The sequence below is a fragment of the Monodelphis domestica genome, chromosome 7 (assembly GCF_027887165.1).
Source record: "Monodelphis domestica isolate mMonDom1 chromosome 7, mMonDom1.pri, whole genome shotgun sequence".
NCBI classification, from domain to species: Eukaryota; Metazoa; Chordata; class Mammalia; order Didelphimorphia; family Didelphidae; genus Monodelphis; species Monodelphis domestica.
The window spans coordinates 222,733,084-222,805,172 of NC_077233.1; the positions used below are offsets into that span (position 1 = coordinate 222,733,084).

General features: G+C 40.9%; 1 protein-coding gene across 2 annotated transcripts; it reads left to right on the top strand.

The window, feature by feature from the left end:
• Window positions 1-6,689: 6,689 nt before the first annotated feature.
• PDGFA (platelet derived growth factor subunit A) lies at window positions 6,690-47,122 on the top strand. 2 transcript variants are annotated; one of them, XM_001367261.5, is made up of 7 exons: window positions 6,700-7,838; window positions 9,860-9,956; window positions 17,831-17,935; window positions 24,513-24,700; window positions 44,402-44,528; window positions 45,158-45,240; window positions 46,326-47,122. In XM_001367261.5, the coding sequence occupies exons 1-6, from the start codon at window positions 7,776-7,778 to the stop codon at window positions 45,211-45,213; spliced, it is 636 nt and encodes a 211-aa protein (XP_001367298.1). In that variant the 5' UTR covers window positions 6,700-7,775; the 3' UTR covers window positions 45,214-45,240; window positions 46,326-47,122. The 2 variants fall into 2 exon arrangements, with proteins under 2 accessions (XP_016279389.1, XP_001367298.1); XM_016423903.2 differs by lacking the exon at window positions 45,158-45,240 and having other exon boundaries at window positions 6,690-7,838.
• The last annotated feature ends 24,967 nt before the right edge of the window (window positions 47,123-72,089 follow it).

Consider the following 72,089-nt stretch of genomic DNA (forward strand, 5'->3'; position numbering starts at 1 on the left):
CACCACCTTCCCTCCAGGGATGAAAAGAATTCTCATCTCCATTTACATAGCATAAGCAAGCTTTGATTTGATTTGACTGCAGTCTTAAATTGAGCAGTGTGAATTATTTTTACTTTTAAGAGACATTATAAATCTGTTAGACCAGGAGGGAAAGCTATATGATTCATTTGGTAGGTTTTTTTTTTTTAATGATTCCTATTGTGGTGTGTCTATCTCCTAATACTCAGACACAAAGCCACAAGATGACTAAATGTTACTTTTCTTCCCCTCAGATGTCACTAATGTCTTAGTCAGGAGTCTTTATGGTATGAATAAAGATCCTTGCCTCAAAGTATTCAAACCCCTTTCATATTCATCCCAGAGTTGTTGTTTTTTTTAAATTTTACCTTGCATCTTAGAATCAATACTGTATATTGGGTTCTAAGGCAGAGGAGCAGTAAGGGCTAGGCACTGGGGGTTAAGTGATTTGCCCAGGGCCACATAGGAAGTATCTGAGGCTAAATTTGAACCCAGGATTTCCCTTCTCTAGGCCTGGCTTTTCAATCCACTGAGCCACCTAGCTGCCCCCCCCACCCCCATATCAGAGTTTTGATCACTTGTAATGCCTTTCCCTTTCTCATTTAGCTATGGAGTCCTATCCATCCTTCAAAGCCCTAGTCAAAACGATCAAGTTTCATCTTTACAAATCCTTCCCTGCCTAGAATTACCTCCTCTTCTCTGAGATCCTGTAGTATTAATATTAAGGCTTAACAATGGCTTAAGCCAGCACAGATCTGGTACATGTCTATATGCTGAGGAACATTAAGGCTCCAAATAGATTGTAAGGTCTTTAAAAGCAAGATTCAAATCTGAAGCTTCCTTGTTCTTCAAGTGTCTAGCAGAGCATCAGTTAACCCATCAAAGAGCATTTTGTTGTGCCAGACACAAAAACACATATACTGAAGCATCGGCTGCCCTCAAGGAGCTTACAGCCTAGCTGAGGGGAAACAATAGATATTCCTAAGTACATAGAGTATATGTAGAAAGCAAGTACAATCATGAAAGGCCTCATACACAACGTCGTTGGCTCTTGATCTGAGTTTTGTAAAAGCTGGATGTTTTAAGAGCGGAAAGTGAGGTATTCAAATGTTCAATGACTATCTCTACAAGTTCATGCTCTCATTGGTCCTCTCTCCCTCTAGCAGAGAAAGGCTGGATAATTATCCCAAAGTTACAGGCCAGGTCATCTGCTGCAGCTTATCAGTGTGCTGGAGAGCTCCCCTAGGGAACAGGCTGGGAAGACTAAGAATGTAGTTGGGGTGAGGGTGGGGGAATATTCAGATGAAGACAGCACCTGTTTTCATTTGGAATTTATTTTCATTAGGTGTAAAGGTTTATTTTAGGGTAGTGAGGGGGAGGTGGGGCCAGCCTGAGCGATTGTGAAGTTTGCCCCGGAGAAGAGAAAGAGGGGGTGTGGGAGAGAAACCTGTTTTCACCAGAGGGTGTTAAAGAAAATTTGCCAGCTTTGGTTGGTCCCTTCCCCCCTACCCCCCTTTCCATCTCTCCCACTGGAGCTCGAAGCCGGAGGCCCTCCACACCTCCCCATCTCTTGTCTTCCCCAAGAGGGGAAAGCCTTTGCCCTCTTGCCCCATAGGAAACATTCCTGCTCCCTCAGAGCTCCAGAGACTTCCCTACTTATCTCCTCTTATGTGGGAGACACTAACTGGAAAGTCTTGATCTACACTGCAGATAAGACTAATAACGATAGCATAATTAACACTTGGAGAAAGCACGTTTGATCTTCAAGGAGCTGTTTACCAAGTGAACTAAGGCTACTTTCTCATTAATTGCCCAGAACTAAGAAATCCTTGTCCAAAGATAAAGGAAAAAATGTTGTGTCTAGTCATTACAAATTGTTCAGAATCTTCTTCACTTTTTTGACCTCTTGGACTGGAAATTGATTTTTAAGCATAAAATTGGCCCCCTCTTGGAATTCTTGAGCTCCAGGCCCACTAGATGTTACAGGTGTCTAACAATTTTAGGATTGTAATTGTTCCTCACCCTGACCCAGTACCCCAAACTTAATAGCCTCCCCTCTACTCTCCCTCTCCCAGACCCTTCTCAATATCTATCATCCATGTCTTGAGTTTTTGCAAGCTACTTCCCTCTCCACTCCACTCCCTGTTTGGAGGCTCTGCTGGGAAACTTGGGGATATAATAGTCATCCTTCTGATGGGCTGACTTCCCATAGTAGACCTATTTATAGCACCTGACTCACCTTAATTATGGGGAAATTGGCATGTTGCTACATGCTAGCAGCATAAAATGTATCCTGGGTGCTTTCAAGGATCCAAATGGAGCTCTTTGAGAGGAACTAATCCCTGGAGCTGCCATTCGCCTCTAACTAGCCTGAGACCTGCCATTTCATTTGCATCCAGAACACAATGCTCGGTGTCTTTTATTGGCATATAACCTTTGCCACCTAAACCTCAGTCCTCCAATAAATTCCTTGCTTTATTCAGCAGCAATTTGTAATCTTCGAGTTGAATAATCATAATTTTAAAAGATAATTTCCCCTCTTCCCTCATGAAACCCCATTTTCAGGAATTAGTATCACAAACTTCAGTATCCCTTTAGAAGTCCCTCCACTCTTAAACATATTTCTTTTGGGCACTGTACCCCTCCCCCTTCCCATCACCAATTCTCCCCTCCCCCATTGGATATCCGGGGCTAGCATTATCATGTAGAGCTTGGAAGGTGTGTGCTGGGATGGGGATGGGGAGACGTGGGGGTAGAGAAGAGTCTGGGGCCTCTAGACCATTGGAAGCTCAGGTGTCCCCCAGCTTTGTTTCCGGGGCAGCTTTCGAAGTGCCCACCCTTTTATTCCAAGTAGTATTCCTCAGGAATATACAATGGCTTAGAAGAGCCAATGGGGAGGCGCTGGCCTCCCTGCAAAAGCTACGGATCCCTTGACCACGCCTCCTTGGGCTCAAATATATTTAGCTTCATTATCAAATATTTGCAGTGAACCATCTGAGCCGCCTAATAGCGGCTTGAAATGTAACTTGACTCCGGAGGAGAAATGCACATGTGACCACATCAATTACCATAGATTAATAGACTGGGGGAGAGCAGAATTTTGGTGCACAAAATAGATTCTAACCCAAGCAGAAAAGTCTGCGGGCTTCTCAAATAGCATTCAGGGAGTTAGGAACTCCCTTCCCACCTCATGCCCAACTTTTTTTTTTTTTCCCCGAAGGGTCCGGGGTTTGCTAGAATCTCACCTCAGTGGATTTTTTATTCTTAGCTAGTAACTGGAACTTGAGTTTTACTTGGGGCTGGAGAGAGTAGGGGTAGGTCTAGGGTGAAAAATCCTAGAAACCCAGACTCTTGGCTTTTGATCCCGGCTGGCTTCGTCACATAACTTAGGTTCGAGTTTTCCAATCTCGAAAATAAGCAAAGAATCCTTAACTGGAAATCCGTAGGATATTCTTCTACGGAGTGTTTTGAAGGGTAGACCCAAGGTGAGAATGGGAAGATATGTGCTAGATAAATAGCAGGTATTAAGTGCTTTCATCAACGACGCGAAAGTGAGGCGAGGGGTGTTTGTAAGGCAGGGAAAAGAAGATCGGGTCCTTAATTAACTGAAAGCCCGAATCTCTGGGGCTAAATCTAGAGAGTAGATCCTGGGGCTAAAAAAAATTCCAATCCCTTTGGGTTACTTCTTTCCCTATTCTTTCCACCAGCTCTTCCGGACTCCTTGGGAGAACCCGTACAACTCCTTGCAAGTTCTGGGGGCTTCTCCACCTAAGAGCTGAGGCTCGGGAGTCCCAGAGCTTTTCCCTGAAGCGACGCTGGAGGGACCCACATTGTTGAAAGAAGTTTTTTACAACCTCACTCGGAGCTCTATCGCTGTTGTTGTTATTACTATGACAACGTGAGCCGTGGTTTTATTTTTAATCGCTAGCCAATGATTAAAACTGGCTCAGGCATTTTTAAAAAATGCAGCTATCACTTTTCACCTCAGTTTGCTATCACCCTGTGTCTCCTCTCTTTCCTAACCCCCAGGCCTACTGAATTGGAGAACTCTAGAGTTTACCCCCCTCTACTCCCAATCTGGGTATCATTGGAGAGGATGAATCTCTAAAAGCTACCCCCTTCTTATCATAAAACATATGGAAATGCTTGTTCGCTGGATGAAATGTTCCATCCTAAAAAAGGGTCTTTCTTTTAAGTGCTTCCAAGTCTTTTAAAGTTTTTCTCCCTCATCTCTCTCTCTCTCTTTATAGACCACCCTGAGAGTATCTATTACATTACTACAGAGCTGTGACTCCCTCCCCAATTCCCCCCCCCCCCCCCCCTTGTTTGGACAGGGTGTTATTGGTGACTAGGGGACAGGGAAAGAGGAGCTGACTGTAGAAGTTCGATTAAGACACACAGAAAGAGAAAAGACAAGGATACACATAGAGATAGAGACAGACAGGTAAAGAAAATAAAGAGTAAAAAAAGACCCATAAAACGGGTAGTTCCCCGGGTCTGGGGTCGCGCGGAAAGAAGAAAAATGCCTTCGAGGGCCAGTCTTTTGAAATGCGGGAAAATGGGCCAACGGGGAGGCCAGGAAGATGAAAGGCCCAAGGGCTGGTAGGTTGCGCCTTTACTGCCCATTGTCTAGCTAAGCGATGGTTATCGCTCTCGGGGTTGGGTTAAGGGAGTTAATCCACTTAAATTCGGTGGGATTTTCGGTGGAGCCAAATTCTTCGCTCAGCTATTAAGGTGCATTTCTTTCTCCCAGTCTTAGGGGGTCTCCATTTAAATCACAATGAGTTCAATGGATTGAGGTCCCGGGTGGGGGTCGCCCGACCGGCACCTAGGAGAGACGTCAGTACTTTAGAATGGACTTTAAAAAATAATTCCTTTGGGGAGAGACAGAAATAGCTCAGCAGCGCCCAGGTTTGAGTATTCAACTAGGGCAAGTAACTGCACCATTTCTCTCGGTTCTCCGCCCCCTCCCACCTCAATAGCAGGTTCTTTTCTCTTCCCCAGGATCAAATATTAATGTTTTTAATGGGTGAGTTCAAACGTGAATAATTGGGGACGACCGTTGGTATAAACTTCGAGGTGTCTGGTTCTCTGTCCCAGCCCCACACCGAAGTCCTATATAGGAAGGGAAGAATCTACCCTAGCCCCAGGTTAATATGTAACATATTAAACTCCTGGGAGGAGGGAAGTAGTGGGGGCCTAAGAGTCCAGCAAGGCTTTGACTTTGAACTCCTCGGGCTGAAGAGGTGTTGGTCTCTCAAACTGCTCTCACCTAAAGCTGAAGCTCTTCTGCCAACCTAGCCCGTGGTTCTGTTCCTAGGCAGTTGGTGGTGGGGGGTAGGGTGTTCGGGCTCCTGACAGCGCCGCCCCGGGTACCCTCTCTCCTCCTCTCAGATCCCAGAGTAATCGATAAGGGAGTTCGTGACTCCGGCGTCCACCTCCCTTCCTCCATCAAGTTCTCAACTGTGAACACTGGTGGAATTGACGCCCTAGTGCTGCCTGTGTTCCCCAAAGGGAAAACGGGTACAGTGTTATGTAGAGAGGCCCGGGAGGCTGGAGGGACTGCCTTTCCTACCAGGCTGGACCCGAGGGCGGCGGCTGCCCTAGCGCAGAGCTAGCTGCTTGCATCAAAGGCTGGAGCTGCCCGGCCTGGCGCGGTGCCTGACCCTCCCCACCGCTCTCAGCCCCAGCAGTTTCTCATTCTGAAAATTGGGATGGAGGTCGGAATAATACATGGGGGGTAGACTATGGGCAGGGGTGCTATGTGTGTTCATTTAGAAGGGAGGGGTTTCGTCCCAGTCACTTTTACCTTCAGATTTTGGATGGGGGGGGGGGCTGGTAGGGAAGCGCCAGCCATCAGCTGCAGCCGCATCCCCTCACTCAACCATCCCCTTTGCGCACTGCGCCGAGAACGCAAACGCAGCTGCACCGCTAACAAGGCGAGATACCCCTCCGAATCTTTAGAGTAGCGTACATACGTGTATAAATGTGTATACATGAAATTATATATGGGGGAAGGGTTTTGAAGGATGGGGCCAGTTGATAATGGCGCAGGTTTCTATATTTTAGAAGGCAAGGCGGATGAGGTTAAGAGTGAGTGAAGGATTTTTTTTTTCTTTGCGCAGAAGCTCCCGGCTTTTCTGAAGGTTTTGGCTGAAGGCGACAGCGACTGATCTGCCCCCTCATTTCCCTTTCCCTCCCCTCCTGGGTGCCGCAGAATTGCGGCTGGTACCAGAGCACAGGGAAAGAGAAGGACGTGTGTGGGGGGGGGCAATCAGTAGTACCCCGATTTGGGAAGAAGAGAGTCTTCCCCTTCCTCCCGCATCCCATCTTAACCCTGGCTTCTCGTTCCACTCACCCTCTTTCCTGGGTCCGGCCCCGTTCCCCACTTGCCCCCTTGCCTTTGCCCAAAGCCTGGCTCTTTCTCTTTGCATTGCAGCAGGAACTGCACTGCTGGAGCCTGGGTTGCAGGACTGAATGCACTGCCGCAGCAGGAAACCAACCCCCACTACTTGTTGGTGGTTTGGTGCCTGGAATACTATAGGGAAGGGAATGCTAGTTGAGGGGGGAGTGAGGGAGGAGAGAAGGAAGAGGTGGGGTAAGGAGAGTAGAGGATGGGAGGGGAGAGAGGGGAGGCGGTCCGTGGGGAGGGAGGGTGCCAATGGTATAACCACCTCCTCTGTAGCTCGTCCGATTTCACACACTCGCCAAGGCGCGGAGCAAACACAGCCTCCAGAGACCTCTCCAGGAGTTTACCACCACCCTTCCTTAAAAAAAAAAAAAATCTTTTTTTTTCTTCTGTCTGATCCAGTCTAGCCCTAGGGATTTAAAACCTTTTTCTCCTTTTGGCCATCGGGGAGGAGGAGAAAGGAGGAGGACTTAAAGCGGGCAGCGAAGGCTGCCATCTGGCGCTGCCCTTTTTCCCTCGGCGCTGTCTGTATTTCCCCACCTCAAGCTAAAGGGGGAGGGAGGCGAGAGGAGGAGGAGGACCAAAAGGAGGAGGAGAAGTGCGGGGAACGTTGGGGGGAGTGGGTGGTGTGGGAAAACGGGCATCCAGCGAGCAGGTCCCAGTCCCAGGCAGAGGCCAGCCCCGGCTGTTGGCAGACTGGTTGAGAGAGAGCCTGGAGCGTTTCGGAACGCAGCCCAGCCCCAGCGCAGAACTGCGGTGTTACGGGAAGGGAGGGGAAGTGTTTAGGGGGCTCTTCGTCGTCTCTGTAAGTCGGAGGTGGCGAGTATGTTGTAGGAGGGGGTGGGGGAGGAAGGAGGAAGGAGCTGGCGAGCCTCGGCTCAAGCAGACAGGTGATGGGCGTTTCAGCCGCCACCGCGGCGGTGGTGCTCCGGTTCCATTCCTTGGGTTTCACTCCGGTCTGATCTAAGCAAATATGCAGAAGTACCGGCTAGTCTGCTCTTAAAGCCAAAAAAGCAGGGCTAGAGAGAGAGAGAGAGGGAGGGAGCTAAAGAGACGGCTGCGGCTCTGGATCCAGGAGCTACCAAAAAAAAAATTATATATATAATAATAATATCCCCCTCCTCCTCCCCTCCACCAGTTCCCCACCCCCCCCACCCCAGTGGCCGAGGAGGATCCCGGAGCGGCACACACTCGCTCACACACGCGCGCACACACATACACACGCGCATACACACCAGTGTCTTTCTCCCTGAGGGATGGTACTGAATTTCGCCGCCACTGGAGCCCGGCTGAAGCTCCTACACCGCAGCTCTGCGTTCCCACCGAGTCTAAAGTGCACCCGGACGCGATGAGGACCTGGGTTTGTGTTTTGCTGCTAGGGTTTGGATACCTGTCCTATGCCTTTTCCGAGGTAGGTACCCCCCAGCCCCATACCCGCCTCCCTTATTCCCCTCGCCACTTCCCTGGTGCTGCCTCTATTTCCACTCCCTAGGATTCAGGCACCTGGAGGCGTTTTGCTGGGGTGGCTAAAAGGCTCCCACCCAAACCCTTCTGGGCAGAGGAGCAGATCCTGGGCGGCGAGTTGCAGTGCATATCTTGCTCTGCAGATATTATTTTTAAATTGTCGGGGTTATTTTTTTCTCCCCCAAGCGCATTTTATTCTAGAAGCTCTCAAAGTATTTATTTTTGGTGAGTTTCCAGGATGTTGCGTTGCTTTACATTAAAGGGGGAAAAGCTGGGGGGAAGGATTAAGATGGGGGTTGTATGTGAAAAAAAGAAGAAACTTGTGTGTGGGGGTCTGTAGACAGCCATCAGCAGGCAGAGTGCTTGTCCCTTTCCTGAGAGAATCTTTAATCTGTCCCCATGGGGGGGCTGCGGTAACGGGGTGTGGAAGAAAAGGGGTGTGTGTATCTATTTGGAGGGGCGCTTGGGGAAGGGGAAGTTCTCGCCCCAGCTCTTCCCACAGGTAGGGCCGGCTGTGATCGGCCGCAGATGGGGTTGGACGAATAGAGGCAGCACTGGGGTAAACTAGCCCCTTGTGCAGGGGCATGGACTCAGTCCCGCCCGGGGCCTGGTTACAGGTGGCTGTTAGAGCCGGCTAGGGCTGGCTGGGGGCTCTGGTGGCGGGCGCGGCTCTTTCTCTGCCCAGTTCTGTGCAGCTCCCTCCGGGCCAGAGATTCCCCACTCCACTCCCCCTGGGCCATTTGCCCAGGAGAATGACTGGGGCCCTTGGTGGAAGGCTCTTTATTAATGATTTTCCAAAAACCCGAAACGTTGTCTTCTCTGAAAGCTCCAACGTGGGAATTGTACAATGAAGCCCCCAGGGTGAGCCCTTTTAAAGAAAAGGCTGGGGGGGGGGAGAAGTAGGTGTGGAGAGTAAGAGCAAGAGACCCTGGCCTGGTGGGTGCTGCTTTTTTTCCTTTTCCTTTTTTTTTTTTGCTGGGGGAAGATATTGGACCCCCAATCATCTTGATAGCTTTTATTGGTCAATTTATTTATCTAAGTAAACCCTGTCAATTCTGCAGGCCTGGCTGGGCTGGCTAGAGGATGTGGTGCCGGTGCCGGTGCTGGGGGTGGGGGTGGGGGTGCTATATAAGAAAAGGTGGGGGGTTGGGATTGGGAGGGGGCGTGGAAATGAGTGGCGGGGGTGGGTGGGGGGAATCTCAGAGGGTAAGATTCCGAATTCCTAGGCGAGTAACTTAAACTGTCTTTATAAAGTGTTAAAAAAAATCTAACAACAAACTGCTTGTGGCTTTCAGTTACCGATCCATGACGCATTTCAACTTGATCTTTCTAAATGTTAATTTCTCTTATTTTAAACCCTAAACACATTGCCGCCCCCCCCACTCTTCAGCCCCCACTGGTCCTCCGGTAACTGATACCCCAGGTCCGTGCAGCCAGAGCTGGGGCTTTTGTTCCACGTTGAGGGGGCGTCGGGGGGGGGGGGGAAGAGGGAGCAGGTTTAAAAGATCTGCATTCTTGGGTGGATGGACCAATATGAGGGCAGAAAAGTCCTTTAGTACGAGTGGGTTACTATACACCTCCAACGTCCCCTACATCTCCCTTTCTTCTCTGTTGAAATAAGTCAGGGTGTAACGTGTGATATTAGGATTTAGAGGGGGCGTTCGGCCTTCACAATTGGTTGCTGGAATTACTAGGCTGTTTGTAAGGGCAATGTGCATATCCGCTACATGAATTTTGATTTCTAAAAGTGGGCTTAGGCTTTTGGGAAGAACTGGAAGGGAAGGAGAGATAGACAAGTCCCCAGTACAGTCAGTCTGAATTGTAATCCGCCCGGCCAGGAGGCTGCCACTGCCTAAACGCTGGCACGCACACGCCCACGGGCCCCACCGCTTCTAGGAGCCACCCGCTTTGGCGAAGGTTTTCCTAGCCCGGCAGAGCACTGATTAGGTGTTTGGGTCTGATTCCCAGGAAGCCGAAATCCCCCGGGAGGTGATCGAGAGACTGGCTCACAGCGAGATTAACAGCATCCGCGACCTGCAGCGCCTCCTGGAGATAGATTCCGTAGGTAAATTAATTTCTCTTTTCCTTGCTTTGCCAGAAAAGGGGGTGGGGGGAGGGAAGGTGGTGAGTGGGCGGGACGCACCCCCCCACCCTCCCTCCAGCTGCGAACACGCGTGTGCTTGCTTATGGCAGGGACTGCATGGCTCTCCCCTGGGTCTCCCAACTGGAGTAGGCAACTCAGACCGAAAGGTCAGAATCCAATTCCGGGAGCTATAAAAACATGCCGATGAGTCAGGAGTTTCTCCCCCAATCACTACTTTCTCTCCCAGGCTGCTTGGACTTCAGTGACTTGTCCGCCCAGGGCTCCTTCCTTAAGAGAAGGATTGTTTCTTCTTTTAAGGAAAATGCTGCCAGTGTCAATAGAAGTTCAATCAAATGGAGGGGAATTGATACTGGGTCTCCTGAAGGCTTGTCCTTTTCCTTCAGACCTTGCGAGACTTTTGGTGAAGGGATAAGGGGGAGGATCATAGCACATGCTGGTGGTTCTGCTCGCCAGCCCCAATCCAGTGCAGGGCTTCTAGAGGAACAGTATTGAGGAAATTGGCCGTCAAAACATGACCCCCCACGCTAGAACTGTAAACCTATGGGCACTCATTCAAAGGGTCAGAAGAGAGTAGTTTTCCCCTCCACTGGGCTTGCAAACAAGCTCCCAGAGATGAGATGCCTGCCAGTCAGCGACCTCTGTGGAACAAATTACTGGTCGATTTCTATCGGTACACCTTGTTTGTTGCTGCAATTCGAGGTGGGGTGGCCTGCGGGGTGGGGGAGGGGGTGCAGCCGCTGCGGCGGCAGTGGGGAGTAGTTACCCCTTGTTAAAGTGCTCTTTGTAATCACAGCAAGCTGTTGCCATATTACTGATTGTGGGTCTGGCCTTTGTGGTTGAAACAAATGCAGCTTTGTCCCTTTCTCTCCCCCCCTTTTCTTAGCACATTTAAAAAGGCATGCAGTCACATCTGCTGTTTTTCGGGCTATTTTCAGATCTCCCTCCATGCTTCTCTAGTCCATAGAATCCCTTAATTGTTGTTGTTACTGTTGTTTGTAAGGCTTCACTTCTCGAAGTTGCAAGGAGTCCAGTGGAAAAGTTGCCTCAGACTTAGGCGCTTTTCTATGGTCTTCTTTTTTTTTTTTGAGGAGAGAGACTGGGGGTGGGGTGGGTGGAGTTCTCCTTACCTTGATGGGGAGGGGTCTATGTTACCTTGATCACCACGCTGTCTGGAACGTGGCTCCTGCCTTAGCTAGCGGTGAATTACTGAAGGGTTGAACAAGTAGTGCTTACTTAATCAATTCAGACTGATTTTGTTCCTGAAATGTGGCTAAGCTAGTCTATATTATATCCCCTCAGGCTTAAAAAAGCTCAGCCTCTTCCTTCTCAGACCCTCCAGAACATTACATAATAATAGGCTGTTCACCAGGCACCTTTGCTTTGGGGAATTTGGTCTTTCAGAATATAATTTTCCTTAGTTGGGGGGGGGGGGAGATCATTTCTGTTTCAGTCTCTCTTATAAGCTATAGGAAACGGATATATTTATGCATATGTAGTGACAGATACTGGTCAGAAAGCTGTAAGAGAGTGTGGATTGCAGTCTGTAGTACTGTATTTGAATTTATTCTGTTCCTGCAAACTATTCTGAGAACACTGAGGGAGGAAAAATAAGCATAATCATATGGTGCACTCATTTGGAAATTTGTACTTAATTATGGGAGTGGAGAGGCCTAAACTATTTCATTTCATGCCAAGACCATTTTTATAGTAAGAGATGACTTCTGGAGTTTCTTGACCCAGGAAATCCATTGGCTGATCCTTATCACTCCTGAAGTACAATTTCTCATAATACTTAAAAGAGAAATTTAGAGCGATTTCCATCCCTGATTTGTAACAAGTATTGAACTTCATTGTCTGTTTCATTCAATTGAACTGGAGTCCCAGCTGGTATTTTGATGGTACTTGATGTGTTTTTGGAGAGAAAAGGGACCCTGGGAGTTTGTGTGACTTTGATTTCTCTCCATTAAAGGAAATTTTTATTTATTTATTTTTTAATTTTGGTGGAGCTGGACTACCAGTTTGGAAGAGAATAGAAGCAGCAGGGAAATAGACCATTTTTTCCTATTTGGACCATCCTTATTCTCCACCCCCACCATTAACACCTTTTAAAAACCTAAACTCAGCCAGTTAAATTGATAGGTTTTGTGTTGCTCTGAGGTGGCTAGCCTCACACCTGGAGGAGTAGGAATGAAGGATACTTTGAGGATCACCATCCACCTGTGATCCTTTAAAGTCTTCTCTGTATGCTAGTGTATACAGTGAGGGGTGGAAGGATACCACAGAGGCCTCATCCTCTCCCTCATATGATGGAGGATCTGGAAATACTCTAATTTCTTAAGGTGGTATTTTGAAAAGATTAATTTTGGACCTTTCACTAGAGTCTAGCAAATGATAACTAAGGGAAATCCCTTCTTTGACTTAGTTTTGAGAAATAATCTTTTTTTAATTATTATTATTATTTTTTATTAAAACCCTAATCTTCCATCTTGGAATTAATTCTGTGTATTGATTCCAAGGCAGAAGAGTGGTAAGGGCTAGGCAATGGGGTTTAAGTGACTTGCCCAGGGTCACACAGATAGGAAGTGTTGAGGCCACATTTGAACCTAGGATCTCCTATATCTAGTCCTGACTCTCAATCCACTGAACTACTCAGCTTCCCCCTTGAGAATTAATCTTAATGGAAGAGAGTAATCGGGTTCTTGGAATACTGAGAGATATTTTAATTTTAGATAGATAGATAGATAATTTAATTTTCATTGCTCTGAATTCTTCATAGACTTAGTGCTGGAAGGGACCTTATTAGACCTTAAAATCTGATCTAGAGGGCCCTTATTTTACGGATTGGGAAACTGAGGTCTAGGGAGATTTGGTGGCCAAAGTCACAGAAGTAATAACGAGACAGAATTTGAACCTAGGTCCTCCCTAAAACCAATGTTTCCATTGTATTATGTTGCTCATAGCTTTGCCCCTCTAGAACAATCATGGGAGTTGGGATTTGGAAAGGATCTCTTGTACGTAGCTCCTTGATTTTTGCATTGGTAAAATGACTTATCTAAGCTCGAAAGAGGGCAATAAAATAACAGAGTTGACATTCCAAACTTAATCTTCTGAATAGAATCTAATTCCAATTATTTTGGCATTATGCCAGATTTTCATCCTGGGAAAGAATAGGATAGTAGAGGGGGATCCTGGTCTTTAAGATGGGGGACTCTGAGTCCAAGTGGTTATTGTTGCTGGACAGTAAAGAACCAAGAGAGTGATGCTTCGTTCAAGTAATAACTCAAAGTCAATGCAGGCGATATGATAACTTTTGTGGATCTGGTTTGATCACAAAACTGTAGGAAACACTCCAAAGGCCTTTTTAAAATTTTAAGCGAGTTGGGAGTTATGACAAGTGCTGCCAATCTTGTGGGTAGATGATTCTTTTTTGTTTTTCATTTGATTCCAGCAGAGCTAGAACAGCCTAGAAGGGAATCCACAGGTAGCTTGGAAGTTGCTTTAGCAGCTCTGGTGTTGTGCCAGTTGCTTATTCACTGGGGGATTATGTGTGGGTTTATTCCTGCTGTTAAATTCATTTCAGCCAATAGTTTGAACTTCCTTCCTCACCAAAATATTTCACTGGAGGCTGATCAAAAAGGAGAAAAGAGAGATAAGGTGGGCACCAGAAAGGATTTTTTTTCTCTCGAGCAATATTATTCAGCATTAATGGGACTCTAGCTTTAGTGACAGAAGGGACTTCATGGATGACCTAATTCAGTCCCCTCATTCTGCTAATGGAGAAACTGAGGCCCAGGGAAGTTATGACTTTCCCTGATGCAGTAAGTGTCCGGTCCATTATTTGTACTCTGCAGTGTCATAAAGTGGATTGCTGAGCTAGGTGTTAGGAAGGCCTGAATTCAAATCAGACCTCAGATTCTTATTAGCTGTGTGATCCTAGGCAAGCCATTGAACCTCTTGTGAGCCATTGAACTGTAAAATGTGGAGAATAATAGCATGAACCTCCTTCACTGAGGATCATATGGAATATTTGTGAAGTGCTTATCAAAGTGCTAGTCACAAAGTAGGTATCATGTAAATGTTAGCCATCATCATGATTATAGCAATAAGATATCTGTAAAGTCCTTAGCATAACACCTGGCACAAAAGAGGCACTATATAAAAATGCTGCCTACTAATAATTACAGCAATGAGATAAAATCTATAAGGGCACAGAGTAGGTGCTATTTACTAATACTAGCTATTGATAAAATTTTATGAAGTGATTAGCACAGTGCATGGCACCTGGCACTTGATAAATGCTTGTTCCAGGGAGCAGCTGGGTGGCTTAGTGGATAGAGAGAGACCAGACCTTGATGGGGAGACCCTGAGTTCAAATGGGATTTCAAACACTTCCTAGATGTGTGACCCTGGGCAAGTCACTTAACCCAAATTACCTGGTCCTCATAAGTATCATGGTCATGCTCATAAGGATCTGTATTGGAACCCATACTTAGACAGAAGGCAACGGTTTTTAAAAAAAAATGCTTAGTCCCTTCCCTTTAATTATTCCCAGTCTGGCACAGAAGTGCTTAAACATGCTTCCAAAGTCACATAGGTAGAAGGTGGCAGAGCCTGGGAAATGAGCCTTCTTTGTCTATCAGGGCCTAAAGGGATCCTTTAAAAAGTCATCCTTTGTTCTAAATTTCTTGGAGGCTGGTCTATGGTTTTAGTTTTGGTTAGGTAAAGAACTGACCAGCAGCATTTGAGGCGAACTTTTGAGTGTGTTAACAGCATGTGAAAGCCATCAAACTCCAGCTTGTGGGAGCTTTATTTATTTATTTAAAATATATAAATGGAAGTCTTGAATTTTTAGGACACGTTTGCTATGATTAATTAAACTGAACTGTATTATCGTTGCTGTCCCAGATCTGGGTTTTCCCCCAGTCAGATTGGCACCATTCCAGGGTGTCATGGTGAAGTTAATACAATAAATATCACCATTGCAGCTCCATTAATGCACTGTCCTGGACTAATTGCCGGAGAATTTTTCCCCATCATCTCAGTGTTGTTAGTATATCAATGCACAAAAGATTAAAGTGGAACCACTTGATTAACTGTCTTGAAAACAGTTTAAAAAGTGATTCAGAAGGAGAGCTTTGCCTTATTGAATGTTATCCTGACTGCTCTGTGCCCTGTCCTGAAAGTTCATGTGGCTGAGTTGCCTCTCGGGGTCTGTGAGTCAATCTTTTCCCTGGCTCAAAAACAATAGGGCATTGCTCAGTTTCCATTAACGAGTGATGTTCCTGTTGGCCAGGGTTGGTGGCAGGTAAAAGCCATGCCACATTGGATGCATTTTCTGCCCTTCATAATTGAGAGAACTTTTTCTTCTTAAGAGTCCTTTCTGATCTTGGAGGAGGTTGTGAAAAGAGGACTTTTTATTTTTGTTTTGCTTGCCCATGTTTATAGAAATTATAGAAAACATTGAGGAAAAGCTTATTAAGGAAGCTAACAGTGGTACTAGGTGATATTGTGAGTTACGTTTGGCATTGGCTACCATGAGAAGGTGACTCAGAAATGTCCCATCCATTAAGAAAAAAATGCTTCTCAAATGATTTGGTTGATGAGAAATAACTTTTTGCATCAATAGATTCAACATGAATTTTAATCTAATTGCTTTAGGTCTTTAGAAAACAATTCTGACCTGGCAAGTATAGGATTAAATAAAATAGTGCTAGATTTAATATTTTCAAGCCCTTTCCATGAACGTTATACAAGAATCTATTTTCCACTAATGCACATGTCAAACTTGACTGAACTTGGAGGATGCTGTAGGTGATTATACGATTGGCCAATAAAGTCACAGAAGTTGAGATCGATAAAAGGATCTTGGACCTGATCTAAAACTTTTATTTATTGAGCCCCAGAGGAAAAGAAATGACATAAATAGTGCAGAGTTATGGTAGTTATGGAACCAAAATCCTGGTTCTTGACTTCCTAGGTCCAGACTAGCCTAGTGGTCATCATCTCCTTTATACTCTTAATTTCTGCTTTAAAGATCTACAGGTTGACTGAGATTCTCATTAAGTACCAATTCATGCCTCTTTTTTTTTTGGATCTTCATGGTCATGAAGCTGAACAAATCATAACTTTCTTAAAGAAGAAAAATGTCAATGATATCATTTCATGACTTCTTTTACCCCAGGGCATGTATTCCCAGTGAGATAACTATTCAGGTGTCTTATGACACTATCTTTTCATTCACCGCAGGCTGAAGCTAGCAAGTTGTTGCACAAGAGCACATAGTTGTATGTTGTTCCACCCCCTGAGTTGTGGGGGTGTGGTGGAGAGACTTGGAGGATCCATATGGCCAGTGGTGCTGAGGTGCAGGCTCGTAAGGCAAATGGAGTATGAAACATTCAACTGCTTGTATGGCAGAAGTTAAGGAAGTTCAAAAGTTAAGTCAAGGGGGCAGCTAGGTGGCTTAGTAAATTCAGAGCTAGGTCTAGAGACAGGAGGTTCCTGGGTTTGAATCTGCTCTCAGACACTTCCTAGCTTTTTGATCCTGGGTCTACCCCTTGCATCAATACACAGTATTGATTCTAAGACAGAAGGGTTTAAAAAACAAAAAAGTTAATTCAGAAGCCAGCATTCAGTGCAACTGAGATTTTTTTTGGGGAGGGGGGATGCCACCCACTTGCATTTAAAAATACATTTCTTTTATCTTTGCAGGTATCAGTAAAACCTATGAAATATCCCTTTATGTCACAAAGGGCACTTTGATCCTAATATAGCATGCATCAAGTCCCAGAATATGCAGCATTGATAAGTTAACACCTGCAAAGAAAGGGTTGGGATGTCTTCTGAAGTTTTTTTCTTCAGGTCAACTTGCTTTAAAACAAAACAAGAAAATTGTTTTAAATGAAATTAATAATACCCAATCATGGAGTAGCAATTAAATTAATTTATAATAAAATGTCGGTCTTTCTGTCTTTGCTTTTGTTTTTCTCATAACCCTCTAACCCATGTGATTGGCTTATTTAGGAAACAAGTGAAGTCTAGATCCTTCAGGAGTCTGGAGTAGCTTCCTGATGGTCTTTCAAAGGTTAGGATACCCAATTAAGGATATTTTTCAACAATGAGAGACAAAAAAGAAACCCAAACTCCTTGCTGCTTGTTCTTGAATTAGCGGTTTCCAGAATGGCAGAGGAGAGAGTTTATAGAAAGATATTGCACCATGGTGGATTATATTATAGTATCATCTCTTGTGGGATTGTATATCGATTCTCTTGGCCCTTTGGCAAGGGGACTTGTGTAGGGGCCGCATACTCATCTCCATGTGTTACTTACCTTATCTAGGCTCATTTAGATGACTCCCTCTAGACATAGTATTGCTGAAAGGAGAAATTAGAAATTAGAGTTCAAAAGAAATTTTCTCCCTATGGAGTTCTCACACATGACTCCTTCTTGGGATATTGGGGGGGCCAAGTCTTCATTTTGTTATTTACCAAGAGCAGTCAGAAGCAGGATGCTACTGAGATTTCTTTTGTTCTCTGGGCAAATAAGTTGGATCATTATGGCATCCACTTTTCAGTCTCTGCAAGTCATATTTGCAAATATCCATTGATTATCTTGTTGATTATTGTTCCCTGCATGTGATGCGGTCCTACTGATTGCATCCACTGGGAGCTGACTGTGGTCATTCACAGGATGCCAGGTGGAGTCTTGGAGCCAAGAGGCTCAATTAGAAACATAGCTGCCTCTACCACATGTGCTGTTTTTAGTTCACTCCACGGTCACTAAGGGATGAAGGATTCCTTGTTCAAACTGGTCACTTTTCCTTTCTTCTTTCTCCTTAGGATACGAGGATGTTTCAGAGACAAACCTGAAAGCTCATATGGTTCATGCTCCCAAACATGTGCAGGAAAAGCGTCCTGTACCCATTAGAAGAAAAAGAAGTATTGGTAAGAAACCACAAGGGGTCCCTCCCCCCCAATAGTAAAATAGCAACTAATAGCAATATGGGGTGTCCCACAAGTTTTAGCACTGTTCTAAGCTTTAGTAGATTATATGAATTTAGGTAGCTTTTGAAGCTTAAAATGGTCTTAAGACTTCTGGGATCGCTTATGTAAAGTTTACAAAGAAATATAAAATGGGTGTAGGTCTAATGGATAGTTCATTGATAAAAGGGTTAGAATTAAAACAGAGGTTGGGTAATAGAAAAAGAACAATAAATCTGGGGATACAGAATACCTTGATTCTAAAGGTGAAGTAGAAAGAACAGGGGGTTTGGAGTCCATGATCTAATTTGTAATCCTAATTGCTTGTGTGACTTTGAGATTAAGTGATACAGTGGATAAAACCCTAGACCTGGAGTTAGGAAGATCTGAGTTCAAATCCAGCCTTAAATACTTATTATCTGTGTGATCCTGTGCAAGTTACTTAATTCTGTGCGCCTCAGTTTCTTCAGTTGTAAAGGGGGGAGATAATAATACCACCTACCTCCCAGGGGTGTTTGAGGATCAAATGAGATAATATTTATAAATGCTTAACAATACCTTGCACATAGTAGGTGCTCTTTAAATGCTTATTGCCTTCTCTTCTTGGATAAATCAATTTACTCTCAATGGGCCTCAGTTTTTTATCTGTTAGATTTGAAGGTTTTAGTAGATGATTTCCCAAAGTCCCTTTCAGCTACAAATCTCATTCTAGAATCTTGTCCAGACCATGAATTTTGTGGCCAGGGCAGATTAGAAGGGGGACTATGGGCTTTGATGTGTCAGTTTCCAAGATGTCTTCCTGCTTTAACTTTCTATGATTTAATGAAAATTCTCCATTTGTTTTTCTGGGTTCCTCCCTCCTCAACCACAGCTTTCTCACTGCTACAGTGCTTTGGTGAACAATGAGTCCAAGACAGATGAGCGTGAATAAATTCTTTAAGTGCCTCATCTTGTTGCAGCATGTTGGAGAGTAGACCTCAGTTGGAAAATGTGGTTGTATGTAATTTTCAATTCATAACATGGAGCACACAGTGCTTACAGCTATTAGCTTCAGAACAGTAGGGTACACAGTAGTACAGACTCCGGAAAAGTGGGCAACTTGCCTTTTTTTCTGCATTTTCCTTCCAATCGTATCTTTTCCAAAATGTAGCTTGAATGGCTGGCTGTGGGGGCTTTATCAGCTCATTGTCATTGTGCAAGAAAATGGCACAAATTTCTGGTACATTTATTTTCATACTATTTTTCCCCCAAGTTGTGGGTGTCTGGCTACATTTAGAAAATGCCAGCTGTTTCAGAAAGTGTGTGTATATGAGGTGTTGGCTTCTCTCTTGTCAGTGTTGGTTGGTTTGGGATAGGTAACACAGGGGACCTATTTACCATCGGAATCTTGTGCTTCCTGCCTGCTTCTTGGACTGTGACAAAGGTGCCCCACAGACTGCCACACCTGAAGAATGAAGTCTACCACTTGCTCTCTTGTATCTATGAAATCGATTCTGGATGGGGCGCCATACATCAATGGCAAATTTAAGAAAGACAATTAAGCTATCTCTTCCTTTGGTCTAGGGATGGAAGACTTTGGGGGCTTTTTGAGAATCCTGATTGGACACAAATGTGAAATGCCCAGGGTGGACTTCAAGGACCTCAGTGTCTCTCAATGAGCATTTTTGATGTATCACTTGTATAGGGATAACTAAGTTTCCCTCAGGAAAAAAATAAACAAGCCCAAATGCGAGGATTTACATTTAGCCCAATTTAACGCTAGCTAATTAAAAATTCAATGGCCTTAGCCAGTTAGAGATGTTTTTGAATTATTACTCTGATATCTAGTGCAGAACTTATCCCTCTCAGCTTCACATTTGGTAAACATACCATCTAAGTCCTTGAGGCCAAGCACACAGATAGATCCCTGGGACAATTCCATTGGATAGTTTCTTACAAATTGATGTGACTGACTATTATTTGAATCTTGTCATTCAACCAGTTTTGAAGCTATCTAATTACATGGTTTAGCCCATATCTCTCTATTTAGGTGCATGTTTCACTTGATTCTGTAGGTATGTCCTTGGAAAAGATGTATACAAGTTTTTGTAATGGAATCATTTTGAATGCACTAGGAGGGGGCAACTGGGTAACTCAGTGGATTGAGAGCCAGGCCTAGAGATGGGAGGTCCTGGGGTTCAAATCTGGCCTCAGACACTTCCCAGCTGTGTGACCCTGGGCAAGTCACTTAACCCCTATTGACTAGCCTTTACCACTCTTCTGCCTTAGAACTAATACAAAGTATTGATTCCAAGACATAAGACAAAGGTTAATAAAAAAAAAAGAATGCACCAGGAGTCTCGCCTATATTAATTATTATTTCACCTATATAAGTTATCTCACCTATATAAATGATTAGCTAATTGGGCAGAATTTATTTTTAATGTGGATTAGATGCTCAGCTCTGAGTTAGGTCCTTTGAAGAATATGAGTCAGAATAAAAAAATTTAACACTAAATTATTTAATAAATACATATATAGAAATACTTAATAAAAAACTTAATACTTAAAATTTAATAACTCAGAGCCCTCATAATCAAGCTGGGGATGCAGAGTAATATATGAAATGGTCAAAAATGGAAATAAAAATACAATGGTAGGCTGAAACCTAGCAGGCAGGATGAGGGAACTCATTACCTACCTCTCAAGGGAATCCAGTGAATAAATGTGGAAGTCATAGATTTAGAGTAGGTAGGGACCTTCAAGGTGATCTAGTCTAACTTGACTGCCTTGTTTTATAGCCAAGGATGCTACATTTCATAGAGGGGAAGTGACTTGTCCAAGTTTACACAGTCCATGGAAGAGTCAGAATTTAAATCAAAGATTCTCTCGTCTCCCAATCCTATCCTCTTTCTAAGGAACCACATTGCCTTTTCATTTTCTGAATGAACAACTCATCTTTTATCCTTACATCAGAATTGATATTTGGGCTTTACTTAATATAAGCTAAACCTGTAACACTAGTGACTTGCCTCTAAGGTTGTGGGGGGGATGCGTAATATAAGATGAATATAAATATATTTCATATGCACTTCTAAATAAGTGAGTGTTAGTTCAAGTCTTGTTTTTTCCCTACTCTTAGTCTAACTAATTAGGGTCAGAAGTCTGCCTGATAATGGACAGTGTACTCTGACTCAAGTCTCACTCGGCTAGCGTTTTAAAAAAAATTGTTATTATATAATGTCTGCCAGCCAAAGAACAGCTGAGGACTCTTAAGTCCTGGCCACATTTCCCAGTAATGCACTCAGATTAAGGTGTAAGCTTGAGCTCAGTTAGAGGGATTTCTCTCTCAGTTAATCCTTTTCTGGCATTCAAAGAGAGTTCCTTGGGGTTCCAGGCTGTACAGATCAATCTGTACCGTTTCAGCTGCCACACTTGGTGGAGAAGAGCAGAAAATAGTCCATTCCTTAGGAATGATGGCTCTTGCAAGAAGTGGAAGTGTTAGTCCTCTGTGTTGAAAGTTAGCATGCCTCAAGTAACCCATTGCCAGTTTTAGGGATCTAATATAGGAAAAATCTCTACCAGACTTAATTCCTTTAAAATTTTAGATATATGTAAGTTCACCTGACTGGCCTTCGTGCCCTATAATCCATCCTGCACATTGATGCTAAATGAATTTTCCTAGACTTGCTTTCTCCTGGCCCCTCTTTTCCTCCAAAGCCTACAATGGTTCCATATTGCCTACAGAATCAAGTCCAAACTCTTCTTCTTAGCATTTAGGGTTCTCTATATATAATCTATTCAAAATCTTGTTCTATTCATATTTATCTCCTATTTACATTTACTCTCCAGTATGTGCCCTTTGATCCAGTCAGTTGGATTCTCTTCAGTGTTCTATACACAAGGCAGGCTTAATTCAACCCTTTAGCCTTTGTTCTTTACACTCTTACCCTGGAATTTTCCCCCCCTCTCATGTCCATGGATTCCGCCCATCCTCCAGGAAGTCTTAACCTATATTATGTCCTCCACTTATAACTTTAGTCAGCATGGATCTCATCTGACTTTCCAAGCTATGCCTTTTGGTCACTTAGAATCAAGTCTGGGAAGAAACTTAAAAGATTGAGGTTAAGCCCCTTGGAAAAGGAAACTGAAGTCCCAAGAAGTAAGATGCTCCAAAATTTGCCCACTTTTTTGTAGAATTGACTGCTACATCTTGCTATATACTTTTGAAATGAACTTTTAATTTTTCTAATCTAATTTATTTGGAAACTTAGCTTGGGCATTTTAAGCAAAAATAGTTAGGGGCCAAGGGTTTTACTTAGATGTGGAATGTAATAGACCGAGAAAGTAAAGTCGATGCTTTCTTTTTTTTTAAATGTTTTATCTTTATTATATTTTAGTAACAAATTTCCACATAAGATTTCCAAAATTATATGATTCATGTCGTCTCCTTCCCTTCTTCCAGAGCTGACAAACAATTCAATTTGGGTTATACATGTATTGTCACATAAAACATGCTTATATTACTCATTTTTGTAGGTGAATAATCTTATAAAGTCAAGATCCCAAATCATATACCCAGATAAACAAGTGATAATTCATATGTTTTCGTCTGCATTTGTACTCCAACAATTCTTTCTCTGGAGATGGATAGAATTCTTTTTTTGTAAGTCCCTCAACATTGTCCTGGATCATTGTATTGCTGTTAGTAGAAAAGTTGATACTGTGTATAATGTTCTCCTGGTTCTGCTTATTTCACTCCACATCAGTTCATGTAGGTCTTTCCAGCTCTTTCTGAAATCATCCTGTTCATCATTCTTTGTAGCACAATAGTATTCCATCACCATCATGTACCACAATTTTGTTCAACCCTTCCCCAATTGAGGGCCATCCCCTTTACTTTCTAATTCTTTGCCACCACAAAAAAATGCAGATATAAATATTTTTGTACAAAAAGGTCCTTTTCCATTTTGGATGTTTTCTAAAGACATATAATGGGGTACAGAGATCCCCCCAAATTATTAACACTTCATCTTCTAATGATATCATGTTATGATGTACATTTTTACTTGTTCTTGTCTCAGTAGAATGTAAGTTCTTGATGTCAGGGAATGTTTTGATTTTTATGTCCCCATTCTTAGTGCCTAGAACAGTGCCTGGAACATAGCAGGCACTTAATAAACAGATGAATTTATTGTTTCTCCTGCAAGTCCTGGCCAATGCCTAAGGTCATACACATTTAGCAAATGTGAGAGTTAAGGCTAGAGCTTGGGTCTCTTCTTGACTCTTACAGTACTCTATCATATAACAAGTTATCAAGTTATTATTACACGTTATATTTAATTTTTCCTGTTTCTTTTCATAAATGTAATATATGTAATTTACAAACTCCTTCAGGACAAAGATTTTTGTCTTTGTCCAAGTGCTCAGATTGTTTAGATTCATAGATTTTTAAAGCTACAAGTGACTTTAGAGTTTATCTAGACCATTCTTACCATTTTGAGATGACAAAATGGTTCTCTAGAGGATGAATACTTTGCTGAAATTCAAATGAGTTATTGACAGACAAATATTAGATTCAGAATTGAGATGCAGAACTAGGTCCTGTGACTTCACATTCAGTTATTTTCTACTTCTTATAGCTGTCTGGGCCATATGGTGACTTGTAATAAAGTTCACTTGATTGTATAGAAACATTGGCCTCCTTGGAAGCACCTTGTGTTACCATTCTGACTCACCTGTATACTCTAAAATAGTGATAGCAGCTCCCTTTATGGTGATAAAGAACTGGAAATTAAAGGGAGTACCCGGGTGTCAATTAAGGAATGACTGAACAATTGTGGCATATGATTGTGATGGAATACTACTGCTCCATAAGCAATGATGAGCCAGTTAATTAAAAAAACAACTGGAAAGACCCACATGAAGTTCTTATGAATAGTGAAATGAGCAGAGTCAAGAGAATATTATATACAGCAACAGAAATTTTGTTTGAAGAATGACTTGGGTATGTCCACCTCCAGAGAAAGAACTGATAAATAGAAACAAGCGGGACATATCTTTGTCAAATGATGCTTTCTCAAGTTGGGGAAAGGTAGGGAGGGCATTACCTGGGTATTCTAATGTAGCAAGCTTACAAATAGATTAATAAGCAACCAGGAATCTGGCTCTTGTTTTTTAGGTTATTTCGGGTTGTTATAATGGCTAGGAAAAAGGCAAAGATTTGGAATCTGAAAGAAACTTAAAGAGCCCTTATGTTCAACTCTCCCATTTTATAGATGAAGAAACTGAGGCACATAGAAATTAGAGACTTGACCATGGTTTCACATCATCTGAGCAAGGAATTGAACCTAGGTCTTCTTGACTCAATTCCACTGCTCCATCTCACAGACCACACTGAAACTGTAGATCCTACATATGTATAGCTGTTAGTCCTGCCAGAGGATGTTGAATTCAGTCATTTTTACCATCTTTCCCTCATGTATTGAGTCTGGGGGTGGGGAGGGGAGAGTGGTGTGTGTGCATTTGACTATTCATTCACTTGTAGCTCTTATTTCTGCAGAGGAGGCCGTTCCTGCTGTTTGCAAAACGAGAACGGTTATTTATGAGATACCTCGCAGTCAGATTGATCCCACGTCGGCCAACTTCCTGATCTGGCCCCCGTGTGTGGAGGTCAAACGATGCACAGGCTGCTGTAATACCAGTAGCGTCAAATGCCAACCTTCACGGATCCACCACAGAAGCGTCAAGGTGAGGGGACTTGTACTTGCTCACGTCTTTCCTTGGCACTGTTTGGGCAAGGGGAAGTGAATGGCTTTCTACTACAAGATAGCCATATTTTTAGACAATTGTACATAGACCAGTTGCTTTCTTACTTGTCTAAAATCATATAATTGGGGGCAGCTAGGCAGCTCAATGAATTGAGAACCAGACCTAGAGATGGGAGAACCAAGGTGGCTTTAGATACTTCTTAACTATGACCCTGGGAGAAAGTCATTTAAACCCCATTGCCCAGCCCTTACTGGTGTCCTTCCTTACAACCAATATACAGTGTTGATTCTAAGATAGAAGGTAAGGGCTAAATAAGTAAACAAATGAATATGTGATTGATGTTTTATATGGAAATGGCATAAAGGGTACAAAATACTTCACAAACAAAAAGGTCTTACTGTTCTCAAGTGCTTTGTCTTTCTGATTGATCTTCCATTGCAAAATCTTCTAACATTTCAGTTTTACTAAATTCTCTCAGCCCTGATTTTTCTGCTAGCAATTCCTCTTAATTCTTGAATCTTCATCTGTCTATATCTTCCTCTTTATCCTGTATATAGTTCATTTGTACTTAATAGTTTGCACATTGTTTTCCCAATTAATTAGATGGGGAATTGTTTCCTTTGTATCCTAGCACTAAGCTCTGTGTCTGTTCCTGAGTAGATGCTTGGTTCATCCTTTGTTGACTGATGGTTGATAGTCTATAGTTAGCTCCTAAAAAGTCCCTGTTGCTTCAAATTATGTATTGCTGAAGTTTCTTGTAGTTTTTTCCCCTGATATTTATGCATATTCTTGAGACTTTGTCATCTCTAAATTTTTTGAATCTTGATTTTCATTAATCTGGAACTGGAACTTGGAGCCTCTGCTTTATGGGGACTCCACTAGCTCTAAGCCTTGGAGCCGCACACTGTGTTGAACTCGCCAGTGTCTTATCTGAGGACATATTCCTACTACATTTCCCAAGAGTTAAGCTGGTATGGATCCAGACATTGCATCCTCCACCTTTTCTACTATAGGTAGACCTTCTTGCCTGGCTTTCTTTTGACTAGTTGAGGGGTAGCTTGGTATTGTCTGTCTCCCATTGATTGATGGTTAGTGATTTACACATTGCATTCCCCTCACCCTCCAGCCATTTTTTTGCTAGTTTCCTCTTGATTAATGGGAGTTAGCTTGGCGTAAGTTCAGCCCTCTTTTTCTGCCCCCTGTTGACTGATGGTCAATATCAGTGAGAGCTGTCCAGTATTAAGGAACTATTATGTTGCCATGCTTGGTTCATGCCCAACTGCATCAGGAGGCAGTGCAGGGGGTGGTTTCTGGAGGTCATTTTTAGCTTACTGGTAATGATTCAGGGTACATCACAGCTCACTAATGGTATGCTTAGAGCAAAGATGTTCTTTTCAAGGGCTTTAGGGAAAGGGCACCTAATACTGCCCACTTAACTTTGCCAAAGATGATTCACTTCAAGAGATGTTTTTCTCTTGTACATTGTCAGTCAATGTGGGCCATTGTGTAGGGCAATGAACTTAGGTGTTGGAAAGCCTTGGGTTCAATTATTATCAGTTGCTAACTCTTGATGTGGTACAACTTCTTGGGTCTTGGTTTCCACATCTATAAAATGAACAGGTTGGACTTAGCCACTATGGTTCGTTCCTATTCTATTTTATTCTATACTCATATCACTGGTTTCCATTACAGGTGGGATGGGGGAGGTGGAGTCCAGGGTTGAAGCTCTGGCATGACCATTGAATTTCTTGTGTGATATAGTTTACTTAGTAAATAGAGTTTATTTAACTTTTCTAGGTCTCAGTTTTCATAAAATTCAGCTAGAATTATTTCTCCCAAGAACACAAATTATTTTCACTAACTGGAATCCTATAATCCTTTGGACAAGTTAACCTCTTGACCTCAGTTTTCCTCATCTATAAAATGAGGAAGGGTTAGATTAGATGATTGTTAAGTTACCCCTTATGTGCATCCCTGTAACTCCAGAGGGGATAACTCCTTAACCTACTTACTATTAAAAGGCCCAAGTCCTTTGATGAACTTGGAGGTTCTTAATGTTTGTCCTTTTGAGAATGAGTGCAGAGGGGCAGCTAGGTGGCTTTCTGCATAGAGGCTTGGAGATGGGAGGTCCACGGTTCAAGTCTAGCCTGAGATACTTTCTGGCTGTGTGATTCTGGACAAGTCACTTAATCCCAAATGCCTAGCCCTTGCCCCTCTTCTTTCTTGGAATTGATAGTAAGACCAAAGATAAGAGTTAAAAAAAAAAAGAGTGTGGACAGGTACAGGAATGCAGAGTTTTTATGATCTGTTGACCTGGATTTGATACACATTTCTAAAACAAAGGGTCCACATGAAAAGATTTTTGAGAATTTTAGCTTCATGTATTAGTTTAGCTTTATTTAATTTAGTTACTTAAACCCTCACCTTCCATCTTAGAATCAATATTGTGTATTGGTTCCAAGGCAGAAGAGTGGTGAGGGCTAGACAATGGGGGTCAAGTGACTTGCCCAGAGTCACACAACTGGAATTATCTGAGGTCAAATTTGAACCCATGACGTCCAGTCTCAGGGCCTGGCTCTTAATCCACTGAGCCATCCAGTTTGCTTTAAGCTTTGCTTAAAACTTACTGAATGATTTATTTCTCCTCCCTCAGAGATCCCATACATCTATTTACACTTTCAAATAGTTTTGGACCCTTGTTTTGCACCAATAATGATCCAATAAGACTTCAACATAGTATTTTCTTAATTGAATGCCACATGATTTAAAAAATAGGCATTTATTTCTAATGTGGAGGCATTTGGGAAGAATTGAAATGTGTCATGGGGTTATCTTGACCTCTGGGGAGATATATTGAGAAAGTAATTTCTATTTCTGCTGCAAGATCTTCCAGAACTCCCTTTAAAAGCAAGGCAAAAAATAAAAAATATTAAAAAGATGTGAAGCATGGTGATTCTGGCTGACATTTTCCTAATGACCTCCAGAGTGCTGCTTGCCTGCAAAGCTCTAATCTCCTGCCTTTAGAAGGTTACTTTTGGGGGTCTGGGGGGTCATCCTTATCAGGCATTTGGTAATTGAGGTATCACTCTTAAAATGATTGGCCAACTGATTCTGTCCTGGAGAGTACCATTCCCCTTACAGATTCCTTGAAGAAATAGAATTGGAAAGGACTTTTAGAGCTGGTCAAATTCTTTAAAGCGGTCATTTTACACAGGAGGAAACTTGACTCACTTGTATGTTAGATGTGGGCAAATCTTATTAGCAGGATTAATTAAGAAGGCCATTCCTTACCTTGGCCTCCCCATGCCATTCTTTTTCTTTGTTTTTGGTTTGCCACAGGGTATTATTTATTACTCCCTTCCTCTTTGCCCCCAAAGAAAATGAAGCCCCTTCCACTATATTTTCCTAGTTAATACTTCCATAAGCCACCTTCATTCATAGATGGAAAATTTGACCTTGGTTTTCTGTTCAAACTGTTCCTTGAAACGAAGATGGTAGTTTTTGAAAATAGAATGAAACTATTTCTCATGCCAAATTGACCAATATGTATCAAGACCAAACAAAGAAAGTTAGGGCTTAATAGGACTGGCTGTTAAGGGAGATGGGAAGAGGAAACTTCTGATTTCGCTTTAGTGTTGGTGTGACCCTCATTTCTAAAGGCCCCTTTGCATTTCGAGTTTATTATTATTTTTAACTGTTTTAGCATCAGGTCTAAGACAGAAGAGTGGAAAGGGATAGGCAATTGGAGTTCAGGATTACATAAGAAGAGTATCTGGCTAGATTGGAACCCAGGCCTCCTGACTTCAGGCCTGGTGCTCAACCATAGTCACCCCCCTTTTTTTTTGATAGGTTTTATTTAGGGAATGACAGGCTATCTGAACCTTTCCTCCTATAAAGTACATTCTCCTGAGAGGGGTTTATCAGTTGTCAAAAGGAAGAAGGAAGATATGCTTAAAATCATTTTTCATGGCAGATGACATCTTTAAGACATAGAAAAAAGGAGCTCTGTTTATTTCTATATGTTTTCAAATTTATAAATGGTTGACATTGGGTTAAAACATCATCCAGGTTACTGGGGCAGTTTTGTCCTCTTCATCTGGCTCTGGGGGCACATGGACTTTTTTGTAGCCCATGAGATGCTGCTTGAAATTTGATCATTCTTTGGTTTTATCTAGTGATGCAGCTGCTCCAGGCTGGTGTGTAATTTAATGTGAGGTTCCTGACTCCTCTTACTTGGATGCCTTTTGTACCCTTACCTCCCACCCAGATGAACTACAGTGATGCCCTAGGCATTGCACCTGTCTTCTCCCTTAGTCTAGATTTCTACGTTTACTGCAAGGGGTCTGCAAATCCATTTCTAAATCAAATGCTGTCCTTTAGGTGTTGATATATTTTCTTGATTCATTGGTAATTTTAGTTAAGCTGTTCAATTCATTGACCTTAAAATAGTGTTCTCAAATAATAAACATTTATTATTATATAAGCATATTTTATTATTCTTATAATTAATAAGCATCTATTAAGTTGCCACTATTTGGCAGGTACTCTAATATATACTAAGGAATGGAAAAAAGTTGGGTATCTTAATTTAATTTTTAATTTTTATTTTTTTAGGTTTGAAAAAACTTAATTAATTTAGAATATTTTTCGATGGTTACATCATTCATGTTCTTTCCCTCTCCTCCTCTCCCCATCCTCTTCCCATAGCCAGTGAGCAATTCCACTGGGTTTTACATGTGTCATTGATCAGAACCCATTTCCATTATTAATATTTGCATTACGGTGATCACTTAGTCCACATTCCCAATCATCTCCCCTTGACCCATGTGATCAGGCAGTTGTTTTTCTTTTGTGTTTCCACTCCCACAGTTGTTTCTCTGGATATGGATGGTGTTCTTTCTCATAAATCCCTCAGAAATGTCCAATCATTGAGAAGTCCATTACATTCGATTGTACCATAGCATATCAGTCTCTGTACATTGGTCTCCTGGTTCTGCTCCTTTCATTCTGCATCAATTCCTGGAGGTTGTTCCAGTTCCCATTGGAATTCCTCCAGTTTATTATTCCTTTGAGCACAATAGTATTCCATCACCAACAGATCACAATTTGTTCAGCCATTCCCCAATTGAAGGGCAGCCCCTCATTTTCCAATTTTTTGCCACCACAAAGAGCGCAGCTATGAATATTCTTGTACAAGTCTTTTCCCTTACTATCTCTTTGGAGGTACCATCATTTTAGAAATGAAATGTCAGCTATAAAGTTGACATGGAAGCGTACCTCATGATGGCATCAGTAGTGCTAACATTGTGGATTGCTGTCCTTTATTTAATGTATCTTTCCAGACTTTTGGTTCTTGGTCCATCCTTGTTGACATGTACAGCATGATTCCCTGTGAATTAATAGGAGAGAAGGCATGAAAATAAAAATGAATTGGTCTCTTCCTTTCCTGAAATATGTGCAATTTTTCCAAGATGGGTCTTGCAGTCTTCATTTTTGTTGGCTTTTTTGACTTTGCAGGAGTTCATCTCATTCCAGATACCAGGGCTTGATCCAGCAGCCATTTTCCCATTCATTTTTTTTCAAGTGAATGCCTCAGGGCACTTATGCCTTCTTGCTCACCCTCTCTAGCCCATCCCCAACCACCACCCACCCAGTGCTAAACAGGACCTTCTGAGGAAAACATCCGGCCCCCAAACACTCATAATTCTTCACATAGAAGGGGACAAGAGGTCAGCAGGGAACAGGATGCTTATTGTAGAGGCTGCATATTGGTTACCCCTCTTAGTTTTTCCTGGCTAAGTGGTACACCAGAACTCACTACACAGACTCCATATTGATTCACTGCAAATGTCAGACACTGGTGAGTTTTGATGTAATGAATTGTTTTAGGCATTTCATTCAGCTCTTTTCTAGAAGCTCCATATTTAGAGCTGAATGCCTTTGTCTTTATGAGCCAACCCTAGCCAGGGGTCATGAGGAAGGTAGTATGGAAGTGATGGTTAGAGGATTGATGTGGGCTATTCCTGGGAAGCAAAGCAGCTGAGGACATGATCAGGTTTAGGCATTGTATCCAGCCCCTTACCTTTTATAAAACATTTTTTGAATAAATACATTCTTGAAAATTCAAAAGGCTTTTAAGAAAAACAAAAAAACTCCCAACAATCTGGCAGTGAGCTCATAAGCCTGGCTTGTCAGTTCCCTAAGAACTTGTCACACTGGAAAAAATGTCCAGGCATAAAGGTCAATTCCCCTGCATTACATAAGGGGCCAGACCAAAATTTGCTTCCTTACTGTTTGTTGACAAGGTGATTGTGGCTCCTAGATATGATGATTTTTAATCTTTGTTCCATTGGGAAGGCACCTGTGTCAACGGCCCTCACTTAGAAGGGCCTCTGTTCGCCCATTGACAGCTGATTCTCCTGCTTGGTAGGGATAATGTTTGACATTTATTTATAGAATGTGGTGCCAGAAATGTGTTGCATCTCTTCCTCTGAAAGAGTCTTTGTTTTAGGCTTTCTTGATTTTCCATGACTGGGCTCTATTTAATAAGAAGGCTTGGCCAGTCCCCACTGCAGTCCAGGGGTGGAGTTGTCCACTGTGCCCACATCCTCTGACCTCTATCCATTTCTACTCCCCTGAAGAATCTTTGGTTTTATTCCTTTTTTAAAATTCTTTTTTCTTGGTCTTTGCCGAATTTCTATAGCCACTGGGGTTGCTAGGCCGGTCAAGAATGGTGGAACTGCTTGAGGGGGTATAGTGAATAGAATATTGGCTTTGGAATAAGGTTAAATCTTGCCTCAGATACCCAGATCTTGGACATGTAATCTCAGTTTTCTCATCTATAAAATGAGGATAATAGTGTCCCCTTTCTCCGGGTTGTCGTGAGAATCAATGGAGTTTTACATAAAGCACTAATATTATTAGTTCTCCATCTAAATTAGATAATGATGATGATTGAGTTAATGATAATTGATGTCATCATCATCATTATTGTTATTATTTTTCCCAGGAATCTCCAATGGTAGAATATGACACATGAAGGTCAAAAAAGATCTTTCCTCAAATTGGAGGTGGCTTCCTTCACTGGGTAGCCAGATTATTTTGAATCCCAACTACCATCTTATCTTGTAGGTTGTGAGACCCTAAGAGAAGTGACTTGCCCTGAGTGACAGAGTTCAGTGATATCTAGGCCTCAAAGTTTCCTTTTTTATTAAATGAAGGTTTGGGAACAGAATCTCTGCAGTCACAGCCTTCTTAGACTTTCTTCTCCATTGCACATTCCATAAATCTAGCTACATTGGCCTTCATGTGCTTCCTTGAATATGACATTCCATCTCCCATGCCTGAGCTGGGCACTTTGCATTGGCTGCCTCCCAAGCTTTGAACGCTCTGCTCCCTCAGCTCTGCCTCTTTGATTTCCATGGTTTTCTCCCTAGCTTAAATAATACCTTCTTTTGGATTTTTTTTTCTTTTTCCATCTACCTGTTAGTACCTTCCTTTCTCAGATTACATTCTAACTAGTCTGTAATCATAAGGAAAGCTAGGTGGCACATAGATATTTGAAAATTTTTATTTAGTTGATTTAGAATATTTTTCCATGGTTACAAGATTCATGTTCTTTCCCTCCTCTTCTCCCACCCCCCTCCTGTAGCCAATGAACAATTCCACTGGGTTTTACTTGTGTCATTGATCAAGACCTAGTTCCATATTATTGATATTTGCACTAGCGTGATTGTTTAGAGTCTACATCCCCAATCATATCCCCATCCACCCCTGTGATAAAGCAGTTATAGATGGCACTAGGATAGAGGGCCAGGTTCAGAGTCAGGAAGATTCATCTTTCTGAGTTCAAATCTGACCTCTTTTTAGCTATGTGATCCTGGGCAAATTAATTAACCCTGTTTGCCTCAGTTTCCTCATCTGTAAAATGGAGAAGGAAATGGCAAACCATTCTACGATCTCTGCAAAGAAAACCCCAAATGGGGTCTCCTAGTATTTAAAAATATATAGGCTTTTAATAATGAATCAAAAGAGAGGGAAAAGAAAAAGGATTCTTTCAGTCAAGTGAGCAGAGCAAAGAGAGCTAGAGACACACCTGCAGCACTTTACCAAAAGCACAAGCTCCCCAAAAAAGAGCCCCGCAGTGTGGGTCTCAGCCAAATTTATTTCCCAAGCAGGCTTACATAAAATGAGGACCTAACTTAAAAAGATGCTGGGAATGTAGCTCAGGTGTGGCAAATTTTCCACCTGCACAGGTCACAACAGGACCGAAAGACTGGTTTTGATAGTCTTTCACCCCCACCCCCAATCTTTCCAAGTAGGGAGCAGTTGATGAAAGAAGGAATTGAGCTTTCAATGCCTCTGATGACCACATACTTGATCTTCCTATCCAAGCATTTGTTGCTGGGACAGCCTGATAATGTTGTTCCCTTAATTGGCCTGTCATAAAGATAATGCCACTGAATTCCTCTGTGCCATAAAGGCTGCAAGTGGGCAAATGTAGTAGTGAGCATGTAAAAACAATTCTGTGAAATCCTTCCCATGCTACTTTGTTCCTTTACTGAGCTGGCCTATCTTTTCAGCTAGATCAGCTAAGAGTGACTCAAGGGGCAGAGGGCAGAGAACTGGGTGGAAGAAAGTGAGGAGGCCTAGTTTGTGATTCTATTATTAATTGTTGACAGTGACCCATAATTTCAGACCTCTTAACAGAACTACTCAAAAAGCCTTTAGAGAAAATCGAACCTAATCCCCACCCTACCCATTCTCTCGTTTTATGGATGAGGAAACTGAGACCCAGAGAGAAAGGAAGTTATTTGCCCACATCCTATGTAATACAGCTAGATGATAACTGATCTAGGATAATAATTCTGGTCTCCTAGTTCATTGAGTTTTCCACCTCACGCTATCCTGTCAGCACAAGAGAAATGATCTTCATTTAAATACTATCCCCTAACTGCCATTCCCCTTATTTCCATCTACAATCCTTTCCACTCTGAGAGTGGACACAATCATTGAGGAGCAATAAAATCATCAGATCATAGATTTAAAAAATTGGAAGGGATATCAAGCCAACCCCTTCATTTTACAGCTGAGGAAACTTGGAGCTCATAGAGGTTAAATGATTTTGTCCCAGTAAGTACCAGCAGATGTAGGATTTGAACTTAGGTTCTCTGACTTCAGAGTCAGGACTTTGGCCAATTTACTATTGGCCAAAAAGTAAATTGGGCTCCTACCCACAGCATTCTCTGGGCTTCTTAGAAGAGCTGAGCCTGGAGTCTGGGGTTAACTTGATAACTATTAATTATGTTAAAAAAAGATACAGACCGTATTCACTGTAAACATGTCTCTCTAGCTTTTACCTGTAAATGAATGAATGACAAAATTTATTTGCCAAGCACTGAGATGAAGACATTAGACATAATGAATGATCTAGTTCCTGATCTAGCTTGGGAGAGAGAATGCATAAACAGGCGAGTTGTGGCCATAGAATTCTTTGTTTGTAAATTACTGAGTTGGTGATGGAGCCATTGGTTGGTAGATTGACATACCTTTTCCGGAATTAAAGGTAGTGATGATTTGATATGGTTCTGGTGTTTGAAAAAAAAGTTTTTTTTGTTTCTGTTTTTTGTAGAGGGTGCTTGCTTAAAGGAGGGAGTATGGGGAGGGAAGAGATGTCTGGGGTTTAAGGGGAAGCATCTCTGGGCTGCCAGGAAATAGTGGGCCATGTGGGATACTCACCAATTAGGAAGTATGTCAATGGAAAAAGACAGACTTGCCTGCAACAGGGGTTCTGGTGTGGAAAGAATAGACTTTAGGTCTTCGAAGTGTGGTCTTGTTGCACAGATGAAGGGCTAGGATGGGTACCCATTGAGAAGAGTCCCACATTTTCATTCAAATCCATTCAGAATTACATATCTATGTTATATGCTGATGGCATATGGAGCTATTGACTTTCATTTGTGTGCCATAAACTATTACGAAGCCAAAAGTCAAATAAATACAACAGAGCACCTCACTTATTCAGTTGGTAAGGATGGGCATTCAGATGAGAGCTTACAATTTCATGACTGCTACCCATTTGTACCTGTAATCTCCTGTGGCCATTTCTGAAGAAGTAAGGGAGAGCCAACCTCAGGATCTCATTTAGTTTCCTCAGAACACTGGGACCCCCAAAATGTGACTGGTTCCTAATGATATCTCTGCTACTTGGTACATAGCGGGAACATAATCATTGCTAAATACATAATCAACTTGAAATATGTATTACTGAGCTTGACAATAAAGGCCTAAAGATTAGAATTAAGGACCAAGTGATAAACATGTATTTTTTAGGTTTTTTTTTTTTAGGTCTAAAAAACACTCCTGCAAGTTCTTTGCGTGTGTCCAAGAGTGTCCTTAATTCTTCTTAATATTTTCTGAGAAAGCACCCAGTAAAGCAACAGTTTTTCTTTTTTAAATACATTTTTGTTGATGTCTTTTTAATATCTCCAAAATTTCCTCCAGTTTCCCTTCCCTTCCCCCTTTCAAAGAGCCAAACTATATAACAAATACAATTTGCAGTTGTTTTACAATCAGTTCCAGAATTGTAAACTAATGAAACTTTGGTGAGGGCCCTGGCATTAGAATTAACCTGAGGTTTTGCTGAGCAAGCTCATTTGAACCTCATCATTATGGGGATAGTGTAGGTGGGGAGTGTGTAGGAGTGGAACCTAAATAGCAAATGATAATTGAGTATCTTTATTGGAGGTATGAATATTTTGAACACCATGCACAATTTTGCACTTAACACTTCGGGACTTTTAGGGCCAGAAGGGATCTTAGAGACACATTAGCTAGTTCAATCAATTACCTATTTTACAGACGTGGAAAGGTGTGAGGGCCTGACTGAGGAAGGAACTTAACCCCAAAGTTACATATTTGGTTCAAGGCAGAGTTTGGATTTACAACCTCTGTTTCCTGATTACTTAGTGGGCTGCTCTCTCTATGTCACCTCTCTTATTATTGGGGTAATTTGAGTCTGTTTTATTGAGCAAGTCCAGTGAAAAAGAACATTGATGCATAATAATAACATCCATTTTTATGCTATTTTAACATTTTTTTTTACATTAAAAATTTTTGTTTTAAGTTCCAAATTCTCTCCTTCCTCCCCAAATTTCTCCTCCCCATTTCCTGAGATGGTAAGCAATCTGATACAAATTTTGCATGTTAAAGCATGTAAAATATTTTCCCATATTGGTCATTTTGTGGAAGAGTTCTCTAGACCTCTCCCATCCCCCAAAAAAGAAAGAAAGAGAACTATAGCATGTCTTGGTCTGCATTTAGACTCCATCACTTCTTCCTCTGGAGTTGGATGGTATTTTTCATCATGAGCTTTTGGTATCATCTTGGATTGCTGTGTTTCTAAGAATAACTAGATCATTCACAGTTGTTCATCATATAATATTGATGTTACTGTGTACAATGTTCCTGGTTCTGTTCACTTCACTTTGCATCTGTTCATGGAAGTCTTTCCAGGTTTTTCTGAAATCATTCTGTTAAAGTCAATTTTGTGATCAACCAGTAACAGAGAAGTGGATATAAAATGCTACCTAGTAGTACAGAAATCATGAAAAAAGAGTTGGGGGATATATTGGGAGGAAAGGTAGGATTCTTCTTCATTGGCAAGTGTTTCAAAGGTGCCTTCTGAGAGTTTGATTTGAGGACCCAGAAACTGAGTCTTGGATGTTCCTAAACATGATCCCAGGTCTGCAAGGGGTTGGGAATGTCTTTCACCTTAGGGGGATTCTTGGGCTTTTCTGTTAAGACAAATCATTCTTGTCTAGTACAACTTAAATGACAAGCCAGGGCATAAGCAGCTAAAGGTGGGAAGTCACTGCAAGCCTCTGGGTCTGTAAACGCCAAGGCAGATAATGTTACAAGTCATCTAGGTATAAGAGATTTAGAGCTGGCTACAGGTTAGGAAGGACCTGATCCAGGCCAAGTTGTGGGCCAGAAGCCAGATACCTAGATATGAATGAGGTATGCATAAATAGAATTATAGAATGCTAAAAGGATCTTGTGAATTCCTTTATGAGGAAGGAAAGAGGAAGGAAGGGAAGAGTTTTGCCTCAGGCTCACTAAGAGAGTGGAAGGACAGATTATGGAAAAGGCCTTGCTTGGTAAGAATAGGAAGAAAAGAGGATGCCTTGGGAATGAAAAGAAGAGCTTTGAATTTAGCCTAGATTAGAGTCTATAGTTGAAGCAGATACTGATGTGATTGCAGAGAATTCTTGTGAGCTGAGCTCCTCCAACTTGAAAAATGAGTGTCTTCAATTCCACATTATATTTGGTTTTCTACTATATGTTACCAAATGAAGGAAGAATTCTAAAACATTAATTCATGGCCTTTCTTGGTTAGATCAGTGTGCAATATTCTGGTTTCCTTGCATAATCCTATATATCAAGATTTTTTTTTAATGGGACTCAGGAGAAGAATTTTATTTCCTACAGAGTGGTGTCATGCAAAACAGAAACAGATGGTGGTAGGGGAAGGGGCATTAAACCAAATGTGAGGATCTCTGCTGGCACAGACTTGGGAAACCACATATTGGCGGGATCCAGGATCTATTGTATTCTTATTGCTTTTGTTAAATATTTCCCAACTATGTTTTAATCTGGTTCTGGTGGAGTGGCCCAATATGTTTGGCCCCTTTGGTATTTAGACTGTTGCTGCCGGTAACTCCTGACCTTTAGAGCAGGTTGTACTGTGAGAATGCGAAGGTCATGTGCTCTTGGATGTGGGGTAAAATCTGTTGACCCCTCCATTTTCCAGTCTTGCCCATCAGGACTTCTGGGAGTAGAATCAGATGCTCCGAAAAGAGATGGCAACATATTGCTTTGACCCATTGCTGACCTTCCAGCAGAGTGTTCTTCTGTGACCCAGCCAATTCTAAATCTTTTCATATGGAAATCTGACAGCCTTGGAAATGGGTTTTTAACCTGGGCACTGCTGCCTCTCTGTCTTGAGTCTAGCACTTTTGTTTGCAGTGCAAAAAAAGAGTAGCCTGGCCCCCGTGTTGACAAAAGGGACAGTGATGGGGGGAGCTGGGGCTCTGAGGTTTCCCCTGACTGGTTTCAGTAAGTTTGTATGGAGGGGGTGGTGGTGGTTGTATTTTCTAAGTTGGGGAAAATATGTTCATAAATGAGTGGAGACTTGAGGCTGAGAAGGAAAGGGGAAAAACATACAATGCTCGGGATATTGGGCATTCAAAGAGCCAATAGAAGAAAATAAATATTTATTCTTGGAATATTTAAAAGATGCTGATCAGAGAAAATGACCCTTTCTTGGCTCATTGGTTTTTGCTATTATTTTTTATACCTGCAGCCCCATAGTTTTGTTTTAGGAAGACATATTTTTATTGATCTTTTCTTTTTATGTCACCTATGTTTTCCCCTCTGCCACCCAGAGGGACACACTTATAAAAAATACATCAGAAATAAATACTGGGGGTGGGGGGTGGAAGAGTCAGGGGAGGCAACTGGGTGGCTCAGTGGATTGAGGGCCAGACCCTGGGCAAGTCACTTAATCACTGTTGCCTAGACTTTCCTGCTCTTTTGGGTTGGAACCAATACAGAAGGTAAGGGTTTAAAAAAATAAGAAAGCAAAAAACAACCATTTCTGAAGGCTTTTGCAATATTTCACATATCTGGTCAGTCCCTCCTCTCTCCAGTGAGTTCTCAACTCTTTCACAGTGTTGTTATTGTGTGTATTTTTTCCCTCTGCATCAGTTCATGTTGGTTTTTCCATGTTTCTCTGAATCCTTCATCTTCATTCTTCTGATTTGGCAATATATTCCATTATGTTAGTGTAGCACAGTTTGTTTACTCATTCCCTAATCTACTGTGTATCATTTAGTTCTTAGTTCTATTAAGGATGAAGTTTCAGACTACAAAATACAGGTTGATGATGATGATGATGATGATGATGCTCATTTTTGTTTATCTGTGAAATTGGACTGATGTGGCAAGAATCTTGTTGTTTAGCTTCTTTTTTTTTAAACCCTTACTTTCCATCTTAGAATCAGTACCTTGTGTTGGTTCTCAGGTATAGAAGAGCAGTAAAGGTTAGGCAATGGGGTTTAAGGTGACTTTCTAGGGAGCAGTTGGGTGGCTCAGTGGTTGGAGAACCAGGTCTAGAGACCGGAGGTTTCTGGGTTCAAATCTGACCTCAGACACTCCCTAGCTGTGAGAGCCTGCGCAAATGTAACCCTTTTCTCCTAGCCCTTACCATTCTTCTCCCTCTTGGAACCGATACTTAGTATTGATTATAAGACAGAAAGTAAAAGTTAAAAAAAATCACAAGGCTTGGTTTATGATTTCATTGATTGTCTAGAGTTAAGAAAGTGATGGAGAAAATGTTAACAACGTAGATTAAATTTAAAGGAGTGCTCTTGCACACCTCTTTTAGGAGAGCCGCTGTTCTCTTATCAGCATCCCACTGATCCAGGCCAGCCTTTTCATTTAAAAAATGAAAAACTATTTTCCAAAAGAAACTATTTGCCTGAAGGCACACAGATAATAAGTGGCACAAGCCACAAATAAAGGATTCGCATCTGGATTTTCTGTGTTTTTTCCACTATCCCATATTCACCTGGGTGTTCAACAGGGGTGCTAGTGTAGAAAATAGATTTGGTAGTAATGGACCCTGAGTGGGAAATTTAACAAGAGTGGACCGCCTGGTGCTATAGTAAGTTCTCTGTCACCATATATTGTCTCCACTAATTAGACTGAGATTCTTTAGAAGTCTTGAGTCAGTGGCTTTTCCACCCAGCTCTTAGTACAGTGTCTGTCTGGCACATTGCATTGTCATTTTCAGTTCTGTTTGATTGACTCTTTGTGACCCCTATTTTTGGTTTTGTTGGCAAAAATACTAGAGCGGTTTGCCATTTCCTTCTCTAGCTCATTTTACAGAAGAGGAAACTGATGCAAATGGGGTTAAGTGATTTGCCCAGGATCACACCACAGCTAGGGAGTGTCTGAGGCCAGATTTGAACTTGGAAGATGCCTCTGGGCCCAACACTATCCACTGTACCACCTAGCTGCCCAACCTGGCAAATAGTAGGTGCTTAATGCTAGTTGACTGCCCATTTCCCAGGAAAGGTTGTTCATGCAGAAGCCCCAGGAATATATGGTGACTGTGGGAGCGGATTTATCTTGCCAGGTAAAGATTTGGAATAAAAGACTTTCTGAAGATTCCTTCCAACTCGGGGAAGTCTATGATTCTACTGAGTCCTGGACATGAAGGCCTTTTCTTTACTTAGGTCTTTAGAAACCTCCTCCAGGAAGGATTTCTTTCTGAACATACTCCTTCATACCCCTTCCCCAGTGAACCTTTTTTAGTAACAAAGGGGAGGCAGTGAAATAAAACAACCAACACACCAGCCAACTGAATAGATAGAAAAGATTCCACACCTTTATTCACCTACTTTTTTCCAAGAAAAGAGGAAGGTGAATTTCTAGAAGTGGATTTTTAAAATTATTTTTTTAAGCCCTCACCTTCCGTCTTGGAATCAATACTATGCATTGGTTCCAAGTCAAAAGAGTGGTAAGGGCTAGGCAAGTGACTTGCCCAGGGTCACACAGTTGGAAAGTGTCTGAGGCCAGATTTGAACCCAGGACCTCCTATCTCTGGGCCTGGCTCTCAATCCACTGAGCTACCCAGATGCCCTCTAGAAGTAGCTTTTTAGAGCAAGGGGATGATGCCTTTTTGTCCTATCAAGTCTCTGGCACTCCCTCTGAGCTCCAACTTTAGGAAACTTTCAAAATGTTTCTTTACTGCTTTTATCCCAATGGGTCATTGACATGATTTACCTTTCTATAGGCTGGGCCAAGATTGGCCTTGGCAGTGGAGGACCCAAGATTTGGACAGATTTAAGGAAGTTCCTCCCTTAGCCAATTACCCTACTTAAAATGTTCTCTATTCTTTCTTCAACCTTTGGGCTTTACGAGGGCCATTTGAATGAGCAGAGATGAGTACAACAAGTTTTAGGTTGGGTTCAAAGGAAGGAGGAGTTTTCCTGCCACGTCCTTATTCCTTTAATTTGTTTGGGGGCCAGCTCTCAGGTTTGATGGACTGATGTTGGCAAGTGCTTATAAAGATCTTTTGGGTAGAATTTCCCATTGAGGAAATACAGTGCAAATATAAATATAGCAGAAGAAAAAAAATAACCTTATTGTAGACGAAGGCCACATGCCTTATGAATGAGTGTCTATGTGAAAGTTTATTTTTAGAGAAATTTCATTAAAATGGGCTTGGTTGCCTTGTAACTCCTATCTCCAAAACAGGACACAAACAAAATGGGACACAAAACAACTACCACTCCCAAACCTTTAGTTTAGGGTCATATTATGTTTGGTAATAAATTACATGGCCAAATACTATTTCGCATGTCTCCTTCGAAAGCCCTTTGCACCATCTCTTGAGTTAACGATTAATATAACTTGTGTGTGTGTGTGTCTACTTTGTGTACATTTTGATGTTACGGTGAAACTTGTTCTACCTTTGTCTACGTACTCAAGGAGAACTAGTCTAGATAGACAGGTGGGATAGATAGACATCCTCAAGGAGAAATAGTCTAGATAGATAGGTAAAAGAGATAGGTCATCCAGGTGATTCCAATCCCAAAGGACTCTCTTGAACAATGCAAGCATTGTCCCCATTTGACAGTCATCGTGTCCTTTTTCTGTTAACATGTTGGAACAATTTTTTCTTTGAAAGAAATCCAGGCATCAGTTTGTCCCTACAAAGAAGGTGGGGAAGCATTGGGAGAACCAGAAGTTATGATTATTTCCCATTTTTCATTTACTTGATCTTTTGACCCACAGAAGTCCAGTGGGTATTCATAGGATCATAGATTTGGGAATTCACATAATAATTTAAAATGCTGGGGATACAGAGAAAGGGATACAGTCTAATGGGAGAGACAATATACAAGCAACTCTGTACAAACAAGTTATATACAGGATAAATGAGAGATAATCCACAGAGGGGAGGCCATAGAATGTAAGGGGATGAGAAAAGACTTCCTGTACAAGGAGGTATTTCAGCTGGAACTTGATGGAAGTTAGGGAATCCAAGAGGTAGAGATGAGGAGAGAGAGTATTCCAGGCACAGGGGACAGCCAATGAAAATTCCTGGTTTGTGGAAATGAATGGAACATCTGGATTTGAGGAACAGCAAGAAGACTGTGTCAGTGGATCACAGAATTTGTGGGATATGTAAGATGTAAGAACATTGGAAAGGTTGGATTGGCTGTTATGACGAGCATCAGATGCCAAATAAGGATTTCATATTTGATCCTGGGTGTGATAGAAAGCCACTGGAGTTTTTTGAGTGGGAAGGGAAGTGGGCAGACATGACATGGTTAGATCTGTGCGTTAGTAAACTGACAACTGTTGGCTTTACAGAGGATGGATGGCAGTGGTGAGAGATTTGTGGCAGGTTGACTGACCAGCAGTTGAAGCATTTGGTGATGAGAATCTATGCCCTGCCAGGGTGGTGCGGCAGTGCCAAGAGTATTTGAGGTGTTTTGAAGGGAAAATCTGACAGGCCTTGGCATCAGAATGGATATGGAGGGGTGGGAGACTGAGGAGTTCAGGGTGATGCCTTGATTGTGAACCTGGGATGATGATGGTGCCTTTGATAGTAATTGGGAAGTTAGAGAAAGGAGGCAGTTTTAGGTAGCTCAGTGGATAGAGAACCTGGGGTCCTGGGTTCTAATTTGACTTTAGACATTTCTTACTGGGTGATCCTGGGAAAATCACTTAAATGCCCATTACTTAGCCCTAACTCTCTTCTGCCTTAGAACCAATACATAGTATTGATTCTAAGGTTTTTTAAAAAAAATGAAGAAGGGAGGGTTTGCGGGGAAAATGAGTTCCATTTTGGACATGTTGAGCTTAGATTTAAGTTACAAGGTCCAGTTTAAGATATGTAACAGATTCTCTCTGTCTGTCTTGTATTTTAGAAGGGTGTAAATGCTTGGAATGAGCATACATACCCATGAGGAACCGGAGATAGGCCTACCTGGATCTCAGAGTTTTTTAGATTACAACAGGAATCCCAGTTGTCCTCTCCTACTAACCAACTATATTTCTGTTTAGTGTAGGGATTCTTTTTTTCTCTTTTCTATGTCACAGAACCCTTCGTTAGTTTAAGCCTTTGAACTCTTGCTCAAAATGATTTTTCAAATGCATAAAATAAAATGTATAGGATTACAAAGGAAACCACACTTTAAAATAAAGAAGCCACTTTTTTTCTTATCCAAGTTCATAGTTACTTTGGAATTGATCCATGGACCAGGTTAGGGGAAATATGGTGAGGTTAGCACAAGGAGGGGCCTATTAGAGGACCTTAAATGCCTTAATGAGGGGAATTCAGTGCCTTTAATTCTTCCTGTGAGAGAGAATGATCTCACAGATGGCTTGGAATTATACTAGAATGAGGAAATGCTTTGCCAGATAGCAAGTGTTCTCCAGAAGTTCATTTAGTTTGATCTTGGTGCCTGGTTTTCCCAGCCTGGGAATGTGACTGCGGCAGGACCCTATTCAACATTGCACCCAGACAAATGGACTCTGTTTAAAAGCCCAGGAGACTAAGATGGCTGAATTGTCTGGCATTGGCCCACAATCTATGATGTGCCAATATGATTTTTATCCCATAATTCCCCAAAGTCTTCCACTGGATTTTTTTATACCTCGACTTCTTTGGGACAAAGAAAATAATTTTATTTTAGCACTGTCCCTGAAGGGTAATAGGAATCTTAAATGTTTTATTTCCATTTCTTGCAGCCACTTGGGGACAATTAAGCTGATTCATTCATTCAGAACCTTCCATGGAATTGTCTGATCTAAACATAGAGAATCTCAGTTTGGGGTCGGCATTGACTCAAAATGCCATGAGTACAGGCTCGCCCAGATCTTCAAACCAAGGTCCTGCCTGTTCTAGGAGGATGTTTCAGTCCTCTTGGGAACTGATTTCATCAGGCTGGGATTATGTGCCAGGGTCTTTGGCCTAAATTTCTTAAAACAAGCTGAAGGGAAATGTTGGGAAAACTGAAATCCTGATTTTTTTTTTCTTTCCCTCTGTAGGTTATTAACGTATTTGGCCAGGTCAACAAACCCTAATATACTAACATTCTTAGTTATTTTCATTGGCTGACTGATGCAAATGAAAAGAATGTGGTATGACATGCAAGTCACAGAAATGTTAAATAATGTATTTGGGGAACTACCTACAATGAGATGCTTTCTTCCATTTTGCTGATTTCCCCTGCTTTTTATTACCAAATGTTTTCTATTCAATTGTATCTTGCTTTTTCTTAAAGCATACGCACCCAAACAAATCCAACTAGGTCTCAAATATTTTTCATAATTAGAATATTTTTGGTCTTGATTTGTTTTTTCAAAGTGGTGGGGATTTTGCTGGAAGGCAGCTAGGGTCTTGGGAAGCCTCAGAATGTATCTTACTGGATTCCATTTGGAAATGAATGAAATTGGTTCTTGAATAGAACTGGGTTCCGGTTAGCACTCCATAGCCAGATAGCTCTGCAATCTTAGAGTTCATTCTTTTTCAGTACATGATTGCTGAAGACAAAAGCATCAATGTGGGTCTCAATCGCTATTTGCCTTTTTATTGCACAGGTGGCAAAAGTGGAATATGTTAGGAAAAAACCGAAATTAAAAGAAGTTCTGGTGAGGTTAGAAGAGCATTTGGAATGCACCTGTATGTCATCAAATTCTAATTCAGATTATCGAGAAGAAGAAACTGGTAAGTGGCCACCTTTTTTCAATGGGAATGTCTTCCACATCTTTGTTTCCTGAGGGCAGGAGTTGAAGGGGGTGATGGAGCAAAATTATTGGGAATCCTCAGGAATGAGGAAATGAAGAATGGCATATAATTGTGAGCATATTTGCCAGATGCATCTTAACATAAAGATGAACCCATGAAGAATTTTGAGTTTAAGATTATTTGTGGTGAAGAGGGGAGGGTAGGAAAGTAGAATAGAGGGGAGGTTATATAGTTTTATACAGAGTACAGCTAAAGATATGGTTGAAACAAGGGTTTGAGGTAGAAAGACTTTTCCCCCTTTTAAATGGAATGGAAATTCGCTTTTTCAGGATGATGGGGTAAGGATGAGGGGCCTGTTTTTTAACTTCAGGCTTTCAGTCTCAGCTGAAATGTAGGTTTTCATGTGAGTCTTTGCTTACAAAGGTGCGTGGTTTTATAATACACTCCTGAAGTCAGTTAAAAAAAAAGAATACAAGGAAGTACCTTAATGCAAAAGATTATCAAGTTTTCTTTCAGAAAGATAAACATCTCAAGTATTTATTACTTCAGTTTTCAAGCAAACAGCATTCCCTTAGGGCCTTTCACCCTCCTTGCCCTTATGTTAACAGGAAGGCCTAGGGAAACAGGTAAAAAACGGAAAAGAAAAAAGTTAAAACCAACCTAAAGCCCACTGGAGCTATTTGATAATCAGGTAGGACCTATAAACTGGATATGCTGTAATCCCACCAACAATGGACAATTCAATCAAACTCTTTTATCACACCAACTGAATCACTCTTCCAATCTTGACACTTGCTACCTTAAAGCTGCAAAGAGATTAGATATGATTGGCTCTAATCATTCTGCCCTGCTGGTGTTTTCCCTTTAAGCTACCCGGAACCATTGGCCTCTTCCATCCCTTGATTTCTTTGCCTTTCTTGCCTTTGTACAGGCCCTAATTAATACTTGAGCTTCTGTGATCTGAAGTATCATTCCTCTGGCTTTTGTTTTCTCTGTTTTACTGATTTGGAGGGTCAAAGCATCCTATAACAATGCATGAATGAATTGCAAGATTGAAATTGGTTTTTATTTCAAGGCTATTTAAAAGTTGGAGGTCTGGAAAAGATCTTTCTAGACCTGGGGAGATTTCCACACCTCCTTAGAAAAAAGACCCCTGGATTTAATGCCCTAAATCACAGAATCTTGGAGTAAGAAAGGAGCTTGAAATATTTGGCCTCTTTCTGGCTCCCCTGCCCTTTCCTGCAGAGGATTCAGCAGCCCTCCTTGACAATGGTTATCTTACTGGCTGTTTCTAAGGGGACTTCAAACTTCCCTTCTATAATTCTAAAACATGGAGTTGGAGAAGGGTTGTGGAATCTTGAGCTTTTGAAACCCATAAAGCAGGACAGAGTTTTCATTGCTCTAGGAAGATTCTGAATGGAATCACTTCTATTTGAATTGTTATAGCATCTTAAAATTTTGTGAACTTTGGAGATTATTACATCATAAAAGACAGAAGGACCAAGTGCAATGACTGTCATCTATGGCTAAAGTTCTGTTGGGATGAGTCTAGATCTCCTTATTCTGAAATTTACCAGAGAAATGATTTGGGTTTCATTTGTACAGTTCTTAGAAGCCACTGAATCCTATTAACCAACTTCTGTGCACTTTTTTAATTAGGCAAATTGTTAGAACCTTTTTTTGATAAGCTAATGATGTGGAAATTAAAAGACGATCATAAGTAAGTAGTGACTCTTTTGATCCTCAAGTTATTGTATCCTTTTTCTTTCTTAACAGATGTGAGGTGAAAATAAGCTAGAAAACCTTCTCTGGGACACGGATGTACATGGTTTGTTACATTCCTGAACCTTCTATGTATGGTGCTTCATTGACAGTATACTCTACTTGTTCTCTTCTGTGAAAAACTGTCTGAAAGAACACTTGATGAGAACAAAGAGACAATGTACATTTGTTTAATGTGACATCAAAGCAAGTATTGTAGCACTCGGTGAAACAATAAGAAGCTTCCTTGTCCAAAAAAAAAAAGAAAAAAACCTACAAAAACCCATACAAAAAAAAATAAAATAAAAGGTTGACTGAATGGACGAGACCCAAAAGTTCTACAAAAATGTGACAAAAATCTAAATGAACAATGGATTTCTGTCAAGAGTGGTCAAAGGTGCTTTTTGTCAAGAAATGGGCCTGTTTTCTTGATGAAGATGGATGGACACTGATGGACTACAGGCACACACACAAACAGAAAACAACAACAACCAACAACAACCAGGAATGTATCCAATGCCACGTGAACACTATAGACACAATACATCCTCGCTCCGTAGTGTTTTAAGTCTACATAAACCTTTTTGAGAGCCTTAAGTGGATTTTTTTTACACCATAAAGTGATTATTAAGCTTTTCTTTTTATTCTTTGCCTAGCTTTTTTTTTTTTTAATTTCTTGGACTCCATTTACCAATAACACATGAAAAAGGCTGCTGTAACAGTAAGGCAGGCAGTATGATGGTATTTCTCCTAGCAGGATGCAAACTAATGAGATGTATTAAAATAAACATGGTATACCTACCTATGCATAATTTTCTAAATGTTTCTGGGTTTATATTTTTTTCCTTCCTCCCCCTCCCTTTTTAATTTAAGCCATTTCAGTAAAATAATGTGCGTAAACCAATCATAGAAACATCCATGCCAAATCTTCCCTTCCAGGCTTTTTTCAGTTGGTGACTAGTCAGTGATATCTGTGTTAGCAATTTGCCATTCTTTTTACAATATATGAGCTAGAAAGTTAATTTTGACATGTTTGGCTGGGTGAAAATGTACAACTTCTTCTTGTATCTGTATTGTACAATGTTGTCACAGCAGAGAAGTAGACCTGCTGCCAATATTTGAACAGAACTTTAAAATTCTTTATTTTTGGTAAGATGTTATGCTTTGCGTGTATTCAACAGAAAATGTGTTTTTTGTAAAGGTGAAGTTTGTATTTTTATCTAAAATTAACAGTTTTATATACCTGAGAAATCCTGCTATGTTTTCTTGAAACCATCCCCTTTCCCTTCCTCTCCTGAAACCCCAACCCTCACCCCAACAAAACAAAAAACTCCACCTCCAGAGGAATCCCCCCCCTCCCCAAATACCCATTTTATGGTCATATTTTTCTAGTGGAATAGCCCAACCAACTTCAAAAATCTGTCTCAAGCCCAGCTTGCCTTACAGTAGAAGGCTGGTTGAGGTGCATATGCTCCCCCCCACCCCCTTTACCAGTGGCACATGGGGATTCCACTGGGTCCTCTCTGGAGGGCTCAGCTGAACCCAGTTGGCTTCAGGCCCCACCCACTGCTTTGAAAATTCAAGAGGATGTGGTCATACTTAAAATTCCAGAATCATTGGTCAGTTCGATTTGATGAAAGAAATTGGCCCAACTGTTCATTTATTGTCACACAGACCAAACATTTGGTTAGTTGACTGAGGCTCTTGTCTATCTGAAGCCAAAAGCCATTGGGAGGGAAAGTGAAAACTTTAGTCAGAGGGGTTATTTGGCTGAATTTAACTTAAAAGGTTAAAAAAAAACCCTCTTGAGTCAGGCTTACTTGGAGGGTATAGGCAAAAGCCTGATTTGGTTTTCCACTTTTCTTCGGCTTATGGCCTTGGGTAGACGAAGACAGTTAACTCTTCTGAGTACTTTGGTGGCTGGTTCAGCTGCCTAATTTCTTCCCTCAGACCCAGAAGTAGATTCGGTCATGTGGCCATTTTCCTTTTAATTTTGTTTATCAACATTTCACATGAAATGTCTCTTAAGAGATGGAAGCTTTCTCTCTGTTGTATGTGTTAGTGAAGTAAAGGGTTTTTGTTTATGTTTTTGTTTTTTAGGAGGAACTTATAAAGTAGCATGTCTTTATGATAAGGCTTTTAGCCTGAATGGAATGCCTCTGAATGTGAATGAACTGAAGCTCTGAGATGTAAACACTAAGAGGTTGGGGTAGGATGGGGAGGGGGGTGGGTGGGAAGAGGCTGAGGGGGAACCAACCTTTGTAGCCTTTCAAATTTTGGGGAAAAGATTAGACCTGCTCTTGCCCTCTCTGGCGGCTCCATCACATTTCAAACAATGGAAAAGTAATTTTGGGAACGGGCTGTTAATGGCAGCATGAAGTCAGCATTCAGCCTTGCCCGGATGCCAGCCAGATGCCCAGAGAGGTGTGCTCTCTTCCTGGAGAGTGGCAACTTGAGTTCTGTTGGCCACCTGTGCTTACTCTCAGCTGGGTACCATTCACAGTGCTATGCCCATGAATGTATATGTCTAAAAGTTTTTTTTTTAATGTGTAAAAGTGTAATTTATATATTTATGTTTCGGTGAGATGCCAATAATATTGCTCATCTCTCTCTCTCTCTTTTTTTTTTTTTGCAAGCTATCTAATGAAAGAATTCATTTACCCATTAAAATCATGTAGCTGAAAAAGCATGGCGTCCTCTCCTCCTAGGTTTTTCGGGAAAATGTTAGAAAAACAAAGAAAAGGTGCAGGAGCAGACCAGGAGGCCACTTTGTGGGGACACCCTGTGGTTCCTTTGCTGTGGCAGGGAGTTGGCTAGCTCTGTAGTATATTTAATTCTCAGAGAAAATGTAACCCAAGGCCTGCATTTTGCCGCCATAAAGACTGCCATGGTTTCAAAGGGAGGAGAGCTACAGACTGAATGAAGCATCCTGCGGTAGCCCTTTCAATGACAGAGTTGGAGTCGGTGGTTAATTTCATTACTGGCTCTTACAAGGAATTAGGGGATATGGTCTTTGTGCCCGAGCCCTGTGGTCCTGTGGTTGACATAAGCAAACATCCACCAGTCTTTGAATTGGCTACAGAGATGATGACTTAAAAAAAAAATTCCAGTGTCACTGATTCTCTTGCTGCTTCCTTTTGTTAAGGTTTTGTCTGCATTCCTAGCATTCCTTTCTAACAGGTCATCCCTTTGGAGATGGCTTGTCTTATGTGTCTTACAAGTACTGCTGGGTCCTGAGCCTGCCATAATGGAAGAGGTGGCAAACAGAAAATAGCCTTAGGTCTGAGAGGGACTCCTAAGCCAAGGGTAGCCTTTCTCTTTGAGAGAAAAAGAAAGAGGAAGTAAGAGAATAATCAGGACTAAAATGGGACATCTTAGGGCTATAGAGCCTTGCAAGAGTTAGTTTTTCCAGCCCATAGGTCGTCATCATCACTGGAAGGGAACTTAAGCAGTGGTATCAAGCTCACCGGTCATGTGTCAGAAAACCACACATATTACCATGATCAATGTTTTATTGTATTTTTATTTAGTAAAAATATTCCTCAGCAGGCCATAATACTCCTGTTTACCCTTTGTGAAGCACTTAAGTTTATATAATTTGATCCTCACAACAATCTTGAGTTGCAATTATTCTCATTTTATGGGTGAAGAAAGAGACTGGGAGAGTGCAACTTGCCCAGGATCACATAATTAGGAAGTAACTGAAGATTGAACTCATGGCTCAGATGCTTAATGTCCTTCACTAAAGAAGTAAGTGTAAGAACCAGAATTTGAGCCCAGGTCCTCTAACTTTATAGTTACTAGGTGTCATAGTAAATAGAGCACTGGGCCTACAAGTCTGGCCTCGATTGACACTTACTAGATGGGTTACCTTGGGCAAAACATTTCACCTTGCTTGCTTCAGTTTCTTCATCTGTAAAACTGGAGAAGGAAATGGCAAGTCCAGATTCCAGTAGTTCTGCAAAAAACCAACTCAGATTGGGTCAAAAAGGTCAGACGAATTGATTCAACAACTTGAGATGTTTTGTGTGGTCTCAAGCAAGTTAATTCCTTTATCTTGACCTCAGTTTTCCTCATCTATAAAAAATAGAGGTTGGGCCTTAATAATCGAGTCCAGTTGTTAATCAAACTGGCCTCCCCTCTAACCCTCCCCCCCCCCCCCAATTTTGCGCTGTGTTCCATGTATTTCAGAAAGGAAGATAATCATGAATACAAGGCCCACAGGTTTGTGGAAAACGGAAGAATCTGCCTTCCCTCAGTTAGGATTTGTAATTCTTTTCTTCCCTGACTCGGTCTCTGAGGAAGTGAAAGAACTGGCTTCAAGATATGCTCTGAGGTCATTTACAAAGGTCACAGAAGCTGATGGATGTGTGTTGGGCAAGAAAGCTTGATGGTTAAGAAAGGAAATGACCTGTTTCAACTTCTGTTGCAAATGGACTTTAAAAATTTGGTTTTGGTTGAAAGACAGACAGACAGACACACACAGTTACTCTTCCCCCGCCATAGTTAGAAAAGACCTTAGAGGTCATCTATACAGGACTTACTCATTTTACAAATTAAATAGAGTGATTTTCTCAAAGTTAAATATATATATTTAATGAGCAGGATTGAGACTTGAACTTGGGTTCTTTGGTTCCCAAGCCATTTCTCCTACACCTTATTTCTTATTTCTTTCCTTTATTGTGGCATTGTTTACCCAAACACTAACCTTTTTTGGAGTCAAGACATATAAAGTATTGTTGAATGAGGGATAAAATGAAACATGAGATGAGACCCTACTTTCAACAAGCTTATAGTCTAGCCATCTTTTTTTTTTTAACTCTTACCTTCCATCTTGGAGTCAATACCATGTATTGGCTCCAAGGCAGAAGAGTGGTAAGGGTAGGCAATGGGGGTCAAGTGACTTGCCCAGGGTCACACAGCTGGGAAGTGTCTTGAGGTCATATTTGAACCTAGGACCTCCCATCTCTAGGCCCCCAGTCTAGCCATCTTTTGACCAATACATTTCAACTCCCTATCTAGAGGGTAGAAATAGCAGCATATAATTTAATTCTTTTAGAATGCATGCTCTGTACCCTGAATCTCAAAATGGTCTGCAAATCCCCAAGATCTCTTCAGGGGATCTATAAGGTAAAAACTTTTGTGATCAGACATTTTGATTTCTAGTATGGCAAATGTAGATATTAATATATTAAACATATAACAAATAAGTACATAAGACCCACAAGAAAGCTCTTTGCGTTGGTCTCATTGATTTTGGGGTTCCTGAGTTGAAAAAGTTTGAGAACTACCATTTTCTACATCCTGCTTACTTGTTAGAGAAAGGGAATGATTTGGCTCAAAGTACTTAGCAGAAATGATACTTAAACTGGTCCCTCCCATATTAAGATTTTATTTGTCTAGACCTTTCATGGACTCCTTTGACAGTCTGATGTGGCCTAGGGACCCCTCAGATTAATGTTTTTAAATGCATAAAATTGCACATAGTATTACAAAGGAAGCCAATTATGCTGAAATTCATTTAACAAAATATTTAGAACACAAATTCATAGACCTCAGGTGAAGAAGAACCTCTGACCTACTTGAAAAGGGGAGAGAACATTCCAGATAGGAAGTAAACATCAAGAGTGGGAAATGATAGAAGATAGGCTGGTAGTGGAGGGTTTGGGGCAGGATTATCCAGACCTATGGTTCTATTGCTGTAGGGAATTCTTAGTGTGGAAACCTCCCTCTGTTGATGCAGATCGGTAATTATAACATGATTTTAGAGTAACCTGGGGGTTTCTAGAAGCTAAGTGAATTTATCGAATCATAAATTCCAACCTGGAAGATACCATAAGAGGTCACCAAGGCCACTTCCAATTCCTCTCATTTTTCAGTTGAGGAAACAGGCATAGAAAGTAAGTGGCAGAGGCAACGATTTGAGCTGACTTACAAGTTAAAGTTCAAATTTTAAAATTTGGGATCAAAGTTCATGTGTATGTGTGTGTGTGTGTGTGTGTGTATATATATATATATATATATATATATATACTAAATGGAAGGTTGTATGACAGTGAATAGAGATGTCCTCAGAACTAATAAATATTGCATTCAAGTCTTGCTTCTGACATAATAGCATGATCCTATTTAATTTCTCAGTGTTCTAATAAGCTCACTAGATCAATAAGTTGAAGGTACTGATGAAATCACAAGATTTCCCCTTATGTATGCCATATACATGTGTTTCTATCTTTTCTTTCCTCCTTCCTTTCCTCCTTCCCTCCTTCCCTCCTTCCCACCCCCTCTTTCTCCCCACATGCATAAGCTCCTACTATGTGCAAGATCACATTAGGTCTAGGGGTACAAAGTAGTGCCAGAATTCAAGGAGCTTACATCCTACTGTGGGAGACAGCATGCACCTATATAGATATATACAGAATACATATAAAGCATATTTAAGTTTTAGTAGGGTAGATAGGATGTCCTATCGGCTTGGGGGACTAGGAAAGGCTTCATGCAGAGGGGACTTGAGCTGAGAAATAAAGCCCTTAGAGATAGGAGAGCTCTCCAGTCATAGGGGATAGCCTGTGCAGACAGGGAAATAGGCAATGGAGTGTCACATGTGAGAAACAATCAGAGGCTGGCTTGACTGGACCAAATAGACCTGGGTTAAATTGGTCATGTCAGTATATGACATGAATCTTTAGAGTTTTCATGAGAAAAAATGCTTTATGTTTACTACAGGTAAAATCCAGTAGCAAGAAACAGATAGGTGTCCTATGGATAGAGTTCTGGAGCAGCAGACAGGTACAGTGTGCTCAGGATGACACAGATAGGTGGGATTTGAACTCAGATCTTCCTGACTCCATCTATTGCCCTGCCTAATAAAAACTTACATTCTTTTGAGGGGACACAATGTATTCACAAATATACAGAACTTAAGGAAAATTGAAGAGATGGAGAAAGCTCTAACAATAGAAATCAAGGAAGGCTTTGCAGACAAAGTGCCACTTGAGATGTCTTGAAGAAAACTAGAGATTTTGAGAGGTAGAGAGGAGTAGGTCCATTTCAGACATTGTACAAGTGGACAGAAATGGGAGAGAGTATCAAGTTAAAGCTATCTAGATGACTAAACAGTCGTCCAGTTTCACTGGAATATTAAGTTAGTGAAGGGAAGTAGCATGCAAAGGTCAGAAAGGCAGATTCTAGAGGGTCTTAAATGTGAGGCTAAAAAATTTCTCATCCTAGAAGCAATGGGGAGTCATGGATGGTTTTTGAGTAAAGATGTGACATGGTCAGACCTCTATTAAAGGAAGCTTACTTATATATGTTGGAAGTTCTATGGATGATGGGGTTGGATCAGAGAGAGGCAAGATAGAAAGCAATTAGGAGACAGGAAAGAGGAGATGAGAATTTGAATTAGATGACTGTGAATGGAGAGAAGTAGAGATAGAATTGGCAAGACCTGGCAATTGGCTAGATTTGGGTGATGAGAAAGAGGGAAGAATCAAGGCTGGCTCCATGGTGATAAATCTGGTCATTGGGAGACGGTGATGTCCCCAACAGAACTAATGAAATTTGGTAGATTTAGAGGGGTAGTTAATGACTTCCATTTGAACCACAATGAGTTTGAGTTACCATTGGGAGGAGATATCCAGCAAGCAGTTGTCAAGGACTGAATGAGTTTCAGGAGAGTGATTAAGGCGGGATCTATAGATTTTGGAACCTCTTGGGTAGAGATGATGTTTAAGCTCCTGGAAGCTGATAACATCTCCAAAAGTCAGAGACTAAGAGGAGCCAAGACAGAACTCTGGAGCATCTCCATGTTAAGAGGAAGGATGACTGATGAAGTGTGAGAGAAAATAAGAAGGATCAAGAGAAAATAGTGTCACAAAAGTCAAGCAGGACCAGGAGGAGGAGAATAATCATTTTCATGAGAACTCTCAAAGATCTCTAGGATGACAATGACTGATCAAAGAACATCAAATTAAGGGTGATGAAGATTTCAAGACTACACATACAAACAGGAGTTTGGCCGTGAAAGTGGGGAAAGGTACAGGAATAGCTTGAGAAAATGTAGGGACAAAAGAAGGCTTTTCAAGGATACATGGACATTTCTGAGGGTAAGGGGGAAAGAATCAATGGATATCATTCAGCCAATAAATATTTATTAAGTGCCTACTGTGCCAAGTAAGTTCTAGGGATTTACAGAAGAGACAAAAGACAATTCTAGATCTCAAGAACCTCAAAGACTAATGGGAAATGTATCATTTATTACCTTATATTATTATAACCTTATTATTTATAATTTATATTTTAATATTTATGTACAAACAAGATATAGACAACATAAATTGGAAGTAAGCAACAAAGGGAAGGAATTAGAATTAAGAAGGATCTGTAAAATCTTCCTGTAGAAGATGAAATTTGAATTGGGACTTGAAGGAAACTAAGGGAGCCAGGAAGGCAGAGATAAGAAGGGAGATTATTCCAAGGATAGAGGATAGCCAGAGAAAATTCCCTGGAGAGGAGAGGAAGCGATTAAAATACTGGAATAGATTAAAGATGAGAGAGAGAGGGAAAATCTCTTAGCCTGGCATTTGATTCAAGGCATGGGTTCAGGGTTTATCTTTGATACGAAGGGTCCCTTTTCCCAGAGAGAGGAAGAATTTAATAAAGGTCTTCTATGTACCAGGCACTTTACAATATCTCATCTGATTCTCACATCAACTATAGGAGATACATAACATGCTGTTTTGATTCCCATTTTATGGTTGAGTAAACTGAGGTAGGTAGAAGTTAAATGCCCAATCCAGGGCCACACAGCTCATAAGTAACTGAGATTGTATTTAAACTCAGGTCTTCCTGACTCTAGGCTCAATACTTTATCCATTATGCCACTTAAGGAGAATGAGAAAAAAAATAGAGATGATGGATGGAGATATAGAGAGACTTTGAGTTATGAAATGGGGAAGATTTAGCTCTTGGCAATTAACCTTTATTTCCTTAGTAAAACAAGAAGTATGTGTATCTGTTCAGATAAAAGGAATTGGGGAGGCTGGGGGTATGAGGAGAGAAAAGATGATTCAGAGTAGCCATTGAAAGAAGTAGCACAGAGCAAAAGCCAATAAAATTTTTGCTTGTGGCAGTAAGGGTCCAGTTGAGAACAGAAAATATTAATTTGTATTGGACCTAGTTGCAGTGTGGAGTAACTTCCTCCAATGGCATACAGCAGCTCAGTAATATGAGAAGAAAAGATGAATGGCGGGAGCGATCTAGGGTTGAGTATTCTTCCCTTTTATTTTCCAGTGATGTTTAATTGTTTTCAGTCATGTCTGACTCTCCATGACCCCATTTGGGGTTTTCTTGGTAAAAAAGACAGTCGTGATTCGCCATTCCTTCTCCAGCTCATTTTACAAATGAGTAAACTGAGACAAAGAGCTAGTAGGTGTCTGAAGTCAGATTTAAACTCAGGAAGATGAATCTTCTTGACTTCAGGCCCAGTGCTCTTTCCATTACGCTACCTAAGGGGTTGGGAGAAGAGGGAAAGACAGTCATGTGGAGGATGATGTTTTCCTTTTATCATTCAGGCTTAGTCTGAGGCTTGGGTCAGTGTGGCAGTGTGGCAGTCAGTAGGCTTTTGCCTACTCTTGTAAGGGGGAAAAATAAAAAGGTTTGGACTAAATTTAAGGAGTTATTACTCAATTCCAAATGACTTTTATGGTAGTTTATTTATAATAGGAGAAAGAGTGAAAGTAAGAAAATTAGAGAAAGTAGATATTTACTCCTGTCAGGTCCAAACCAGGCAGGGCTTCAGAGGTCCCAGCAAAGGAGGCTCAGGGGTAAATTAAACAAGGCCTCCTCCCTTAGACAAGGGGCCTCTGGAGGCTGGTACCTCCTGAACAAGCCGGGGAAAGGAATCAGCCTTTCTCGCTGGCCCACCTGGTAGTCCTAATAGAAAATAGAAAGTAGTCCTCAGCTGGAGCTCCTCCAGGGTCCTTTTAGTCCAGTTCCAAGGCCAAAGACCTCCTCATAGGAAGTTCTTGCCACTTATAAAGACCATTGCTTCCATCACTTCCTGTGCCTTCCATTAAGTGGACCAATTACATCTAAAGCTTTGCTTAGGACTGCCCAGGGGGCAGTCAGTCAATTCTGGTTGGTCACTCACAATGGCTAATGTGCATCATAGACCTGCCCATACTTAAGGATAAATGGGGGGTATAAACTTCTGGCGATTAAATCTAAAAATGGGTTAATCCCATCTTCACACTCTGAAGTCCAATCTCAGAGGTGCAATCAGTCAATCAAGCAAGCAAGCAGTAAGTATTTGTTAAGTGCCTACTATGCACTGTAGTAGGTTTTAGGAACATAAAAGCAAAAATTAAACAGTCCCCCATCTCAGGGAGCTTACACACAACCAATGGATACAATAATGTAGGGATTGGAACAGTGACTAGGATTTCACTCCTAAAAATAGTTCTTGGTGAGCAAAATCACTCTGCCAACACACATTGACATCTCCCCTGCAATTTATTGTCTTGGAAAGTTGACTAGAAAAGTTTGAATGGAGTCTATATGGTATGATTTGAATCCAGGTCTTGATGGTTGTGAGGCCAACTCTCCATCCATTATATCTTGTGACTTCTAAATATATCCAGAATCATATAAAATATATGCAAGGTAGTTTGGGGAGGGAGAGCATTTGCAATTGGGGGGGGGGATCAGGACAGTTGAAAGTGGCAGAGGGTAGAGATTAGAGATTGAGTCCAGGCTTGAAGAAAGTAGGAGCTTCTCTGAGGTGAGGAGGGAGTGCATTCCATGTATGGAGAAGGGCTGGTGCAAAGGCAAGGAGATGGGAAATGTCATGTAAGGAATGTAAGAAGGATGTTTGGGCTAGATTATATAGTTCAGGAAAGAGAGTTATATATAATGAGTTGGAAAAATTACATAAGAACCTAATTTATTTGGCTTCATAAGGGGTTCTTGATACTTGAGCATAGGTGACATCGAGGAGGATCCTTAGTGTTCCTGGTTGGTATTTTCAGTCACTAAATATGTAGGGAGTGAATGAAGGTCTCCTAAGTTCTCTTGTGGGTTCCAGGACTGCACATTATTAGTCCCTGCTTTGAAAGGCTTTGTATACAAGTTGGGGAAACATTTCTTGAAGCATTTATGAAAATAGTAACTTCCAGTTTGATTTCTGACTTATCTAGCATGCATAGTGAGAAAAATTCATATGAGCTAGAATAGCTGGGGAAATGTTAAACTTGAATGGGACCCTGAAGACTAAATAGATTTTTAGATTGATAGGGAAAATCTGAGATGTTTTTACTGAGGAGGAGGGGAAGGGAAGTAGGGCCAATAAAAAGAGTTATAGAGCATTGTGAAATTTTTAATAAATTGCTTTTTTTTTACTTTAAGTAGCTTTTATCATTTAAAATTTTTTTTATTTAATTGATTAATTAAGAAAACATTTTCCATTGTTATGTGATTGATGTTCTTTCCCTCCCCTCCTTCCACCCCCCTCCCATAGCCAACATGCAATTCCACTGGATTTTACGTGTGTCACTGATCAAGATAAATTTCCATAATATTGATATTTGCACTAGGGTGATTATTTAGAGTCTAACTCCCCAATCATATCCCTATTGACCTATGTGGTCAAGCAGTTGTTTTTCTTCTGTGTTTCTTTTCCCACAGTTCTTTCTCATAAGTCCCTCAGAATTATCCTGGATCATTGCATTGCTGCTAGTACAGAAGTCCATTACATTCGATTGTGCCACAGTGTATGTCTCTGTGTACAATGTTCTCCTGGTTCTGCTCCTTTCACTCTGCATCAATTCCTGGAGATTGTTCCAGTTCACATGGAATTCGTCCAGTTCATTATTCCTTTCAGCACAATAGTATTCCATCCATCAGATATCACAATGTGTTTAGCAATTCCCCAATCAAAGGGCATCCCCTCATTTTCCAATTTTTTGCCACCACAAAGAGCGTAGCTATAAATAAATAAGTTGCTTTTCAATTAGCAAGCAATTATTTTCTTTCCCTTTTAACTTCACCCATATCCACTAAGGAAGAAAAAAAAAGAAAAACAAAACTTTTGTAACTATGAAGACTGAAGCAAAAAAAATTCCAACTTTGATCTTATCCAAAACTATGTTTCATGCTGCAGCTTGAATCCATCACCTTTATGTTAGACAGTGGATAGAATTCTTCATCATTGGTCCTCTGGTTGGTCTTTCAAAGATGTTAAAAAATCATGTGTTTTCATACCAAAAACTGTGAATGTGATGGGTTGCACTGAACCATCTACACTCTCATACTCTGTCCCCCTTGTAGCTAATGGCTCATGTTAATGAGATAATTCCTTGCAGAGAAAGTAATATTCCCTACCTGTAGTGTTGTATAGATTATACCCCCAAACTAAACAGCCTATATGTCTCCAAACTCAGGACCTCATCAATGTCATGTTCTACCCCTACTGAGCTAATCACTTCAAACTCAACTTTCTAAATTGAACCCCAGTTGAGAATACGAACAAACAATTCTCAGATGAAGTAATTAAAATTATCTTTAGTCATATGAAAAAATGCTCTAAATCACTATTAGAGAAATGCAAATTAAAACAACTCTAAGGTATTACCTCACACCTGTCAGACTGGTTAATAAGACAAAAAAGGAAAAAGATAAATGTTGGAGGGGATGTGGGAAAACTGAGACTCTAATACACTGTCGGTGGAGCTGTAAACTGATACAACCATTCTGTAGTGCAAGCTGGAACCATGCCCAAAGGGCCAAAAACCAGTGTATATAACAATATTACTACTAGATCTATATCCCAAAGAGATCAAAGATGGGGAAAAGAATGTCCTTGTACAAAATATTTATGGCAGCTCTTTTTGTCATGTCAAAGAACTAGAAACTGAAGGGATGCCTATTAATTGGGGAATGGCTGAACAAGTTATGGTAGATGATTGCATTATAACAAATGGCAAACAATATGATTGCCAAAAAAACCCCTCCAATCAAACCAACAGAAACCCTGGAAAGACTTGTAAGAAGTGATGCAAAGTGAAGTGAGCAGAACTAGGAGAATGTCATATACCATAACAGCAATATTTGATGATCAGCTGTGAAGGACTAGACCATTGTCAGCAAAGCAAGGATCCAGGACAGCTCTGAGTCTCCCCACTGCCATAGAAGGAATGTAAGGAGTGATACCCAGTGGAATCATGCGTTGGCTATGGGAGAGGTGGGGGGGGAGGGGAGAAAAAGAAAATGATCTTTGTTTCCAATGAATAATGTTTGGAAATGACCAAATAAAATAATGTTTAAAAAAAAATAAAGTGTCTCTGACCTTAAAAAAAAAAAGAAGGAATGCAAGGAGTGTGGACTGAAGCAGGCCATTCCCCATTCTGTTTTCTCTATGAATTTTTCTTGTTTATGTGGTATATGTCTTCTTTCACAACATAATAAACATGGAATTATGTATTGTCTGGTAACACACATATGATCTACATCATGTAACCTGCCATCTTAGGGAGGGAGGGAGAGAACCTAGATTGTAAAATGTCAGAAAATGATTCTTAAAAATTGTATTGACATGTAAAATTTTTAAAAAAATACTTTTAAATTAGCATGATAGACTAGGTGACCTTTGAGCTCTCCACCTCCCATCCAATGCATGAATCCTTTCTAGAATATGGTTAAAAAAATTAAAACCCTTACCTTCTGTCTTAGAATCAACACTGTATATTTATTTAGAGGCAGAAGAGCGGTAAGGGTTAGGCATTGGGGGTTAAGTGGCTTTCCCAGGATCACATAGCTAGGAAGTGTTTTGAGACCAAATTTGAACCCAGGATCTCCTGTCTCTAGGCCTGGTTCTCAACCACTGAACCATGGCTGCGCTCTACATTATGGTTTTTCTGACACTTATTTTTCATATGAAATTTCTACTCTGAAGGTTCAGAGGATGACATTGGTGCTTGTTATTTGGGATTGAACTCAAACTTTGATTTATTACTTCTTCCTTCCCCATGTCTTCCAGCAACATGGTGGTATTCCTAAGAAAGACATCTGAATAAGCCCCTTTTAAGGAACTTAAATTTGAGTAGGGAGGATACATGCATTCGTATAAATAAATGCAAGGTATGTACAAAGTAAATGTAAAATATTTTTTTTAAGGGAAGGGAGCATTGACAACTAGGGTAATCAGGGAAGGTCTCAGTAGGAGATGTCCCCTTTCTGAGGCAGCTAAATAGCACAGTAGATAGAGAGCTGGGTTTAGAGCCAGAAAGATCTGAGTTCAAGTCCACCCTCAAAGGGCTTACTGACTGCATGCCTTTGAGGAAATCACTTAACCAAATTAAGGTTAATTAGGGAGAGTTACTGAAAGACCAGCAAGCTAGAGAAGCAAGTGGAGGCAAGCCAGACCCGTCAGGTAGTCTCCATTAAGCCTCAGTTTCCTTGATTATAAAATGGGAATGACAATAACACCTACCTCCCAGGATTGTTGTAAAGATCAGATGAAATAGTTTTTATAAAAGCACTTAGCACAGTACCTAGCACATAGCAGGTACATAATAAATGCTTTTTTCCTTCTTTCTATTCACAGATGGTCTACCTACCACACCTAGTTATATATCTTTGAATTGTGGAACTGCAAAAGAATTTACAGGAAAAGCCAAATGATGAATAACGAATAGGAGAAGCCAAAACATGTCTCTAGGAGTCTTTTTCTGGTTCTCTCTTTCCCCCTTCCCCCTTCCTCTAAAGATACTGCCTCTCTGCTGCCCCTAAAGTCTGTTCCTCATATTTGTGGTGCTTAGGGCAGGGAAATAACCCTGGAGATCAATGCATGACTGGTTCCTATGTACAAGGCAAGGGATGAGAGGAAAGGACATTGCCTGCCTGGTCTGGCTTGCCTTCACTTGCTTCTCAAGCTTGCTGGCCTTTCAGCAGTTCTCCTCTGGGTCATGAAGAAATATGCAGCTAGAGCCCATTGTTGGTGATTGATAATGGAATTTTTTCCTATCTACCCAGAGCAGGATGTGAAATCATGTGACTCTTTGCTTGCTAAGCCAAGAGATTGACGTCCAGTTTTTTTTTTTTTTTTGGCCACTGTGATGCAGAACTCGTTTGATATGGATTAACTGTGTAACTCCTTAAGCAGACTGTGGCAGCAGCTCCAATGTCCCAGGATGAACATTCACTACTAAAGGCTGAGGTCCATATGTGCCCCATTTGTTTTTAATGTTCTTTGTGACTTTTCTTCTTATCTTCCATCTTTTTCTTTAAATCAATAAGCATTTATTATATGCCTACTGCATGGAATGTAGGAGGCATTCAGGAGAATTAATCTCTTCTGGGAGGAATTGCTGAACTCTTTTTAGGGCTGTCCATTGGTATCTACCTGTCACCCAGTTCTTACTTGTGGTTCCAAGAAGCTGCAGCTTGCACAGTGACCACACTCCCATAAAACCTCTCTCCAGACACATATGACTTTGTGCAACCCTACTTCTCTTAAACCTAACTCCCATCTCTGGGCCTGGCTCTCAATCCACTGAGTCACTGAGATGCTCCCTGAAATAATATTTATCAAAGTACCTTTAGCATAGTGGCTAGCACATAGTAGGTGCATAATAAATGCTTGTTTCCTTCTGCTATGCCTACCACACCTATGTTTATCTTTGGATTGTAGAATTTTGCAAAGGAATTTACTGTGAAAGTTAATCCCATGAATAGACAGAATAGACCATATCCCAGATAGTCTAATTTGATGGGCACTCAAAATCTTACCTGCCAAAACAAAAAGTCTCACTTTCCTACCTCAAATCCCTTCTATTGGAGTCATCCCCTGAGTTAAGGTATTATCTACATTGGTATAAAATTTTTGAAGGAGAAGTGATCACAGAGTTAGTTCAACTTATCCAATTTCATGCCTAACTAGAGTTATGGAGTGCAGGAATCTATTCTATCACAAGCTTTTCAAGTGGCTTTGATTGTAGACTTAAAGTTAGAAGGTGTCTTAGAGGCTTTATAGCACAAACCCTCCCATTTTACAGAGGAAGAATACTGAGGCACAAAGGAGTCAAATTACTTATTCCAGGTCACCCAAGTAGTCAGTAAAAGAACTGGGTCTCAAATATTTATTTCCTATTCTTTTTGAACCCCTGAGAGTAAGCAGTAAGGTTAAGGAAGGTTGCTAACTTCTGTCCTAAGAACCTGACAAGCCTTGTAGTCTTGGAAGGAATCTTTCCCTTAGAGAGATTTCTGTTAGATTTTGATCATACTAGTTCTCTGATTCCTGGGGTGAGCCTTTACAGCAGTGATGGTGAACCTTTTAGAGTTTGAGAACCCAAACTGCAACACTTATGCCACATGTGAACCCCACCTCCTTACCCCAGAAAACGGAGGGAGGAATTGCTCCCATTGGGTTGCTGGGCAGAGGGGTAGGTCATATAAGAAATGTCCTCAGGTGTGGTGGAGAGGGGGAAGGAAGTAGCCCTCTCTGGCATGAGTGCCATTGGTTTGCCAACATGGCCTTAGAGTTTGAAGACATTGAAGAAGTCAAGGTTATCCACTGCCAGTAGTCCTGACTTTTGTCTTGCCAATGGATTTTTATGACTCTGGAAGAAAGAGTGAGTAGCTCACCCTCACTTAAATCCAATTTACCTGTAAGTCAAGATATCACCCTATATAATATCATAAGCAAATTGGGGAAGCATGGAATAGTTTACCTGTCAGACCTATGGATAAGGGAAGAATTTAGGATCAAATCAGAAATGTGCATTTCAAGATGCAGTATGATATTTAAATTGAATGATTTTGATTAAATGAAATTAAAACCTTTTTGCACAAACAAAAACAATGTAACAAAGATTAGAAGGAAAGCAAAAAACTGAGCAATAATTTTTTTACAGTTAATATTTCTGATAAAGGTCTCATTTCCCCAAAATATGGAGAACTGAGTCAAATTTAGAAGACTACAAGTCATTCCTCAATTTATAAAAAGTCAAGAGATGAATAGTCAGTTTTCATATGAAGAGATCAAAACTCCCTAAGAAATGCTCTAAATCACTACTAATTGGAGAATGAAAATTAAAACAACTTTGAAGTACTGCCTCACACCTATCAGATTGGCAAATCTGACAGGAAAAGGAAAATGATAATGTTGGAGGAGACATGGCAAAATTGGGACATTAATATACTATTGATGAAGTCATGCACTGATCCAACCATTCTAGAGAGCAATTTGGGACTATGCCCAAAGGGCTATAAAACTATATACTCATTGATCCAGCGATACCACTATTAAGATTATATCCTAAAAAAAGATTATATCCTAAAAAGATAAATAAAAAATAACCATTTGTTCAAGAATATTTATAGCATTTTTTGGCTAAACAAGTTGTGGTATATGATTGTAATGGAGTACTTTTGTGCTATAAGAAAAGTTTCAGAAAACCCTGGGAAGACTTATATGAACTGATGCAGAGTAAGTTGAGTACAACCAGGAGAATATTGCACATAGTAATGGGAATATTGTACAATGTACAACTGTGAATGACTTGGCTATTTTCAGCAATACAATGATCCAAGACAGTCCTGAAAGACTCATGATGAAAAATGGCATTCATCTCCAGAGAAAGAACTGACGAAATATGAATGCAGACTAAAGTATGCTGTCTTTTACTTTCTTTATTTCTTTTTTCTTTATTTGAGTTTTCTTCCACAAAAGGATTAGTATAGAAATGTTTTACATTATTTCACATTTATAACTTGCTGTCTCAGGTAGGGAGAGGGAAGGGGGAGAGAATTTGGAACTCAAATTTTAAAGAAGAATGTTAAAAATGGTTTTTATATGTATTTGGCAAAAAAAAAATTTAAAAAGACATTGTCTTGGGATATCCTCAGTCCTCTTTGAAAACAAAAGGATGAGCAACAAATAGGAGCTGATATTGGGATGTGCAAGTTGAATATTTTTATACTGTTCATCTGTTTTTCTCCTCCCAGGGATGTATTAATTAAAGGATGTTGCTTCATTTGGTAGGGTTGCTTACTCTGTGAAGATGCTGCCTGTGGCTGGATGGGTCCCTGTTGCAGAATGGAATGTCTGAATACAAGGTTTCATGGCCTGTCCTTGTGAATATTGAAGCCCTGGATGATTTTTTTTCAGCTACTGAATATGCAAACTGGAAAATGCAGCTAATGCTGAAAATATCCAGTGGCTAGAGAATAGCTATTTATAAAACACATCAATCTCTAGGTTCTTCTCAGAGGCAAATAACTCCTTGTTCTGACTCCCAGTGCTTGAATGCTTTTCTTGATAATTCTGTCTTTGGCTGTGGGCAGGCCCATCCTAAACCCAAGGCTACAGGTAATTTGGGCAGTCTAATTCTTCTCCATTCTTCACTATATGGATCAATTTTCACCTTATCCAAGAAGTCTTCCTTGAACACCACAGCCTACAGTGGTCTTTCCCCCATTGATGATTCAGTCAAATTGACTTTTTCTGTCTATTCTTCTTCATACACAATACCCCATTTCTGGCAGTCCCACATGCCTAGAATGAGTCTGTCCTTACTCTGGCCCTCAGACTCCCTCTCATTTCTGGGAGATGGAGTTCTATTCCTGTAGTAAACTTTCCCTGATTTCATAAGCTTCCACCTTCCAAATTGCTAGTGCATTCCCTCTCAACTACTCTGGATTTAATGACTTTATATCCCACTACTTTATACAAGTATTTAATTTTACTCACTTTATTTTATGCTGTATATATTTATATATGTATCTGTCCCCCCCACCCCCCCTCATTAGAACGTAAGCTTCCTGAGAGTTGGGATTGTTCATTCTTTGTACTTTTAACCCCAGTTCCAAGCACAAAACTGGATACAAAGTAGTTGCTTATCAATGTTTGTTGATTGGTTAGTCACTTGTCTTCACCTAGGCCATTATCTTCCAATTGATCTATATATTTTGTACATGCCTGGTTAGTTACATGCCCCTTCCTTTAGAGGGTACATTCCTTAAAGCAAGAAACTGATCCTTTCTTTATATCTCTAGTACTTAACACAGTGGTCAGGGACAGAGTTAGCATCTAAAATATGTTTTTAGATGGACTAACATGAATGGGTTTCTTTTCTTTTTTAAAACCTCTACTTTCCATCTGAAAATCAATACTAACTATTGGTTCCAAGGCAGAAGAGTGGTAAAGCCTATGGAAATGGGGGTTAAGTGACTTGCCCAGGAATCACACAGATAGGAAGTGTCTGAGGTCACATTTGAATCCAGGACTTCCCATTTTCTTGGCCTGGCTCTCAATTCACTGAACCATCTAGCTGTCCCCTGGATTTCTTTTAAATACTTTTTTAAACTTTTTTATTGATATTCTTTGTTTTTACATCATTTTGCATTTCCATCTATCTCTTTCCCCTCCACCACAGTGAGCTGTTCCTTATAACAAAGAAACAAGAAGATTTGGCAAAACCAACTAATCCATCTATTTATTGTAATTTTCTACATCTATAATCCTATATTTCTGCAAGAAGAGCAAAGTGCCTTTTCTTAATTTTTTGGTGGGGGTCAAGGGTTGGTCATTTATAATGGCACCATGTTCGGTTTTGTTTTTTTTTATTTCCTATTTACATTGTTCAAGTCATTTTGCTTATTGTTTTCCTCTCCTTTCCCTTCCCTTCCCTTCCCTTCCCTTCCCTTCCCTTCCCTTCCCTTCCTTCCTTCCCTTCCCTTCCCTTCCCTTCCCTTCCCTTCCCTTCCCTTCCCTTCCCTTCCCTTCACTTCCCTTCCCTTCCCTTCCCTTCCCTTCCCTTCCCTTCCCTTCCCCTCCCTTATTCTCTTCTCTTCCCTTCCCTTCCCTTCCCCTTCCCCTCCCTGTATTCTCCCTTATCTCTCTTCTCTTCTCTCTTTCTCTTCTCTTCTCTTCTCTCTTCTCTTCTCTTCTCCTTCTCTTCTCTCTCTTTCTCTTCTCTTCTCTTCTCTTCTCTCTCTCTTCTCTTCTCTTCTCTTCTCTTCTCTTCTCTTCTCTCTCTTTCTCTCTGTCTCTCTCTCTGTCTCTCTCCCTCTCCCTCCCCCTCCCTCCCCCTCCCTCCCTCCCTCCTTCTCTCTTCTCTCTCTCTCATATATATGTGTATATAATATATATATATGTATATATGTATATGTATATATATACATATATATATATGTATATATATATATATATATATATATATATATATATATATGGTGGATTCCAGAGTGAGAGCTTCTCTCTAGAAAAATTTAGTGACTTGCTCATGCTCACAGAGCAAGTAAATGTCAGAGGAAGAATTGGAACCCAGGTTTTTTGAAGGCCTTGCCCAGTGGTCTAACTCTTGTGCCACTTATCTTCCATTTTCAAGTGTCTTTCCTTTTCTTTTTTTTAAGACCAGGTCTTCCTATCTCAGCCAGGTTAAAGGTACTGTAGCCCCCTTGGTCCCATCTCAATACTAATTGGCACAGAAGCTTTCACCTGCTCCATTTTTCTGAGCTGGGCTAATCCAGCCCTCCTTTGGCCACTGGATGGCCCTCTGTTGGGGAGGAATTGGGGGCTCACCATACTGGATTTTGTGTAGATGCCAGCTTGGCCTTAACCTCCCTGTAGCTCAAAACTCCCGAATTCAAGCGATGCATTCTCCTCGGCCCCCCCACAAGCAGGGACCACGGGTGTGTGCCACCATGCTGGGCACAAGGGCCTTTCCAAGTAGTAGCTCATGTCCTGTCTCCTTGACTAGAGCACAAAGTGAAGACCGGGGCCCTGTCCTGGACTATTGTGGGGCTCCCAGTGGCACATTTGTTGAATGAATGAATGAAGGGATGAACCCATCTTTAAAGAAAAGTTCGTCAGCCTAGATCAGTAATGATGCCAACAGAGAAAAGTAGCTAAGGTAAGCCTAGGACGGGAATAAAGCTGCTTTCAAAAGGACTGGCATTCTCTAACTTGTGACACATCCCCGGCCAGAATCTACCCATCGTGCTATATTACAAGATGAAGGCACCCAGACATGAAGAGTGTGGTTTTGCAGAATAAAACGGTAACTTTGTTTCAAACTATGCCCGGGCAGCCAAAAAATGTGGAGTATTCATTATCTTGCCCGTAGCCTGCCAATTAGTGGGCAGCATTACTCAGGAAAATTGCTTGCAGGGGCAGACGCTGAGTGTCCCTCTGTTCTGCCACACACCCTGGGCCCCCTTCCTGGGCCCATTTCAAGCAGGCCTCCCCTGAACTCTGGCCAAGGGCCCCAAAGGCAGCCTGTGCTCCGACATGACTTGGGATTGGGGTGAAAGGGAGGGAGGGAGGGATGGCACATGCCAACCAACCCCCATCTCCTTGGCCCAAGAGACTGTCTTCCTGCAGTCGTGGGGAGAGTTGTCCTTTTTTAATTTTCATGCTATTTTCTCACTGTGCCCAAGTTGTTTACATTCCCCAGGAAACAGCAACATCGGGGTCACACACACTAAATGCCCTTGGAATTGCAAATCAGGCATTTTTCTCTTCCAATTGGGTAGAACCGAGAAAAAATCACTTAGGTCCATTTGCAGGAGGGAAAGTGATATGTCTAATTGAACCCCAGGGGAACAGCTACCAAGAGCTGTGCCAAGGCATTATTTCATGGGCGTTTTCTTCCCTGCTCTTCCTTCACTTCTCCTCCCCAGCTCTAGAGGAGGGCGAAACATCCCAGAAATGGGATGGCTGGGGCTGCCATCATTCCAGGCACTCCCAGAATCTTCTTATAGTCAGGGATGAGGAACAGTGGGGAAGAACTGCAGCTTTCTGGACACATTCTGAGGCATCTAGAACTCCATTTGGCTGCCCAGAAAGTGACTATAAAACATCACAGTTGAGGCAAGCTAGATGGCTCCGTGGATAGAGTGCCAGACCTGGAATTGAGAGGACCTGGGTTCAAATGTGGCCTCAAACACTTCCTAGCTCCGTGACCCTGGTCGAGTCACTTAACAACCCCATTTATCTAGCCCTTGTCCTTCTGTCTTAGAGAAATAAGGATTTAAAAACAAGCAAAAAAAGAAAACAAAATTCAATGAAGTGCAAAAGTGCCCTGGGGTCAGAGAAATAAGTCAATCCTGTTTCCATAACCATAGGGAAAATGACTTTACTTCCTTTGGTTTCTGTTTCTTCATATGTAAAATGAGGACATCAGATTAGAGGTCCTCTGTGGTCTCCTCCACTTCTTCATTGACATCCCTATGACCCAGTCTTCTCCTCCTCCTTCTCCTCCTCCTCCTCCTCCTCCTTCTCCTCCTCCTCCTCCTCTTCCTCCTTCTCCTTCTCCTCTTCCTCCTCCTCCTCCTCCTCCTCCTCTTCCTCCTTCTCCTTCTCCTCTTCCTCCTCCTCCTCCTCCTTCTTCTTCTTCTGGCTCTCAATCCACTGAATCGCCTATCTAACCCCCAACCCCCAAAAGGTTCTATTCAATTTAATGAATATTTATTTACTATACCAGATACTCTTCTAGACCTGAACAACTTGGAGTACCCTAGATGGAGTTCTGGACTTGGAGTCAGTTAGACCAAGGTTCAAATCCTATCTCAGTGACTTACTAGCTGTGCATCTTGAAGACAGTCCTTTCTTCTGTCTGTCTTAGTTTCCTTATCTTAGAAATGAAGATAATAATCACACCTACCTCCTGGGAGAACTAAATATGAAAACTTATATCAAGTTTTTTGAAAACCTTAAAGTACTACGTAAATACTAGCTTTTATTATTACTGATGTTATTGGACAAAACTAAAATAGTTCCTGTTCTCAAGAAGTTTACATTTGACTATGGCAATAGGTGAAAATGGATAAGTAGAAAATACACATAATAATATCAACATACAATATTGTATGCAATTGTAATACAAAATTATATATGTATTATAATACACTATGAAAATATAAAACAATAAATATATAAAATAATTTTCAGGGATGAATCTTTGCTTGACTCAAATGCTAAAAGATTTTATAATGAAAAGGCTGATATTCCTCATTGTATACCTATGTTATATCAGGACACCATTTGTTCTAGTGTTTGAAATTCATTCCTAATCTCTCTCATGGTTTACTTAGACTTGATCAATTAGTTTCTTTTTTTCCTCTTCAATATAATTCAATTCAATGAATGTTGATTAAAGCATCTCCCATGTGCCAGGCACCAGGTATGTAAAGACTAAAAAAACTTTTTTATATTTTTACATTTCTGGATATTTCTCCTAATGCCCTAAATCAGTGGTTCTCAATGTTGTTTGTTATTCAAATATTTTTTTGGAAAAAAAAGATGCATTGTGGATCTTCAGGGAAATTTAATGTGGTATTCATATGATTCATGAGCAATTATTTATTGCTTAGGGTGCTATTAAAGAATTTTTAGTTGCAACTCCTTGGATCATCATTGTAAACCTCCAGGGGGCTTGGGAAATGCTAAGATGGGATTCAAAGAATTCTTGACAGGCTAGGGCTTTGGGCTGAATCTAATAAGATGAGATTTTATAGGAATAAATATAAAATTTTGCAGTCTCAAAAAATCAACTTCACATGTATGGCATGGGGAAACATGATTAGATTATTTAGGAAATATGTGGATTCTTGGTTGATTTGTAAGCTCAATATTCATTAGAATATGTGATCAGTAGCCAAAAAAATTGATTGATATTATCTTATATTAAGAGAATCATAGCTGGGGGGCAGCTAGGTGGCTCAGTGGATTGAGAGCCAGTCCTAGAGATGGGAAGTCCTAGGTTCAAATATGACTTCAGACACTCCCTAGCTATGTGACCCTGGGCAAGTCACTTAACCCCTATTGCCTAGACCTTACCATTCTTCTGCCTTGGAACCAATACAGAGTATTGAGTCCAAGATGGAAGGTAATGGTTTAAAAAAAAAAAAAGAAACATAGCTTCCAAAAAGGAAGTAATTGTCTCTCTGTCCTCTTCCCTAGTCAGGTCACATACGGATTGTGTTCAGCTCTGGGTGCTATAGTTTAAGAAAAATGATATCCTACAAGGGAGCTTCTCTAGATTCCTCAGCAGGTACATATTGGCATCACCAGAAGATAGCTGATGACTGTTCATCAGGTTTCTTGGAGTAATTGAAGGGTTGAACTTTTAGTAGTGTCACTCATGAGATGCCACTGATGTGCTTCTCATTCACATTAGTCATCTCAGCTGACATCAACCTATTTTGGGGGTTTATTTTTGTTTTTAAAGACAGGGTCTCCCTATCCTAGAGGCATAGGGACTATTCAAAGGCTCAATCGCATAAAAATTCTTTCAGAAACTTTGACCATTTCCATCATTAACCAGTTTGCTCCTTAGCCAACCTGGTGATTCTCTTCTCTGAAGGAGTCAAACAGTTCAAACCTCAATCACTATATTTTAGTAGAATTGATTTCCTTTGTAATTCTCCATATTTTATTTATTCATTTAATAACATTCTTCTCAGAAGAGATTGATGTGAGAAAATGAAGAGTCAAATGAGTAGGACCAAGAAAACATTACATACAGGTATAGATTTATATATGTAAATATATATAATATATAGATTATATATATTTGAAGAATAACCTGTGAATGTTCACCTTCAGTGAATGAACTGAAAAGTGAAAACATAAAAGACATAATCTCTATATTTTGCTGAATGATGGTATGGGGAGGGGATGGAAGGACTGAATTAAAGAAAAAGAAGAAGAAATGATAGACGTCAGAATGTGAAGGGAGTCAATTATAAAAAAAAAAAGTTAAAGGGGGCAGCTGGGTAGCTCAGTGGATTGATAGCCAGGCCTAGAGATGGAAGGTCCTGGGTTCAAATCTGGCCTCAGACACTTCCCAGCTGTGTGACCCTGGGCAAGTCACTTGACCCCCAATGACTAGCCCATAGCACTCTTCTGCCTTGGAGCCAATATATAGTATTGAGTCCAAGATAGAAGGTAAGGGTTTAAAAAAAAACGATTAAGAACCTTTGACTTTTAGTGTGTATAGAGACATGCCAAATACTCTAATATGGCAAGGTTGTTGGGGATCCTCTAATTTACCTGTTATGTTCCCACTCCTAAATAAATAATAGCTTGTTACATTAATTCTTTTATTTATTATCTAAAAATAAATAATCCAACAAATAATAAATATATTAGTAAGTTAATTAACAAAATAAATAATTAGCAATAATTTATTAGCTTATTAAATGATAATTTAATAATTAAACAATAACTTTATTATTAAAATTAATAAATAATGTTTATATAGTGCATTCTTAGGAACAGCCATGGAATCAGGTAGTATATTATTTTCCTCTCCTTTTTATCAGCAAGGCTATAGTGACTTGACTATGTTACCAAAGTAAGTATTTGAATATGGATCCAAACCTAAAAAAGGTTTAACTTCAAATCCATAATTCTTTCTGTTCCACCAAACTTTCCCCCTCAGATTCTTGAATATTCTTTCTTGGGTTAAAAACCAGACTCAGTTTTGTGATTTCTCCTATGGATCGCTGGTAGATCCTGGAGTCTTTTCATGGACAGAAAGCTTTGTAGCATATACAACGCCAATCCCATTTGAGGAGGTAGACCTGGGAACTTTGGTATTACTGCCTGCAGATAGTTTATCTAACTTTGGGCTAATTCTATCTGACCAAAGCCTAGAAGAAGCTGGATTTATCATGTGGCAAAAGCTGGGGGTAACCACAGTACAGCCTGTTTGCTCTTTTGATATCTGTTAGATGTCAAGAGAACTGGAAGAGCAGGGCAACTAGGTGGCACAGCCG

Coding starts and splice junctions, on each gene's coding strand:
- PDGFA (XM_001367261.5), top strand. CDS start 7,776: ATGAGGACCTGGGTTTGTGTTTTGCTGCTAGGGTTTGGATACCTGTCC. Junction 7,839..9,859: donor TGTCCTATGCCTTTTCCGAG/GTAGGTACCCCC, acceptor TCTGATTCCCAG/GAAGCCGAAATCCCCCGGGA. Junction 24,701..44,401: donor TCCACCACAGAAGCGTCAAG/GTGAGGGGACTT, acceptor TTTATTGCACAG/GTGGCAAAAGTGGAATATGT.